General features: G+C 41.0%; 1 protein-coding gene across 1 annotated transcript; it reads right to left on the bottom strand.

Moving 5' to 3' along the window:
- Positions 1-16,967: 16,967 nt before the first annotated feature.
- Positions 16,968-70,297, bottom strand: efr3a (EFR3 homolog A (S. cerevisiae)). The gene is made up of 17 exons (XM_071524756.1): positions 70,197-70,297; positions 63,915-63,993; positions 60,968-61,103; positions 55,507-55,674; positions 54,642-54,756; positions 51,094-51,145; positions 44,883-45,055; positions 44,420-44,495; positions 39,773-39,934; positions 37,169-37,300; positions 36,495-36,562; positions 32,981-33,108; positions 21,994-22,079; positions 19,709-19,757; positions 18,119-18,222; positions 17,935-17,984; positions 16,968-17,450 (listed from the first exon to the last, which is right to left on the bottom strand). The coding sequence occupies exons 1-17, from the start codon at positions 70,295-70,297 to the stop codon at positions 17,345-17,347; spliced, it is 1,785 nt and encodes a 594-aa protein (XP_071380857.1). The 3' UTR covers positions 16,968-17,344.
- Between the last annotated feature and the right edge of the window lie 1,792 nt (positions 70,298-72,089).

Here is a 72,089-nt window from a genome sequence, read left to right as displayed (position 1 = left end):
AATTTTTCTATCATTCATTGTGGTAGTTTCACATCACTGCTTTTGGGTTTTATTGTATGTAAAGCACTTTGTAAACATTGTTTTTTAGAAAAGTGCTATACAAATAAAGTTATTATTATTATTATTTATTTGCATAACATCATGAAGAACATTATTCTGATCCTGAGACAGAGGAGAGTTGATAACAAAATCCTGAAAACTGAATAATTTGTGACCTTTTAAGTGATTTAAACAGTGATGTTCAAACATGTTGCTGCAGGTCAGGAGCCTGGCACATCTGCAACAACCGAGTCCAGATCGACAACAAACCTGCACCAGACGACTCAAACCAGACCGGCTACCTCCTCCAGACCAGGAGCGGAGATCGACACAAGAACCACACCGTCACCTGAGAAACCTTCCTCACACACGACGACCGAGGGTGTTTCTGAGGAGAAGAGCGAGGAGGAAGAGGAGGAGGAGGAAAAGGAAAAGGCTGCAACAGACAAACCGCCATGTGAGGAGGAAGAGGAACTGCTGGACAGCTCACAAGAGACGGACACAGACGGTAGTTTGGGCAGAAAAGTTCTGATATGATACACCAAGCACTATGTATAGAGTACAAAATATTAGAAACACATGCTCTTTGGGAAAATAGACTGACCAAGTGAAAGCTCTGATCGCTTATTGATTTCACCTGTTAAATCAGGGAAGGTGGAGATGAAGGGGGAGGAGACTGGTTTAGAGCTACAACAATTAATCGATTAGTTGTCAGCTATTAAATTAATCGCCAACTATTTTGATAATCGATTAATCGGTTTGAGTCATTTTTTAAGAAAAATAAGTCAAAATTCTCTGATTCCAGCTTCTTAAATGTGAATATTTTCTGGTTTCTTTCCTCCTCTATGACAGTAAACTGAATATCTTTGGGTTGTGGACAAAACAAGACATTTGAGGACGTCATCTTGGGCTTTGGGAAACACTGATCCACATTTTTCACCATTTTCTGACATTTTATAGACCAAACAACTAATCGATTAATCGAGAAAATAATCGACAGATTAATCGACAATGAAAATAATCGTTAGTTGCAGCCCTAGACTGGTTAAAGCCTTGGAACAATTGAAACATGGATTATGCATTATTATTATTATTATTACTATCACTTTATTTTCTCAATATCAGGAGGGTGCTCATGATGTCTTGTAAACTCAGTGTATATCTTCAACATGTGCTCCCTCTCTCCCACTGTCATGTCATATGTCCTTATCTGTGTGTGTGTGTGTGTGTGTGTGTGCTGGAAGGCCAGGATGTGGCTCAGAGGCGGGCGGTGCCGTTCTTCGCCTGGTCGCTGCTGGAGTCTGTCGGTCTGAGCGACATCCAGCTGCAGCCAGACAGCAGAGGTAAAGAACAAGTCACATGTCCAACAGACGTACATAACTTAGACTGTCAGTGGTTCACAGGATAGTTAATGATCGGGCCCCCAGTTACCTCACCGACTGTTTCTCTGGAGTAGGAGAAGCCCACAGCCACAGAACCAGAGCTAGCCTGGTCCATCTGCTTTCAGTAAGGTGCAGGAGAAATATTGGCCAGTGTTCATTTGCGTTCCTAGGGCCTCATGAATGGAATAAGCTGCCACTGGCCATCAAAGAGCCTCCAAACCTAAACAACTTTAAAGCTAAAATTAAGAGGTGGCTCCTGGAAAAGGTCCTAGAGTAAGGGGACAGGTCAGAGGAAGGGACGTTGCAATAATGTGTACTATATTTTTAACATGATTGTCAACTAGATTGTATTGTAAGGATTTTAGATACTTTTTTTTTTTACCATTAAACTGGATGTGTGCTGTATGTCTAAGAGCAAGGACCACAATGGGAATAAGTCTGCGGCTTTTTGTGTATTCCTTGATGATTTTAGAATGTATGTACAAGGTATAATGTATTTTAATCAATTATCAAATAAACTAAACTAAACTAAGCAGAAGCAGAAGAAGCCTCTCTGACACCTTTAATACAAGTAGAACTCCATTCTTTGGCTGCATTTCAGTGATTTCCCCCCCCTGATCTTTCCTGAAGATATTTCAGATAATGTGAAAATTACACTTCAGTCTAGCCATGCAGTCTAATCCTTTCAGCTATTGAACACCCCGCCTGATGATATAAGGGTGTGAAAATCACAATCTTTAAAATAAGTCTTAAATGTTAAAGCAGTTTTGCAGACAGGCTCTCAGACTGATTGCATTTGCCTGTTTTATTCCTCTGTAACCCTGTTTCTGATTCACATCTGCCCTTTTTTTAAATTTATCTTACATGCTTTTCTTTACTAGATTATTGCTTTGCTGTGTGTAAAGCACTTTGCAACTGTTTTTGAAGTGTATTATAGTGATTGCCATCCTGTCTCTTAACAGAATGCAGCCGGCCCTTCAGCCTGTACGGCAGTGACGGGCGAGCCAGGCTGGAGATGCCGGCTCTGGGGGAAATGCTGAACTGCCTGACGGGACGATGCCCACATGAGTACGAGATGTACGGCTGCTACTGCGGCCAGGAGGGAGGCGGCCAGCCACTGGACCACCTGGACAGGTCAGCAGCCGCTTACAGGGAGACATGTAGTAATAATAATAATAATAACAATAACTTTATTTGTATAGCACTTTTCTAAAAACAATGTTTACAAAGTGCTTTGTAGTATATGAGGTAGACAGGTACAACAAAAAAAAAAACACACAGACAGAGATACAATTAAAAAACAGATCGAAGTTTACATAAAAGTGTGTGCCGAAAAGAAATTATAAAGAAACAGGAATAAAAGGTAATACAAGAGATGAACAGGTGCTACTAAAAGTAAACAAACAAACAAACAAACAGAGATACAATTAAAAACAGATTGAACTTTACATAAAAGCGTGTGCCGAAAAGAAATTATAAAAAATAGGAATAAAAGGTAATATAGGAGATAAACAGGTGCAACTAAAATAAACAAACAAACAAACATGTAGTGTAATGCAAGGCAAGGCAAACTTTATTTATATAGCACATTTCATACACAAGGCAAATACAATGTGCTTCACATAAAACAGAAAAAAATACATAAAATGACATTAAAAACGAAAAGAAAGAAAGATGTTGAGCAGTCACTCTCACACTAGTGACACCTCTGGTCAGCCAGTATAACTGAGAGTGACTCCCTCAATTTTTCCTCTCAAAAATGAAATCAATTTATATGAGATCTTGAAGGATTCTTCGAAGGATTCTTCAAAGGAGCCTAGAGTCTTTCCAGTGGTCTTAATGCGGTCTGCTCAAGGCATTTCTCGCTTTCTTGCGTAACGAAATGTATAGATTTATATATTTTTTTTTATAGATGTCCAGATTTTGTAACGCAACACGAAGGCAGTTGAGAGATATGAAGTGTGCAGAACGTGGTCCAGCTCAATGGTGTCACTGATAGTTTTACACATTGATGTACAAAAAAGGAATAGTCTGTCTTCATCACCTGTGCCTCTGTCTCAGGTGTTGTTTTTTCCATCACTGCTGCCTGAAGCAGATCAGCTCCATGGGCTGCAAGCGAGAGAGGAAGCTGAACGCCCAGATCTCCTGTGAGAACGGGAAACCACGATGTGAGTAGACCTCTAAATCCTCCCAGGAGTGAAGACAGGAACCAGATACTGTAGGTGATGCTGTAGTGGAGCTGACTTCCAACTTTTTCACTCTCCAATGACATGATGAAGCGTCAAGCAATTGTAGGAAATAAAATAGAACGCTGTGTCCTTTGCCCTGAATATCATAGTGGAGTATTCAGTAAAGGATCTTCATGTGATCATGTCCTGATCACATGAAGAAGTCATGCAGCTGTGTATGACTTCCACATGATATTCGATGTTTAGCCCTCAGACTAGTGTTCATTGTTAGAGACAATCATGTAAGAATAGACTTTATGTTAGTGTGTATTGTCATAGCCATATATTGATTTCTTAGAAAAGGATGAACAAAGCAACTATACATACTGAAGTGTATAAAGAAACCAACATTTCTACCCTTTGTCAGAGAATATCCTGCAGTCCACCTGAGTGTGTGCTGAAGGTTTTCTCTCCATGCCTGTTTTGAATAAAGAATCCACAGAAGACTCCTCAACCTTTGCTCATTCACTTTGACCCACAAGGGTGAAGCTTATTTTTCCCCCGACACAATCACAATAGTGAGAAAGTTGTTTCATTGTTTTCCCTCTTCTCCTGACGGTTCCACCAAAACTCTTCCAGGCAGCAGCTAGCTGGCTCTCTGTAATCTTTGACTACCTTCCAGATGGAGCAGAAATTATTTCTTGCATTCAAAAACTGTTTGGGTAGGAGCGCTTCCTGCACTCAAAATTAAGTTTGTTTGAGGCGCTCTTTGGATAAGGATACATGTTGACACAAAAATACAAAATGCCTTTATTGTCATGGCATGGTCATATTAGACTTTTTTGTTTGACTTCCTGACGAAGGCTTGATGCCGAAACGCGTCAAAGTTTGTTTTTAAAGTCTAATATGACCATGCCATGACAATAAAGGCATTTTAATTGGTTTAAAGAGAGTGCCTTGAAGTTTTTTTGTATTTTAATTTCTTGCATTGATGGAGTCCACAGGCGTGTAGGGAGATTATAGCTCTCTATGCTTGCCTGATGTATAGCTTTGTTGCTCATAATCTGAACGCACCATGAGAAATCCTAAATTATTCTATTGACGTTGAAACTATTCACAAGCCTGGGGCTAAATCCCAGAACAACATACTGCAAAAAAAATGTCCATCTTAGCAAGTAATTCTTTACAAGTAATTTAGCATCAGGTTCAGGTTTACGATCTCAGGTTAAAACAAGGTATAGTTATTAGTGATTGGCCAACAGAGGGACTGCATCATCTGTAGGGACGACATGTTTACTGCTGCCATGTTTTTAAAACAAGAACAATTCTGTCAAAGTGGTGAAATAATTCTACTTGTTTCTAGAAGCGTCCATATCTTGAAACCAGGCTGAATGAGGCAGATCATTCCACTCTCATCAAGAAAATGACACTTGGCTGAAGAAAATTGTTGAAATAAGTTGATTTTCATTGCAAACAAGTGAAATGATCTCACCCGATTCTTAGATATTTTCAACATCTTTTAAGTGCGATTTAAAGACTCAACAGATTAAATGATTTAAGATGAATATTTTTTGCAGTACCCATTCATAATCCGGCATAAACCAAAACTCCTCCGCCACGCAGTCTCCCTGACAGGTGAGCTGTGGAAACTTAAAGGAAGGCTGAGAGGGAGACTGTACGGAAGCCCACTGAGGACATAAATTCATACATTTTATTCACGCTGTTTTCCTGTGTTAACAAGTTCATTTTCTTTGTAACCCTTTTTCCTAACCCTTCCCCTGATCTCCTGTTGTCTCCTGGTTAATCATGTTTCCTCCTCAGGTCAGGGCGTCAGTGTGTGTGACAAGCTGCAGTGTGTGTGCGACAAAACGAGCGCAGAGTGCATGGCGGCCGCCCGCTTCAACCACAGCCTGCCGGCACAGCAGTGCCGCGGCCCCGGACCCCCTTGCCGCCGGGCCAGCCGGCCCCCCAAACCGCGGCTTTCCCCTCAGTCCAGCGAGGAGAGCGGGGAGCAGCGGGAGGAGAAGCCAGAGGAGCAGAGCACCAAAACTCCTCCACCACACAGTCTCCCTGACAGGTGAGCTGTGGAAAGGAAGTCACTGAGAGGGAGAATGTACGGAAGCCCACTGAGGACATAAATTCATACATTTTATTCACACTGTTTTCCGGTGATAACGAGTTCATTTATTTGTTTTATCTTTACATTGCGTTATTTGTCGAGATAACACTTTATTTACACATTCTGAAAACAATTTTTCAAGTTTATCCTGCTGGTCAACTTGCCCATTAAGTGATGACAACATAGACAAAGTGATGAAAAAGCGTGTGAATTAAATTACATTTTGTGATAAATTGTTAAGTAAATCAAGATGATTTGATTAAAATAGAGTTGATATGTTCAAATAGAGGCGATCTGATGAAAACAGACACATTTTTGTCATTCATCAACACTTCCTATCATTCATCATTCATCACATAAACAAAATTTCCAGATTAAAAGTATGGATTGTGTTGGGAATAATTATAATTACAAACGACCACCCCCAATAAAATGAATCCACCTTTAATGGGGCTTTAATCTGACTTTTAGCAATTATCATGTGATATAGAATCCATAAAATCATTGCATGAAGTAAAAATAAATACATTTTCTGCCTGGCTCATGTCTTTATCTAGCATTCCTCTATCTTACATGATCATTCTAGTGACATAAATATCCGTTACATCTATTGTCAGGGTGCTGTGACCTTTGACCTCCTTACAGTTGCTTGCTTGTAATTCTGCCGATCCGGGAATTTCCACTGGAATTGGAAGTTGCTCTAGATAGTTTCTTCTGTTTGTCTGTCGGTGCTTTTAGGAACCTTGCTGTATGATTTTATTTACTAACATCTTTGTATGTTTTTTGTATGTGGAATGTTTTGTCTTTTACGGCTGCAGCGTGGGTGATAGCCCAAGACAAATTTTCCACTTTATGGGACAATAAAGTTAATCTTGAATCTAGATAAGAGCGTCTACTAAATGCTTAAACTATGTAAATCTAAAAATGAATGAAATCTCTCAGTCTCACACACTTTTCATCCACTCTGTTGGACTGATGTTTGACCGAATTCCACTAAAAAAACCTGTCTGTCTGCAGTGATGAAAGCGACGAGCTGAAGGACGAGGAGAAGCGAACTCCTCCCGGAAGCTCCGCCCCTCCTGGAAGCTCCGCCCCTCCCGGCCGCCGTCCCGCAGCCTCCAGCGAGGAGAGCGGCGAGCCTCAGCGGGGCTCGGCTGGAGGCCACGCCCCCCCCACGCCCGGCGGGACTCACACCCACAACCACAGGCCCACCGTGGGGCAGAGCCACGGGCATCGACCCGCCGGGGCACCGGGGCCGACTGGGGCAAGAGGTGAAGAAGAAAAGGAGGAGGAAGAGGAGGGAGGAGGAGAAGAAGAAGAAGAAGAGGAGAAGGAAGAGGAAGAGGAAGAAGAGGGAAACTGAGAATGTATTGAATGCTGCTTGTCAGTGGAGGCTTTGGGGTTTGGTCATTTATAAAAGTTTCTTGCATACAAATTCTATGCCTTTAAACCGAAGTTGTAATTTATAAAAAGAGTTATCAAAATCAGCTGATTACATTGATTCCTGCAATTTTATAATATTATTTTCTTGAGTTACAGATTTGTGTATTGGAACCACTGTTTACTGGAATATGTTATGGGACAAGAAGTGAATTTATTAAAAAGAGGAAGAGAAGAAAGACAAGAAGACATGCTGTCCGTCTCCTGCATGTTCCTGTGGAGAGAAGTCACTGGAACAAAATCACATCACACTTTACTGGATTTGATAGAAACATTTTATTTTAGTCTCTCATACATTAATCTTGATGCACAGTTCACTATTGAATAGAGGCTTTGTCATAAAGCGCCGAGGCTCCGCCCCCCCACCGTGGTTCCAGGAAGCGATCTAACCAATCACATTCGTCATGGAGACTTCATGAAGGCTTCCTATGAGTGATTGGTTCCACACATTTCATAAAAGATAATTCCATATTGCTTTTGTCAGGTGATAACCTTGTATTTCAAGCTTGATGACGATGCATTTTTTAGTTTCTGTAATTTAGGTTTAGGTCGAATTTTCTCAATTTTCTCAACAGTTAGCGATGGGACGATCTGTTTATCTCCTGATATGATTCGATATGCGATATGAGGTTCATGATTCAATCCAAACACGATACGATGTGATCAATAAAAGTTCAATGACTGTGAAGAAATTCTGGTTATTTCTGAGACTCAAATCTTTCCAGCGATGCCATTGACTGCTAGAATTTAAACAACAATTTAAAAATGTCTTTACAAAGTGACAATAATATAATTTGGATGGAGAGCTTGTGAAACTGTGATGGTCAAGAGTCTCATTAGTGATTACTACAGCAGAATAACATGGAGCTGATATCACCATTCATGTTCCTGACTCAACAGACGGATTGTCACATTTTTTGTATTGCAATATATTGAATTTCAATATATATATCGTCCCATCCCTATCAGCAGCGACATTATATTGCTCTCAAATTCTACCAGTACCCAAGAATTACCCAGTGTGCAGCAGGGCGGTGCTGACAGGAAGCACTGTCAGCCTTCCCTGAATAAAAAGAACGAAATACAGTGAGCAAATTAAAACACTATTCATCAAGACGTCAAGGCTAAAAGTCTTTTTCAGCTAGACTTGAATGTGTGGAACCATTCAGACCAAACCTTTAGAAAATCTTCTGTACTAAACACAAACCTAAAAGCAAAAAAATTCCTGAAAAGTGCGACGGGAGCGGAGCCTCGGCGCCATCTAGTGGTTAAAATCATCAGAGTGTGTGTGTGTGTGTGTGTGTGTGTGTGTGTACGCTGTTCGAAACAAGCCAAGCTTTAGCGGTTGAGCGGTTTTTGAAATACACGACGTTAAAGCCTTTCATTGTGGCGGCTGAACACACATGTTAGACCTTCGTATCTCTAAAACAGGCACAGAAATACTAACGGTTGCATCACAAACATGAACAAGACGATCGGTAGCCCGGTTTCCTTGTTGTTGTGGTCCCTTTGTTGCAGCGCTCAGCCGCTACACCGAAAAAAAACAAAAAACAACAACCATCATCTTAAAAAGTTATCGAAGTCCTGCGTTCAGGCTTTACAAAATCCCATTCTTCTTCAGACAAGTGAAAATCGGGTAAATAATCACTTTCTTCAAGAGTTTTCTCGAAGCCGGGGAAAAGCATCTTGAAATAAGGCCGATCACTAGTGTCAAGATGACGCCGCGTTATTCAAGAAAACTGCAAACAAGCGAAATTATTATCACCCCCATTGGCAGATTTTTTTTCCACTTGTCTTCAGAAAAATAAGACGTTAAGACCCAACACTGGATTCAGTGACTTGTTAAGAGAGAGATATATATATTTTTTTTTTACAGTGTAGAGTTATACAGAGTTGTTCTTGAATAAAACATCACAAAGTACATTGGGGAAAATCCCTAATGATCCAGCGGTATCAAACTGAATGCCAGTGCTGAATCATATCTCCTATAGTACCAGGAACACAGTGATCAAAGTGCAAATACAATGTCATTCTTTTTTTTTTTTTTTTTTATATATTATTTTTGTCGTAACGGTTATAATTGTTCAGCATTTTATCTTGATAATATGCACTAACACCTCTAGCTACTGCTGGCTATTCAACTGAATGATCGGGTTAATTGCTAAAAATGTTAATTAGTTCAATGTATATTATCACTATCTAGGTATTAAATGTAGCAGAGGTGATTGATTCACAGATTCACAGATTTCTGCGTCCAGCTGAGTCTGAGACACTTCTAAACTCCCTTTTGTACAAATTGATAATATATGCTAATTTAAACAGCCTTTTATTAGTCAGCATCGTGCTGCTTATCTTACGCTCTGCTGGCTCCTTCCACACCTGACTTGATATCGGAATAAGAATGTGCAACACTGAAGCTTTCACAAACTGTCTTAGCATATAGAAACATCTCCCACAGACAAAACCACAGAGGAGCGCAGTCTGAGAAACAGCAGCTGATATGAAACAGAAGTTTAGAAGAACGTCGCTCGGCAGAGACTCCGGTCCAGACTCCGGTCCAGACTCCGGTCCAGACTCCGGTCCAGACTCACTGAGGGTTTGTGAAGGGAAGAGCGAGCACTTTGTCGCCAAAACGATCGAATCAGAAAGCCTGCGTGCAACGAGCCGAAAGCTGCCTGAAGCCTCTGTCAGCCTGTCGTGGTCATGCATATGCAAATTTTTACGTGAATCTCATTATTTTGGCAACATAATCGCTATTGGTGGGTGAGGTCATGCGAATCGAGAGAGCGCCGAATTCACTGACACTTAGCAAACACCCACAATTAATGGAGCGCGTGCCTTTGAATGGAGGAGTAAAGACTCCGTACAAAGAGTCTGTCCATCCAAAGCAGAAGGTTTTCATCCTGACCTCAGATCAGATCAGAGAACGCTCCGACTACAGAGGCTTCAGGGTCTCAGCCGTGAAGATGAAGCAGTATTCAGTCGGGACTGAAGGGACTGTTTGTTTGCTCGGTGCTGTTTTTTGACGGCTTTTTTCCGCGCCACAACTTGATTTGCATAAATGTCTTGGTGAATCAGATGAAAACTTGCAGGGCGGTCTCAGTGAATCTGGACCTCGGTGTCTGGAGGATCTTCTCTATCAGCAAAGTCTGGAAGGTTCTTCAGCACAAACTCTGCGCTTCAGAGCAAACCCAAGCCAAAGTTGTAATTTCAGAAAATCTAGATGCCAAAATCAGCAAGTTGCATTGATTTACTCCACTGCTCTGTGGCATGTAAAAATAATTTCTATCATCCAATGTATGGAGGCTATAGATATAAGTTTCATTTATTTTACACCATATTTGAAATGACACAATCTAGGATACGATCAAATAACATTTTTATAAACGCGACCATTTCTCCTTGAGTTTTGCATCCCAGCATTGAGAAGAACTGCACAATCCCCTTGAGACCCTGAACCTTTGACTTCATGTCAAAAAAAAAAGAAAAAACAAAACACCATCCTCACAAAATCACCATTCTCCTTCATTTTGTTAAATGACAGACGAGAATAAATCTCCCAATCTCTCCCAGGCAACAAGTCAACGATACAATGCATACTCTTTACAAAAATATATGATATACTGCTATAATGACACATTCATAGAGGAAATTATACTTTATTCCAGCTACATAAACAACTCATTTCATCTGGTATTGAGTATTAAAATCTTATTTTTCTCCAAACAAATGAAAAAAGCTGCAGACGGGTTGAGATAAATTCACTCGTTTCCACTGCAGATCCACTCATCCACCCACTCAAGTCACATCATCTTGAAACGAGTGTTAAGATTTTGTCACTTTCAAGGAAATTCTTCAAATCTGCTTTGAAAATAAGTGAAACCACATCACTGGCCAATTCATCTGTTTGAAGACACATCAGCTTTTAAGACTCATTACTTGTTGGATGAAATAACTTGTTCAGGTGATTTTTTTTTTTTGCAGTGTAAATATTCCCAGCGCCCCTGCAGGGTTTGTCCACTTGATATTACTCTAGGTGTCATGCAATTTATCCATAAACAATAAACATGTTTTCCCAATAGATGTACAGTACATATTAAATCATAAGATGTCACGGTAAGACATTACGTGTTGCAGATATGCAGTTTAATCGATAGAATTGCAAGCTTGTGTTGTTAAATGCATCAGTGGGGTTTTTATATCTGTCAGATAAACGGCGATACAGTCAAAGGGATTTTATCTTTAATTCATGCTGCTCTGGTAATAATTCTGTCATTCCTTCTTCAAAACCTGGACATACAGCATACAGCTCACTCCCAACTACAGACTCTATCAGCCACACGATCAGACAGTAACTAACTTTTTCGTCCATCGCTCACAATGGCTGGTTGATTCCAAAAATCACCGAACATTTTCCGTATATTACAAGCCAAATATCACATGTAGAATAGTAGACATTGGCTGCTTACATGTGTCAAAGCGGCTAGTGGGGTCGACTAATTATCAGCCAAAGGGAAAACTGATCGGTATTTGGCTGGTGGAGGAAATTCATTCAAAACAGAATTCACTTGGCGTTCATCTTTCCTCTCAGAAACCCGACCGACGCTCCTCAAATCTTAACGTACAAAAACCATCTGAAACGTTCAGGCGCACAGGGAAACCACATCCGCATCCTGCTACAGGACAACAAACACCTAACCCACTTCACACAACCTTCCTCTTCTCTTTCTTTCTCTTTCTATCCCAATTCTCCGTCTTATTATTCCTCCTTTCGTTCTCCATCTGAAGCCGTAAGAGTCTCGTTTTAACACTGGACATTAGAGAGAATCCTCACTCACCGGCCACTTTATTAGGTACGTCTATCTGTTGCTGTCACCCATTTATCACACAGGCCGACAGCTTGTGTGTTCAGATGCTCTTCTGCACAACACTGTTATTGGAGCATCTTTCTGTTAGCTTGAACCAGTCTGTGCGCTCTCCTCTGACCTCTCTTATTAACAAGGTGTTTTCTTTCTTTAAACTCTACAGACTGTAGTGTGAAAATCCCAGGAGGACAGCAGCTGTTTCTGAGATGCTCTTAGATCAGTGATTCTCAACCCTTTTCACACCTAATCTAGTCCACATTAGAGACCCCCATTTGATGAGATTTTGTCTCTCGGACACAAATCTGAGAATATTTTTATTGTCAGATATGATTTTGTCCAGAATCCCATGACTGTCTGTATTGTAGGTAGAGAGATAACAGAGAAACTATTATCAAAACAGTCATTCTTCTACATTCTCTAATTGTGTTAACTTCTTGTAAATTAAATAATGCTGAAGTTTCACAAATTCATCAGTTTGCTGCGGACCCCCTGGAACCTCCTTAAGGACCCCTGGTGGTCCCCAGACCCCATGTTGAATACCCATTCTAATGTTTTTAATATTACAAAAAGCTGCATGCTCTATATATATTGAGCTGCTGCCACGTGATTGGCTGATATTTGTGTGCCTTAGTGTGTACCTAATAAAGTGGCTGGTGAGTGTATATCTCGATCTGAACGGGCTGAACTGGACTAACCGACAGTCCCTCTCCTCTGATTGGTCAGCTGGTTTAACTAATTACTTCTTACTTAGGGATTCGCTCTGAAACAAACCGATAATCACTGAGCGGGAGGAAGCGGTGTCGACCTTTGACCTCAGCTGGAGCAGCGGAGAACAGCTGCTCAGACGGCGGCGGGTACCTGCCGCCCCGGAGGAGGGATTTCTGTTCTCCTTTTTTTTATTTTTTTATTTATTTATTTATTTTCCCAACACCGAGCCAGTTTGCAGATCAGAGGAACCGGCGATAACCATCTGTTATTACAGAGCACAGCTGCACGCCCGCGCATCGCCCCGCCAGATACCAGGGATTTCAATCCACAAAACGCCGCCCCCCTTCTGCATCCCTTCTGCAAACAAAAATATCACCTCGCAGTCGTCTTCGGACTGTTGGAAAAGCGCAGACCGCCGCCGCCGCCAGATCACATCCGAACGAAAACGCCGCCGTTCTGTAGCTGAACGACTGAAGACGGCGAATAACGTCAGAAATATTCAGCAGGGAGTTTTACTGTCATGAAGGTGTCAAACGAAGGTCTCTCCCTCTTCCTACGGCTTCGTCTGCGTTTACTGCCTATTAAGACATTTTGGAAGGAGGGGGGAAAGAGGTGGAGGGAGGGGGGGGGGGGGGGGAAACAACTCCTCTCTTTGGCAACGAAAGTGTTTTGGTATTCTAGACAGCACAGAGTCACGAAGCTGAATCCACACGAAGCAGCGGCTTTTTTGCAGCGAGTCGATATCACCGGCAGAACCGAAACGCACAACAATAACAAGCGTGACGACATGTATATCTACACCACCCGATGTTACGGACTATATACCATGTTAAGCCAAAGTGCAGGAACAGCAAAAAATACTGGGTGGAGAAATGTTAATATGTGCGTGAAAATAATTCCTCCGTCCCTCTAAACGCAGCTGAAATCCCTCAGGAGAGCTAATGTACTGTACTGTGCTGTGCTGTGTTTTACAATATCTGTTCAGTGCTTTGTGCTCATGTTTTCATCACCTGCTGGTTCTGAGTATAATATCTGAAGGAGAGGAAAGGATTCACATTTCATCTGAATCTTCTGTCCTAAGATCTACATTTGAAGGGTTTCATTCCAAAACGCTTTCAATCCGTTTTGGAAAACACCAAATGTTGATTGCTAAATTTTAGTCCTTTAGTACTTTATGCATTTTGTAAATAAAAAACAAAATACACAAAGTTAATATTTCTCTAAAATAGAGTGGATCCAGGCTGTAAAAGTGGCATCTTTTCGCCAACCTGTGCCTTAACTTACCTAGTATTTTTTTTAAAAGTACCATGATTTTTACAATTTCTTTGCTATCAATCACTTTTCAAATACTTAAGTTGTGAAGACAGCTAATGACTCCATCGATGTTAGTCTGTAGTGAGCTTTACTTTCACGCTAGCGATCAATTTGTCAGTGAAAACCTCATTTTGGAGCAGAAGTTGTTGTTTTTACATCTTCAGTAAAGCGCAGTAAGAAATCTGAGCAGCTGCCGGTCATGTTGTGAGCAGTAACAGTGTGAAGGCTTTTCACCAAGCTGACAGGATGAACTTACGGAGCCCTGGAGTGGCCATCGGGAGAAAAATTATTTATGTCGTGGCCACGATTTACTGTAACGTGCGCATGATATGCAATTCGTTTCCTCGATTTCCTCTTTACGTGCACAAATTGCCAAAACGTGCCCTCAAAATAGTGACATGGTGCTCTGGATATATAATCCATGAGCTCTTCACGAGTTTATAAAGAGTCAGTGCACATATTGGTGATCATGTTTAAATGTGGCCTGTCCTGGGTGTGTTGCAGCACCTGATTGTGTTTACATGGCCTGAGGGTTAAGTGGCTAAATATGTTGCAATATTTGGGGGATTTGCCTATTCAGTGTAAACAGACAATGAATATTAACATACCAAATCCTTACTAGGCCTATCTGCAATACCTAAAAGGTTCCTTTTAAGTTGCATTTTTTCCTAAACTGCACAGTTTAATGACATTGAGGGAACGAATTGTATCTCGTGCGCACGAATGAACTAAAACGTGCGAACGTTACAGTAAATCGTGGACTCCATATAACTTTTTTTTTCTCCCAATGGCCATTCCCAGGCTCCGTATGAACTACCTTTTTGACTTTAAAAAAAAATAAAATGGTGGTTATCTGTGTTTGGAATGGAACTCTTCAGTTGGTGGTTTTCTTCCCGGACCAAGGACCTGATCCAACAGGCAGAGAGAGGAAAACCTCCTGAACTTTGACCAAAAGTTTGTTCACTAACGATGTCTCCCTGACCCATTTGCCCGGTCGTTACATCAACTCAGGTTTGATTTCCAGGCTCCGTTGGCCTCTTCACATTATGTTTTAGGAAATCATCTTATTTTGGTATTTGAAATTCTATAACAAGACCAAAGAGAGCAAGAAAATGCTGCGTTCCATTCAACACCAGAAAGTGGAAATTCCCAGCTGGTCGGTGGGAAGTCTTTGTCCGTAACGTAAAATCATGTTTCCCCATGTTTCCCCATGTTATGTCAGTCACAGCTGGGTGCCATAGAACGCTAACAACTGCAACTTTACGTTTAAAATGTTTATGTTCACTGGATGAGTAAATTCCGGCAACATTTGCAGCACTGAGAACAGTTAGTCGTTCGTAAAAAAAAAACAACGTTTCAGCTTGTGGCCTTCGTCAGAGTTTGCAGATTTGTTGTTTTTTATCAAATTTATATGTTCAACCATTTCCCACACAGGTGCTTTTTAATAGATTTGAGGTCGTGCGATGATGAAAATGTAACTTAAAGTGCTGTGTAGCCTGAACATAGCGTGTTTGTCACCATGTTGACTGCAGCTCAGAAACCTCGGGGTTAAGAAATCTCATGTGATTTTCCGACTTGGAATTCCTTCTCAAAATGCCGTTCCACTGCAGATTTTCCCAGCAGGAGGTCTGAATATCCTACTTTCCAGCATCTCTGGAACGCAGCATTAGAGGCAAATACATGACCGCCAACCATGAGCCAGTCACTTCTGTTGATGTTTACTCGTCTTGTTGCTGAGCGGTTAATGACCAGTATCTGTAGTAAAGTATTGCTATTCACTTCTCTCCCTGCGTGGGACTCGGCTGGTTGTTGCTCACTGAAAAGAAATAATTTCCTATAGTTGTTTTCCTCTAAACAGCATCTAGACTGAACCGGCTGAGGAACACACAAGGTAGCAAACAGCTGCAGGAAAAACGCATCACATTAGCCAAACAACTAATCTGCCGTCTACCACCAGCGAAGTTATAGCACTTTTTCTGGCTGGCAGCTAAAATAGATTTCCTCTAATTAGTCGGTGTACTGAAGCCTACCGCTAGAACAGATACACGGGTTAAGAGGCGGAAGCTGGATCTCGGAGGCGGAGGAGCGGTGCGGCTAAAACCAGCTTCAAAGGTTTCAGCCTGAAAGTGGATTTAGCCGTTTCTGAGTTCAGAGTTTAGATTTCTACTACAGCGTATGTACAAGGTGTGCAGCTTTGGCTAGAATACAGATTGAAGTAAGTCCTCGAGTAAAATTTATGCCATTACAGCCAGCTGGGTCAGAGGCATGCTGGGTAGCAACACTGGGTTCAAAACGAAAAATACTGTGAACAGTTGGAGTGGAAGCGGTTCGATTAGTTTTTTGTTCTTGGCGACTCATAAATCATGATTAGTCTCAGGGTCGTGGATTAGGAAACAAAGTAAAATGGCGATGTGGAATATTAGTTCATTAGTGCTGGTTAGGTTTGCTGTAACAGACCCACAGGTCTGCTTTAGTAAAGACAATCCTATTAAGCAGAAGAGTCTTTAAAGAAATAGTGGTTAGGGGAAAAAAAAAAAGGCAATGAACAGATGTTTAAAAATATTGTTTTTGGATTCAGAAGTAATTTTTCCACTTTTGAGGCTTTCCAAGCACCTGGAAAAGTGAAACAAGTAGATGCTCAGAACAATTTTCAGATGGGACATTGACCCATTGCGCTACAAAAAATGACAAGCTGTCCAGTGATGTTCTCTTGTCTCCAGACCTATCAGCTTATTATCAACCTATTTCATGATATTTTTAGTCACATTATCTCTCTGCACTTTCAGTAAATTTCACTTGATTCATGCCAATATGACTTCTTCTTTCAAGAAATCATCATAAAACAGTGAAGAAAATCTGCAAACAAGAAACTTTCTCCAAGACAATTTCACTTTTACCAAGAAAATGTCCTGAAACAAGTTACATTCTCCTGAAGAAAAGTCTAATTTGTTGAAACTGGTGAAATTATCTGATATAAGCTTGATGTCTGGATACAAGACAAAATCACAAGTCTGTCAGTTTTTGCAGGGTGATTTTGGACGCACACTGGGGATGTGATTTTTTCTGTTTTTTCCCCTCAAGAAATCATGTTATTAGGACACAGAAATCCCATTTTGTTTCTAATTGAGGCCTGATCACATCCCTGACACATCTGTTCTGAGGTCAGTTTGACACACAGGTTTTAAAGAGGATTGCAGCACAAATCGGAGATGTGATTTTGTAGATTTTTTCTCAGCATATCAATTTTCTTTTTGCATTTCATCCCTCTGGAGGAGTGTGTGTGTGTGTCTGCAGGTACGTCTGTGCTGCTCAGTAGACACACAGGTCGGGGAACTTCATCTCATAGACAGGGACCGACTGGTGCTGGGTGTGTCCCGCTGAGATGGAGACCACTCCAGACGGGCTGGGAGGAGGCCTGGGGGGGAATTTACATGTCAGCCAGTGAGATGTAAGAACTGGTCCCAGAAGGAGGCTGGTAGCAACTGATAATGTAATAACTTCCAGATAGTAAATAGTAGTAGTAATTGAAGTAAAATAATAATAATATAATAATAAATAACAAGCTTTATTTATATAGCAGTTTTTGAAACACAGTTACGAAGTGCTTTACAGTCAAAATTAAAGAAAGTCCAAAGAAAATAACTACTAAAAGAGAAAAAGTAAAATAACAACATGCATGGAACAATAAAAGGCAAAAATAATAGTAAAATAGTAAAAACGTGTGAAAATATCATTAAAATGCCCATTAAATAACATCGCATTATTTCATTAACCAGCAATTATTACTTCAAAAGGGTAAATGTAATAATAATATTGACTAATAATGTAATAAGTCACATGATTACATTCTTCTTTTTCTTACGAGTTATTAAAATAGTATTATAAAATGCGTAACTTACCGAATTGTAAGTTCGAAGATTTGCGCCAGCCGGTCGTGTAACATGTTCGCCTGGTGAAAACAAAATATTCAAGTTGAACAAGAGCAAACTTTTTTTTTAAACTTTACTTGTTAGGTTCTGAGGCTGCTTTGCTTTTGTCTGTTTAAAGACCCGACAGGTCTGAGGTTCTGGATCCTCTGCTCACCTTGGACTCGCAGTGAGCCGCAATCTCCTCAAACGGAGCTTTCTGGAACTTCTCCATCACCTGACGCCTCTTCTCCCTCTCCTGCTCCTCCAGGCCGGTGGTGTCTGGAACCAATCAGAGACGATTACACCTTTCCTCCACTACACCTCATTTAGCTTCAGTCAGAATCACTTTGGGCCCCAAGGACAGGAAATATACAGGAATAGTGCAAAGACACACAGAAACAAACCGAAACACACAACATACTTACACAAGGACAACTCATATTCAGTGTGACGTTCCATAGACACTAGACTACAAGTATCACTTACATACCGTATTTCCTCTAATATTGGCCCAGGCCTTTATTTCCCTCAGCTGCAGAGGGTACCAGGCCTTTATTGGAAGCAGGCTTATATTAGAGACAGGCCTTTATTTCTAATTCCCTCTGTTTGATAAGTATATTTGCTCATATTTTAGTACGAAGCCTCCTTGTTTTCTGATCTGCTTCTGTTGGGGTTCGTTAGGTAGCCGTTTTTTTGTTACTGCGACGCATTACCGATAATTACGGTAATCGACGACGGCACGCTCCGGAGACTTCCGCCGGCCGAGCCGTCTGGTGACATACTGCCATCTTGTGGCACTTGTACGTTACTACAAACTACAGTTACATTATATAACAGGCACCAGGAGTTTACCGGTATCCACCGTTGTTTTTTCCTTTGTTTTTTCCCCCGGCCTGTATTTGGGGCCGGCCTTTATTTGTTCGTGTCGACCGCGGCCCCGGACATTATCGGAGACCCGACTTTTAATTGACTACCGGCCACTATTAGAGGAAATACGGTATACAGTAAACATCTATAATTCAACATTTAATCACTATGGCTACGTTCACACTGCAGCACAAAGTGTCCAATACTGATTTTCCCTTTCATGTGACTCAGATCTGATGTTTTCTAATCAGTCTGAACAGCAAAAAAATGCATGGAGTCACATCTTTTCAATTCTGATCTGGCCCAAATGGATATATTGCTACAAAATCAGATCCGGAGTCATGCAACGTACTTGTGACTTTTATTCGAACGCTCAAACCGTTGCTACGACAACAAGTAAACCTTACGTCACTCGCACTTTCAGATTCTATGCAACGGAAGTCGTCATAGTAAGAGAAACTCAGCAGCAATCGCTGCGTTTATGAATAAGAATGATTGATCCATGGAAGACATGCCTCCAATGTTTTTGTCCTCATTGTGATAACAACAACAAAACAAAAGTCTCAACAATGTCAACAAAAGACAAATCGTTCTTTTGGTGGATCAGTTTTCGATTAAAGAGAGAACAAAGCTTGTCAAGAGCTGCACGCGATGTTTTGAGAATTAACTCCATGACTACGAAGGGAAGCGATCTCTTGACTAGTCACCTAATGTTTGTTACTAACGTTAGCAGGTTATGCGGGTCGAAGCTAACGTCGCTAGTACGTTTTTTTTTTATTAAAGTTAAATGATATAACTCTAACATGTATGCCCCGGCACATCTTCAGTTCTGGAGGTTAGGAAAGGCTAAAAGAAGAGAGTTGAGCAGGTCCAAAAAAACTTTGTGTGGTCTTCTTACCTATAGCCTTCTTCAGGGTCTCAAACGTGATCTCCTCCGCCAGCTGGGACTGCAGAGAGGTAGAAACACAGAAGGATCAATCAGGCCTGCTCCTGACAGCGTGATGTCACACTGTGGTGAAATAACACGCTTTAACCCTCGCTCACTGAGAAAACGGGTGTTGAGCTGTCAGCACAGAGGGAACAAGCAAACAGTAAACATGTTGTCCCCCACCAGTGATGTAGTTCCACCCTTGGGTCAGTCAGTGATTGCTGAGTGAACTTGAAATATGAGTGAAATTGTATAAGCATTTTCGTATGGGACAATGAAAGGACAGATTGACCATATATTTCTGTTGCCTACTCTCCTCAGAATTAGGCTTCCAAGTTATATCTTGAAATGTAGTAACTGTAATTGTCCTGTTTTTACTCAATACAGTACAGAATATAAGAACTACACAATGTACACTACAATACAATTTATAATACAATATACAATATAACATACAACACCAGGAGCGTGAGTGTTATGAATAATATAAATGCTAAATGATAAGTGATATCTGGTATTGCACAGTAGGTAAGTGGTAATATGATATAAGTAGTCAACACTGAGGCACAGTGGCAGTGCAGTGATGATGCAATAACAGTACAACAGTCCAACAACTGGACAATAACTACAGTGTCTTGTGGTTAGAGGTTTGCCCAAAAATTCTCCATTGACTCTCACTTCAACACATCAACCCAGTCTGATGTCTCCAAGTGTGTACCGTGTGTAGACTACTATGTTACCTTTAACTGTATTGCTTTACCACTGAGTCCCCATTCATTGTCCCCCACATTGTATGATAACTTTAACTGTATGACCTGCTTTACCACTGAGTCCCCATTCATTGTCCCCCACATTGTATGATAACTTTAACTGTATGACCTGCTTTACCACTGAGTCCCCATTCATTGTCCCCCACATTGTATGATAACTTTAACTGTGCTGCTTTACCACTGAGTCCCCATTCATTGTCCCCCACATTGTATGATAACTTTAACTGTATGACCTGCTTTACCACGGAGTCCCCATTCATTGTCAATGCCGCCCCCTAGCGGCACAAAGTCAACATTACAGTGTGACTAACAAACGAACTAACAAACAAACTAATGGACGGAGACCGATCCATTAGTCCCCCCTTTGGTGGGGGACAATCATCTGAGAGCAGGTTGACATGGACAGAGTTCAGCGCTGCAGTCACCTGAAGCAGCCTGAAGAGTCAGGATATTAATGTGTAAAGGATTATCCTGTAAGTGAAGATTTATAAACTGTAAACTCCAAGATCGGGAGTGATTCTGTTTAAATTCAGTTCAAGTCAACTTTGCTCAAGTCCCAAGTCAGTCTCAAACCAAATCTAATCATCTAATTTGTGTATTGCTTTAGCTTGTCATGATGGCAGCCATGCAGACTTGTACATATTTGGCAAGTCTGCTGTCAACAGATGGTAATGCTAACAGGCATAAAGAGACACTTGTAGCATCATTAGCATATTAGCTGAACCCTACAAGTGCCTGGAGTGGAGGGTAAACACACTTCACCTCAGTTCACCGAGCTTTTCACTCCTGGAATAGAGTTTATTAGGCTGACATAAATTTGTATATGACGTAAACTCACAGTATACATCATTGCAGCTAGTACCAAACTAAGTTATATGAGCATAGGGACTTTTAATGGGGGGAAAAAAGTAAAAAAAAATGTTTTTATGAAAACAGAATTGATCTGTGTTTGTATTGGTGGTTTTGGTCTGCATGTGGTCTCTTATGTATCTATGTGTAATTATGTGTATACATGTAGAGTATATCTATATGTATATAAATGCCAATGTTTTTTATTTTTTTTACCTGGCAATATGTTTTTTTTCTCCTTTTCCTTTTTCTCATTTATTTTGTTTAACTTATTATTGGAATGTTTTTTCTGAATATTTCATGTTTGGAGGCGTGTTGGTTAACAAGTCCTGCTTTGGGTCTGTTAAAAATTGTACTTGAAATAAAGAAATGAATATATATATGATATTAATTTGATATTTAATTGATTTAAATAAATATACATATATTGGTGGTTTTGGTGTTGTATGATGATCCCCGACTGGAGGTGATAGTTTATCCATCTTTTTATTTACCATTACATCACTGCCCACGAGTATCTAGGGGGACAGCGAAATCACAATGTGTGTGTGTGTGTGTGTGTGTGTGTGTGAGTCCGACCTGAGTCAAAGAGTATTTGCGAGGACGTCTTGTCTGTTTCATGGATTTCAGACTGACCTTGTCCGGGAGGCTGTTGGACAGGATGTCCACCTGCAGGGAGATGGTGTCCACAAAGCTCTTCCTCCTGGTCAGCCGGTCTTCATCTGCAGGACAAAGACAGTTCAGTCAGTTCAGCCTCAGCTTCACACTGTGGTGTCATGGACCCATAAACTTAAAGACCCGTCACACAGTCTGAGCAAGCAACGCACGCAAACAACACAAAAAGCAACACAAGGAGTATTTCTTGCTTTCCTGGGTCGCAAAATGTGTCCAAATTTTCTAACACATAGTGCAGTGCCATCTGTTTCAGGTAGGGGCGCTACATGACAACAAGGCTAAACGAACATCTACTAAGGAAGTAGTAGTCATTTCTGGTGTAAACACATGCCAACAACCATCATAGTAGCCAACTGCTACCTGTAGCACCTAACTAGCTCAGTGTGGCGGCCAGACAGACTGCAGTGGTTCTTTTCCTAGCTAATCAGAGGCGATGCGGTGAAAGAAAATTTGAAATCCCCAAAATATTCGAAATGCCTCTCTTCATCGAAGTTTGGCACAGGCAAAAAAACATCATGCATTAACAATCTATTTACAGGATGAGCGGAGCATCTTCTTTTCAACTTGTACTTTTAGCGGCAGCTGAGAATTTATAAAGTCGACTTTCCTCTACAGTCCGGCTCTGGGCGACTGGCTCCAGATCAGAGTCTTCGCTGCCCCCTTGTGGATAAATGGTTTACAGCCTTGACTTGACTGTACTGTGTAAGCATTGACTTGACTGTATGTCGCTAGCTGGCGTAAGTGTATGCATGCCTTGCGTTAACTATGTACAAGACCTAAGACTCATGTATGTTGCACATATACAAACACGCAGACAGAAACACTCTATCCATCTTCTATCACTATCCATATCTCCCCTTCATGAATAAGGATCACAGAGGGATCAGAAGATCAGTGGGCTGCACTATTAATCCTGTATAATTGTATACTGCGATTTGAGTTTCCTCAATTAAACATCTTGAATGAGAAAAAACGTAACAGCGCTGTTGCAACAGCCGGCCATAAGTACAACGCCACATTGGAATAGCAATAGTTAAATATTTCATATCACTGAGAAGGCCCACTGGATCTGAAAGGAGTCAATGTGTTGAGATAAGATACAAACTGCAATAGCATCATTTTGCTCCCCGAATCTAATAATCTTGATTAACAGTCATCTGCATTATAATTCTTTTGTGCAGCCATAGTAGTGAATACTACGACTTGGTTCATTTGTGTTGTCAAAGAGCCTGTCCTACTTAAGAGTTTGGAGGAAGACGATTTGCTTATGAATGAACGTTGAAATGAATTTGAAAAAAGTGCCTTGATTTCTTGGACTCCTGCGGCGTTTTGGATATTTTTAAAAGCTCATTCCCAAACCAGGCGTCTTCTCCTCCCCCCCCTTTTCTTCAAACATCTGAGGCAGGATTCTGTGCGGATTTTCACCCTCGTTTAATTTAACAAGGGAGAGATCCATCTGATCCTGTGAAATGAAAGCGTTTGGTGAACCCGTCTGAACTCCGCTGACGCAAGCAGCGCCTCTTCATTCTGTTCTGCAGTCATCCACACTACTACAACAAATCTGGAAATAACTGGCCCGGGACCTTTTGTCCAGACCAGCCCGCCAGGATCAGTCGGACACCAACCATCCTTACCGGTGATTTACGAATCTTCGGCCGCTCTTTATTGATGAATCCTGTACTGTACATATCACTATACAGTTGTTAACTTTAATCTTAAATTTATAAAATTAAAGATCTTATAACATAGCCTAACTCTGTATTATGTTTGAATGGAATTGTTTTACATAATTATTATAACTTGATGGCTGGAGGAGTGTTGTTTAATTTCAGATAACCACATGACATAGTTCCTTATCACTAATCTAACTTAATGCACCATGTTGAGACTTGCTTATGAACTGAATGTTATTGTGAAGGGCACCAGTTAGGAGATGGGTATCACTTTTTTGGCATCAACAACATCATTAGCAAAACCAGGAATACACTTATTTTAGCTTTATTAACTTTCTTCACTGGCTAATCACCTGAACTCTGCTGACCTGTCTCCTCTAGTCTGAGACCGCTGCCTCCATCTGGCTCTGTTAAACAGATCAGTGCATGTATTCAGAAGTTACAGGACTGATGGCTGTATATGGGAGACATACATACAGTGACATGTCTGTCTGTTTACAAGTTAAATTCATTTGACCACACTGTTTTATCACTCACATTGGGCTGAAAACAAGACAGAATGTCTAACATTTTCACAACACAACCTGTCAGCTCCGTGGCTCAGATCAAACTGTCTGCTGTCATTTGATTGTGCGTTTGCTTAAACCGGCCCGGCTTCCCGACTGGGTGGAGTTTTCCATTTTTAAGCACTGTGATTGGCCCAAACACCAGGTCACAAGGTCCAAACACCGCCCAGCCAGCAAACTTTGGTGTTAAAACGAAATAAACCAGTTGTTAGATAGAGCGGCCCACTGGGAATCCTCCTGGTAGTCCCTACATCCTTATACCAATAAACAGATCTGAACTGCAGCAGAAGCAGCCTGTACTTTCTCTGCTCCAGAGACAGCAACATGTCAAGACCATTTAATGAGGGACAGACAGTAACATCAGATGAGGTGTAAAATGTAACTGTTAACCAGAAAATACCACTAGATAATTGTTATTTGCATGAGTCAGAGTGACCTGTGCACATTGAACAGTTATGACTAAGCAGCCAGCCAGGAGACACTAATGAGGAAACAGATATGAATAGACAAGAGGTGAAGACACAGAGAGGGAGCTGTGTGTTTGCATTTATATTATAGCTTTGGCATTTAGCTGATGCTCTTATACAGTGAGTAAGACAGCAGAATAAGCTTTAATTTCGAGATCACATTACAAGTGACAAATATTAAGGAGTGCAAGGATCAAAGGCAGCACCCACGGAAAAGAAAGTACAAACAGACGGTTTACAGTTGCGTCACAAATTTCCAACAACCACGTCTGGACCCATCATGAGGTTTCATTGGAGAACTGGCTCTGTGTTCGTCAATTCAGTAACGTAAAAGTGAATAGTGTGATAAGGTGGATTTGTTTCCAAATGTAGGTTACTGTGACACAGTAAACTGTCTTGTCTTTAGCCCTAGTCTCTACTCCAAAACATGAAGAGTTGTAGCTTGAGAAGAGTCAGCTCAGTTAACCTGAACAAACTGTTAGCTAGCTAACTTAGGGTGACCGCATTTTCAAACCCCCAAACCGGGACCCTTAAGTGTACCTTAAGTGATCGAAAGCTCTGGTTGTGTTTCACCAGATGGGAGGCAAAGGTCCCTCCTGAGCTGCCAGTTTCAGATCACTGTCACCGGCATTTGCCCCGCTGAAGTAGGTCGCAACGGTGCTACTACTAGCTTGTAGCCACCGCTTATGTTTGGCCGTCTTAATATGATCTTTTATGTCAGCATTTCCAGCGTGCGCGACCAAAAATGTTCTCTTGCAGTGTGTGCAGAACGCAGCATTTCCGTTGCCGGCTACTTCACGAAGAAAAGAGTAAAGCCTTCTGGAGGTCTTTAGAAAAGACCGACTTTCTCTTCGGCACGACAGCTAACCGTTAGCGACAGAGACACAAGGCTAGCAACAGCGTTGACAATGACACACTGATTGATTGACACACATACAGACAAATCAGTGTTGAATTCAGACGCGTGGTGCATTGGGTAGGGTTAGATAATAATGAGCGGGACAGAACATGATAAACGTCTATGTAAGCACTGAAAACAAGTATAATACTATTATTATTATTTTAATTGTGGTGAAAACCGGGACAATTTAGTAGTGAATGTTGAAAACCAGGACATTTTAGTGTTTTACAGATATTTGTCGGGACTCGGGACACCCATCTTGAAACCGGGACAATCCCGGACAAACCGGGACGTCTGGTCACCGTAACTAGCCAGCAAAGACACTGATGTTAATGTAAACAAACTGTTTTGATTTTGGCTTTGTTAGCTAGCAAAGTAGCCAGCAGGCTAATTAGCAACCAATCAAGTTAAGATGACGAGCCACTGCTAATGCTAGCTTCTACTAAATATACGTTGGCTAGTAAGCAAATCAGATCTGTTTACAAGACAGTTAGCCGCAAATGGTTAGCTAGCTAATAAGCTGACATGAAATGATCAGTTTCCAGTCAAAAACAGCAGAGAGATGAACCGTGTTGTTGAATTCTGTTGAGAAGGAAAAGTCGTAAGTTTACAAACACAATCACCTGTTCTCAGCTACTTTTGACCATGAGCTGTGGACCTCCAATATGGCTGCCAGAGGGACGTTACATACCTGTATTAGAGCCCTCTATGCAAATATTCTTGTGTTAGTTAACAGCTAGTTAGTTAAGTTAACAGCCAGGTAGAGAGGTAGGGAAGTATTTTTGTGTCTGTTTTTAAGGCAGTAACGGTGATATGGAGTAGTTTCATAAAAATGCTTTGGTGCTTTGAATGGAAAAAGCCATCAGAAACAGTTTTACTTCAGTCTGACATCAGGTCAGAAATTATTATATTATATTAAAATAAAAGCCAGTGACAACTAAATGTTCTAATCTTTCATCCATCGTCTAAAATTCAATGTACTATATGAAACTAACATAAACGTGTGTCGTCCCAAATAGACGCACAGCTTTGTAGAAACAAGACACGTCCTTTCTAAGAGTGTACTGTGCGCTTAAATCCCTACTCCATCTGTGTATCTGTGTGTGTGTGTGTGTGTGTGTGTGTGTGTGTGTGTGTGTGTGTGTGTGTGTGTGTGTTGACACTGGCATCCCCGTGGAGTAAGTAATTGTGCCCAGTGTGATGTTAAGGACACGATCTCATCCAAAAAAAAAAAAATCCTCTCGCCCTCCTGCTGGAAGCGGCTCAGCGTCCGCGGGGAACCGGAGCGAGTCGACGACCAGAAACATCGGAGGAAAACTTCAGGATTACCGGGGTTTGAAGTTTGCAATTTCATTGGATGGAAGACTGAGTAAAAGCTATATATATATATATATATATATATATATATATATATATTTAAAAATAGCTGGTAGCTTTCTGATGTAGAATGGAAAAGATGTCAGACAGGAGGAGTTACGAAGTGATTTGAATTCAGAGACTGACTGCACCAAGTGATAGGAATTAATTTGGTCATATTATACTACTATATACTATATACACTACCAGTTAAAAGTTTGGAGCCATGTATTTTTCTCTATTTTTTTTATTTTATTTTCACATTTAGTAAAGACATCAAAACTATGAAATAACACAAATGGAATTATGCAGTGACCAAAAAAGTGTTAAACAAATCAAAACTATCTTATATTTTAGATTATTTGCCTTGATGGAAAGGCAAAGGCTCTGGAAAGAAATTCATACATAGGATCAACTTCACTATTTATATTTGTCTAAGAAACACATTTGAAGCATTTAAGCAGAAGCCTTTATATCAAAATGGCTTTAAGAGAATGAAAAACAAACTGTTGACTGGTAGTGTATCATATTGTGAACATTTTGATATTATTTAGATATTGTCATTGTGATACGACTTGCAATGTCATTTTAAAAGTCTATTTTCAAGTTCAGGTGTGAATTTCCTTTGGTTTTGAACCTTTTCAGAAGCCCTGCCACACAGATGCATTCAGGGAATACATTTATTTCGAATACATTTACCTGCTATGCTGTTAAATGACTTTATCAGTGTCTTTGTTGCAGGCTTTGTTTTCTTATCTTTATCGCAGCGCTCTTTCATTTTGATATATTGAGGCAAATCCACTCTGTTGTTTAGCTCTATGCTGCATGTGGCCAAGATGGCACCAAACGGAGATAAAATGAAGATTAACTAAAACACTTTGCGCTTATAAATAACACTGCATGCTCTCATACACTCTCCCTGTGAAGCTGAAGAATAAATGTAAAAGACTGTTATGAAGTGAAACCTCACAACCCCAATTTCCATGATTTCTGTGTTTTTACTTGACTTTGAAGGATTACGTCCCATAAGTCCTCTGTGGGTTATTAAACCCTTTCATAACCCACTGCATAATTTTGAATAATTTCCTCATGTGTTTTCCTTTCTAGTGTTTTTGGCAACATTCATACGGTTTCCCCATCAAAGTACAGGATGGATATTAATTAAAATGTAGGTGGGATGGTTGGGAGGATAAATGTTGAATGATGGTTATTAGTTTCCATAACTGTTGTCAGTTGTGTCTCTTGGCGCCAGGTGTCTTTGTTTCTTTGCTGTGGTGTGACAACAGAGTTTCCCTCGGATATTAATAATGCAGATGTCATCACATTTAAAAAAAAAAACAAACATCTACAGTATTTAGCACATCTACAGACACAAACTACTGCAGTATTCACAGTCCACATGGGCAGGCTACACGCTGTACACATGTAATGTACTCACCATGTCAAATGTCCAAATGCAAGCACCACAGATGCAAAAATTATCAAACAATATGTTTAAGGGATGTAGAGCTATCTAGCCACTGAAAATACTAATAAACGACTAGAAATACTAAAATGCTATAATAAATCAACATGAAAGTTTCCCTTAGTGGAGTGGTGTGGGATGGTTTTCCTGCCATGGTTTTGGTGAAAGTCTAGTCAGCACTAACACAATGTTTCTAGCAAGGCACCAACACTGTCAGGGTTAGAGGTTCAATTCCCTGTCTAGCTTTTTCTCTACTGTCCAATCAGATCAACGGAGAGGCGGGGCTTCTGCGGTGAGTCTTGTAAACAACAAACAAAAGGAGGATCACCCAAAACTTTACGAATTCACAAACTAGTGTAGGGCTGCAACTAACGATTACTTTCATTGTCGATTAATCTATTGATTATTTTCTCGATTAATCGATTAGATGTTTGGTCTATAAAATGTCAGAAAATGTGGATCAGTGTTTCCCAAAGCCCAAGATGACGTCCTCAAATGTCTTGTTTTGTCCACAACCCAAAGATATTCAGTTTAAAAGAAACCAGAAAATTTTCACATTTAAGAAGCTGGAATCAGAGAATTTTGACTTATTTTTCTTAAAAAATGACTCAAACCGATTAATTGATTATCAAAATAGTTGGCGATTAATTTAACAGTTGACAACTAATCGGTTAATCGATTAATCGATTAAGCGTTGCAGCTCTAAACTAGCGGTGAATTCAGAAACAGAAACCAGCAGCCTGGTTTAATCGTGATTTATTATTGTTTAAAATACTTGTATAAATTAGCGAAAGCATGCAATCTAGCTAGCGCAAAATAAACAACAGCTGGCGAAGTGACTGACAGCTGCTGACCGTCAGCTGATTCTGTGGTCGCCTAGCAACAAGAACACAAAAACACAACAGGCTGCTCTGCTTTGTAGCCTTCAACAAAGCGAGGCAGCACACGTCGCGTTGTTCAGCCTTTAAAACGAGTCCTGTGTGATCAAAATCCCCCCGAGGTGTTTTAAATAAAGGAGTCCACTAAACGGCAGTTGTTATCCAAGCAGGGAGCCGGTGTAAACCTGCCATCTTTTTTGGTGGAACAAGCTGCTTCAGATGCTGGTCCACTAAACCCCCCCCAGCAGGGCTCAGTTGGGATCTGGTCTGGTTCTCTGTGAAGGCTGAAGCCGCTTTCAAGCTCTTCAAACACTGAATGATCTCTGGTGCCTTGATGCTTACATCAGTTCTGATTAGAATTTGCAACTTCAAACATTTTGAAGACACGGTTCAAAATACACAATCCATTGCTTTGTTCTATTTTTTTTTTTTTTTTTATCACTTCTTGAAATTTTTACCTTGTATATTCATGCCTATCCATGGTCTCTCTCTCTCTCTCTCTCTCTCTCTCTCATAAGTGTGTCAGTATTAATTCATCACTTCATGTTGTGAAGTGGCTGGGATCTCTCACTGCTGTTGCCTTCACAATCCCAAGTATTCCTGATATTATGATGACAGGATAAGACCAATGTGTTATTATTATGATTAGTACATTTTTAGATTGAATCAGATGTTATTATGCTTAAAAACCTTTCTCGAACTCGTCTGCTTCTCTTTATCTACCTGTCCTCTCTCTCTCTCTCTCTACCACTCTCTCTTTCTCTCTCTCGCTATCTCTCCCTCTCTATCTCTCTCTGTCTCTTTCTCTCTCAATTCAATTCAATTCAATGAGCTTTATTGGCACAAAGTACAGTTCAGTATACATTGTCAAAGCTTAGTGATCAATAATGCTAACATTACTCACTCTCTCTCTCTCTCTCTCTATCTCTCTCTCTCTCTCTCTCTCTCTCTGAGGACCAAGGTTGGGGTCAATTCTTTTTCAATTCACTCAACTGAGCAAGTGGTCCAGCAGGAGTCTTTACTGCCTTCATTCTGTAGGTAAACCGTGATACAAGACAGGAGATGGGGAGCAGCGAACTCTTAACAGACTGGGAATCTTTTGACATAAAAAGGTTTTATTCTTGTTCTTGTCTTTCTAAGGTCGAGGAGGCAGGATCGTCTACAGCACTGGGTTTCAATCATGTGCCACTGAGGCCCAAAAGTCCACAGGTTTCCATTCAAACCGAACACAACATAATAATAGTGTTTGCTTGGAGTGAAAACCTGCAGACCTTCGGGCCTCGACGGCACATAACTGAGAACCACTGATCTACAGGTCAGTGATCTCCAGCCATGTTGCTCTGTCCGTTTTAAGTCAATCTTTCTGTCAAACATAAAAACTAATTTTGAGCAAAGAAGAAAAACAGAAAGGGTGCAAAGTGTCAAAAAAAAACAGACAAAAGAAGGTGCTCTTTGGTTTGGAGTGTGTAACTAAATGAAACAGAAGTCTGAGGCGCTCTTCTCTGAAAAACTTGTTTTATTGGCTCATCTATAGGGACTTTAAAAAAAAAAATATTACAACACTCCAACTCATTGGAGTGCAGTAAGTATTCAGAGAAGAGTGCCTTAGACTTTTGTTTCACTTTGTCTCATAAACAGTAATTTATTTCCAAACAGCAGGTTAAAAAAGGTCAGATGGGACGTCCTGATATATCCTAGTTCATTCACAGAGTGCACCACAGTCAAGACCAACACCACTGCTAAAGATGCAGTTTGTATATTGTTTGGAAGGTTTTTTGGGGATGTTGACTTGATTGTTGCTAGCTACCTTCTGCTAATCCTCTGGCTGAACATCCTCAGTGTCAGAAGATTTACATTTCTTTTAGTAGCTGACTTGCATACCAGACATTTGGGAGATTTAAAAGATTCAAGCTGAATTATTTATTTTAGTTATTTTTATCCATCCAGGTATTCAACATCTATCCATCTAACAATCTATCATTAATCCATCCATTGTTTAGTTGTAGGATCTGACATACTGCGGCAAGGCAGCGCTCCATGAAGACTGGCATTTCACCGAGGCGCTTCAGTTATTAATCCCTGATAGCAAATTAGTGGTATTTCAATATTTTATATCTTCCAAACTGCATCTTTACTGGTTGTTTGTCTCCAGTGGGCAAAAAATCTGTTGCAAACTCGCAGCTCCTCCAAGATGCATGAATCAAATAGAAACTAATGAAAAAAGTTCAGCTACTCTTGAGGAAAAATTGAGCTTAAATATTAAAAACCAACGCGGGTTCGGCTGCAGAAGCCTTCGTCAGTGTTACAGGACGTCCTGTGACCCTGACAAAGGCTACTGCAGCTGAAATGCATTTCTTTTTAATATTATATCTTTGTCAACTGTCTGCAGTGACGACTGGCCAGCCTAGTTACACCCAGCTTCCATGGCTAGAGATCAGAGACGGCAGGTGAGTGTCTAACGCCACAGCAGGCCGGACTCAGCCTCTGAGTTACCTCTGGACGTCTGCTTGCACCTGTGGAGGATCTTGCCTACTGTGTAAAGCACTGATTTTAAATGAGAAGCATGGCAGAGAAAAGAAAACAAAGGCATATTGTTTGTTAGACAAAAAAAAACAAAAAACAAAAAGTCAATTTACCAACAATTTTCTCACCCGTTGTGTTTGATTTGGTAAAATCGCAGGTAAAATTGTTTCTGTTTGCTTTATGATGTATATTAGTCATATTTGAAACAGTTATTTTATGTCAGTGTAGTTTGACCAAACAACACCCAGAAGGGCTTAAAGCGATATTTCACTACCTGCATTGAGGGTTTTTCACTAACTCTGTAAGTTAATAATTTTAATTTGAACAAGGACAAAATTACTTCTTCCACAGTAAATCCCTGGAAACAGAATGAAATCACATTCTGCAGATCGACCTCGCCTCGGGTGTGTAAAGGTTTGAAGCACAATTCCTAAAATTAGGTTTTGAGAATGAAAGAAACAAAGTGAGTGGAGCGGATTATGAGTCTCTAGAGAGGCAACTACTGGTGACTGACTTCATGAAATCCTACAGAAGTCCATGTTGTACTGCTTTAAATTAGCTTTGCTAGGAAAGGCGGCAACAATTGTGACAACCGTCAGTTTAATAAAGCCGATCACACAATGGGCATTTTCAATTTATTTCCTGTACACTGTACAATTCCTTAAGCTGTTAATCTTTTAAAGCCTGTTCGGCTCATCGTTATGAAGAGTCCCAATAGTTCTGTGGAGCATTGTACTTCTGAAATGGGGGAAAGAGGCAAAAATGTCTGTTAAGTCATTTAGTCTAATACTGATTCCTAAAATCCTTTTTTTTAAACAAGTGAATAAATCTGCCAATGAGGTGAAATATAAGAACAACTGCAACTTCCAGTGCAGTTGCTCTTGTTTCAACTGTTTTCTTGAAATTATTGTCAAAATCTTACTGCAGGTTGATGATCTGCCTCATTTCAAAATCCTGTCAGATGTTTCAAGAAAACTACATTTGGAAAAGCTGAAATTATTGGCAGGATTTGGATTGAATTTTTTCCACTTGTATTAAAACTGAAAACTGGATGAAACAGCTTGTTAAGACAGATGCAGTGTGTGTGTGTGTGTGTGTGTGAGGCCTGGCTGGTCCTACCTGTGACCTGGGGAACGTAGGGGATGGAGAGCCGCTCTGCGTTGTATCCTGGTCCGGCCAAACACTCTGACATGTCGGCCGTCTGGAAGTAAAGGACTCTGTCCTCCTTATCCAGGGACTCGGGGAGTCTGGGAGGGTGAGCGGGGGTGAGGGGGGGGTATCAAAGGTAAGACAGCTGTCCAAATCCTCCAAAGATATCTCATGCAATTTACAGAAATAATATATTCAAGCTGGTTTCAGATGATTTGGTAAATTAATTTTGATAAATGTCTCCATTGCCCAGAACTGAGTTGACTTTACTTTAATTTTTTTTTTTAACTTTAATCTCCGCTCTCAGGACATTTTGTGATTTGCTGTTCCCAAAGTCCGAACTGAACTGGGAAAGAAAGCTTTTAGGTTTTCTGCACCTACTGCATGGAACAATCTACAGTCTGATCTTAAACTTCAAAACTTAGTAACCCTGAATGATTTTAAAGCTATGGTGAAATCTATTGAAACCAGGTTGTCCGTGTGCAAATGTTCTATTTGATCATTTTAATGTTACTCAAATCTATGTTTTTGGGGTTTTTTTGTACATTTTTTGTTGAAACTGTGTTGCTGCTATTCTTGGCCAGGTCTCCCTTGCAAAAGAGATCCTTGATCTCAATGGGACAAACCTCTAAACCTCTCATAGAGTCCACATTTAGTATTCCAAATCCCTGTATCTTTCCCTGCAGGGGCTGATGCTAAAAGAGACAGAAATAGACGCTGGTTCTTATAATCAGGTTATCTTGTATCAAAAGCTGCCTGGGGATCACAGCAGTGGAGCCAGGTGGAGTTTAGCCAAAGCGTGTCTGGAGCATTTTATTTAAACTCTTACTCCTTTAGTTCAGTTGGGTTGTCCAGGTAAAGACGATGACCTTTGAACTCTGGTGGCACCAAATAACGGCACAGAGAGTCTCAGTTAATCCAACCGACTACAGAAAACCACCCCGAAACACAAGGGATTATGGGTAGAGGGAGACGGATGTTGACATCTGATAGTCATCAGTTCCTCATGCTTGGAAAGCCTAGCAGAACAAAATGAAGTCTGGGACTGATGCTCATATTCAACTGTTTCTTCATGTGTTCTTAACTGGTATGAACACCACAGAAGAAGAGACCAGTTCATCATGCTGAGACAAAGTTACATGAACTGGAATCTGATTTGTTTTTAACCTCCCACCACCAAAATCTCTAACCTGCAGGATGACAGGCGACCAAAACTCTGTCCAATAAACAAGCTGCTTGTGAGTTCATGTGAATTTTGTTTACAAGCCCTCATTGGCTTGTGATTGGTCAGTGTGAACGTAAATGAACCAAATACAAAAATGTTACAAACTTAACTTTTCTACTATGGTTTGGACCAAAGAGAATGAACGGTGGGTCTGATCGCACCCTAAAGGACACAGGCACCCCTTTTCCACCAAATTAGCTCTGCTTCTGGAACTGGTTCCGTTCAGGATTCTTGGAACCTTGGTGCTATCTAGCGAACCGGCCCGCGTTTCCACCAGTTTTAAGCGGAACCGTTGTAATCAAGGATGCGTCATCAACGGAGGGCGTTGCACAATGCACACCGGAAGTAAACAGTAGAAGCAAAATGGCGGATCGCATTGATTACCTGTGAGCTTTTGTTCTGTTATTCTACCTGTAGAATATGACACGCCCACTGATGTCGTCACGGTTCGCACTTGAAAACCTGCTATTTTTTGGTTCCAGCTGGGAACCAACTTTTCGGGTTCCGAACCAATTTATTTTTGGTCGAAATGCTCCGAACGGTTCAAAATGAGGTGCGTGAACCGGAACGTAACCGGTTCCACGTTGGTGGAAAAGGGGTAACGGGGGGCTTTTGACCGGAAGATCGCTGGTTCAAATCCCCAGACTGGGATGGGAAAATTAACACTCGTGGCCAACAGCAGCAGACTGTGGTTTCACTGTATGAATGTGAAGGATGGAGCTGAACAGCACTTGTCCTCAGCAAACCCTCATTGGATAAATAAATGTTTAAAAGAAAAAAACGAGAGATTTAAGGATTTAGCTGAAGATTCTGAACATCCCAGTCATTTTTATCTCGCCTTTGGCTTTAAGCTGTCATGCCACATTTTCATGAGAGTCGGGTGTTTTTTTTTTTTTAATACTAAATCTCCCAAAATCTTACCTCAAAGGCATGCTATTTATTTGCCAGTGAATCTCTTCTTTAGATCAGAGATATTTTTGTAATCGATGCAAATTGTTCTTTTCAGAGGCAGACAGAGGAACTACAAGAGTGGAATGAGAGCGACTTTGATCTTAACTAGTGAACATTTGGAATAGAAAGCTTTCACAAATGGGACTTCAGGGGCTTGAAAAGTTATTCTAGAAACAACAAAGGAGAAAAAAAAAGTCTGTGGAGTCTTTCACGGTATTTGATGTAACAGCTAACAGTGATCAACAGAAAAATGTTCATGTTTTTTCTGCTCAGAATTCCTCTCTGCCTGACTGCCTGAAGCTTTACTCCTCAATCCTCTAGCCAGTTGTCTGCATATACTGAATTAAGAGAAAGTTTAGAAAAAAAAAGGTTTCGATAACAGACTGTGATTTATATTTGAAGGGAGAGAGAAGACAGAGGTAGAGAGTGATAAACACGCTTGGCAGGCTGGTTATGTCTGTGAATGTACATGGATTCAGATTTGGCTCTTTTTAAGGGGGATCATGAACTAGCACTCATAAAAAAGGAATGGAAAAGTAGATTTCTAAAAAGTTATATATCATCATAGATTAAAAAAAACTGCTTGAAGAGTTATTCATTATCCCTAAAATGTTCAAAAAATTTTTTTGTCAGAGAACTTCAGGTACCTACCATCCTTCAAAAAAAGACAATGGGTTTTAATGTTGTACTAGTAATTATGTTGTACAAGTAGGTGTCACTTTTTGTTCATAATGTGGAGCATCTCATGATCATTGAAACGAGGCTCATTTCCAAGGTAACAAGCTCCAGTTCATGGTACTCATTTCTCAGTCTTTGGAAAACCATCTAAACCATCTGTTGCTCTTTTCGATTGGACTGGTACATGATGCTCTCAGTGAAGTTCCAGTAAGGTTAATTAAAGAGCTGCTCTAGAGGCAGACATGATCTCATTGGTTGAGTTAAACCTCAGTGGGCGGAGCCAAAGAACCCCAGTAACGTTAGACTGAAGCTCAGTGAAAAAGACAAGAGGTAAGAGAGGAGGAAGCTAATATTATGCAGCCTAGCGCTTTGCTGCTAACTGAAAAAATACAATCTACCAAACTAAGTTATCTAGGTTAGCTAGTTAGCTAGCTGACCTTCAAGTTCAAACTAGCCATACTAGCAGAGTTCCTATTTTTGCTATTCAAGTTTGCGGTTAGCTAACTTACACTACGCCCACTGAGGTTTAACTCAGTCAATCAGTTGATTTCTGCCTGCAGAGCAGCTCTGCTTCAGAGAAATGTTTGTAAAACTGAACCTCCAGTCTGCTAAGTAAAGAGAGACACTTACGGACACTTGTCTCTGAAGATGTGCTCTGGGAGGAGGTACGGGGCGTCCAGGTTCCTCAGCTCGATCACCTGGAGATGGAGGTCAAGCAGAAAGTACCAACATGAGGCACAAAAAGTCATCAGTAAGTATTTGTAAAGCAGTTTTCTCAGCAAAGTTTGAAGAAGCACAACTAGCACTATGGCAGAGACATCCAGTGTGTCAGCTGGTCACGGCTTCTTGTATCACTGGGATTTATAGCCAAATACAGCTGTGTATCGTCAGCATAGTAATGTAGTAAAAATATTATGTCTACAATGTATTCGACAAAGTGAAAGCTGTAAAAAAAAAAGGAACAAAACAAATATTTGAACAGATCAATCAGCTATAATAATGAGTAGACTTGCACTGTTTGCCCCATCGATGCACACTCAGCAGAACAGACACAGTGCTAGACTATATTACAGTATATATATAACATGTTGTCATAACTATGCATACACTGACTTAAGTGTATTTCAACTTATACATCAGGGTCTCGAACATGTTTCAGTGGCCCAAGGTTCATGAAGCTCACTCAACACACAGATTACCACGGCAACAAGCCTAAAATGTAGTGCAAGAGACTGAAAGAGATCAGTGAGATGTGGTTACATGACAGTACAGTACAGTATGGATGAGTGAAGCCGGAGCTGTACCTTGCTGACGTGCTGACAGAAGGGCGGGTTGGCGATCATCTGGCTGAGGAAGTTGAGGTACGCCGCCACCAAGGCCATGATGCCACAGCGGATAAACATCGGCATGTTCTCCTCGTTCGCCAGAGCCATGTCCTGCACAACCAGCCACAGCATAATGTTTTAAAGGGGCCACTGTAGGTCAGCAGCGGGTTGATATGGTTGTTGATCAATACCAATGACTAATCGATTACTCTGAGATTTCTGGCTTTCAAAACTCACTTTCCAGCCCAAACTATTTTGGAATAAAAACTTTCCCCACTGGAGTTTCAAGACACTCCCAAAGGAGTAGGGTTACGTTTTGATATGAATGTAGAATCACAGAATGTTAAATAACCGTAAATATGTAAACAATCAAGGATTTTGTGTTGCATTTTAAGAAGTGATTGAGGCATTATTATCAATTATTCTACTCTATGGTTCTACTCTAGGGTTCTATTTTAGTTCCGTTTATTCGTGGAAGAAAGTAAAAATCTAAAATGCCAATAGACAGAATTAAACAAGATTATCCAGTATGCACAGGTGGTTGAAAAAGCCCCATAGGGCTTGTAAGATAAGCAACTATATAAAACAATAAAAAGTCACTGAGAAGCAAAGGAAATTAACTTACAAATAAAAATGAAACTGAAATTGACTTACAAATGAAAATGAAAACAGTAAAAATAGGAAAAAGGGTTAGGGTTAGCTTAAACACAGCAATAATAACTGTCAGGAAAAAAATAAATGTCTGTGTGTATATTCACAAATGTTTTTGAGTTGTTTGACTGAAAATAAGCTTTTTGTCAATTTCTTAACCTGTTAACCTTAAAACACAAGTCAGTTTTCCTCCAGAGTGTTTGCAGACACTACAGTTGTACCAAGCAAACCTTTTCCAGCCTCAATAACATCAACATCAAACTCAAGTTACATTGTGTCAGTCCTCGTGTCACAGGCTCAGACAACACAAGTCATTAATCCAATAAATCATGATGTAAACAAAGCCAGTGGTGGGGAAGCAGTGTGTCAGCAGGGGGCGCCACACTGCAGCTACTTTGGGCCTTTAAATGTGGCCGCACTATTCTTAACACGCCACTTGTATCACTCGTCACACAAACGGTCGCAGACACGCTGCACACAGCGGCCACACGCAGCGCATCATAGTCGGCCTCCCATGCTGGCTGCGTTGCCCCGGGGTCGTTGCCCCGGCGACGACCTTTTCACCCACAGCGTGAGAACACAATCACACTGCAGACACTCCTCCCTCCGACCTGAGAGGGCCAGAAGTAATCTTCCTGCACTCCGTAAAGCCCTTTACTTGGATTAAGATGGCTATCGCAATACCAGCGAGATTGATGCAGCGCAGAGGTGTGTGTGTGTGTGTGTGTGTGTGTGTGTGTGTGTGTTCTTGTGTTTCTATACTTACGAGGACCACATGTCCTCACAAGTATAGGCAGATGAGGAAAATCTTCCAAAGTGAGTACATTTCTTCTAGCTGCTAGTTTAGGGTTAAGATTAGAATTAGGATTAAGTTTAGGTTAAGGTAAGGGTTCTGGGTTACATGCTTGTGTGTGTGTGTGTGTGTGTGTGTGTGTGTGTGTGTGTTCTTGTATTTCTATACTTAGGAGGACCACATGTCCTCACAAGTATAGGCAGATGAGGAAAATCTTCCAAAGTGAGTACATTTCTTCTAGCTGCTAGTTTAAGGTTAAAATTAGAATTAGGATTAAGTTTAGGTTAAGGTAAGGGTTCTGGGTTACATGCTTGTGTGTGTGTGTGTGTGTATGTGTGTGTGTGTGTGTGAGAGAATGTTCACCTCTTGTCTACAACGCTGTGACATTTACACATGATAAGATCTCAGCGTGAAAGACTAACAAACAGCTGGTGTGTGTGTGTGTGTGTGTGTGTGTGTGTGTGTGTGTGTGTGTGTGTGTTTGGGAGTGTGTGCAGATTTTCTTCACACCTCTCTTCCGTCTCACATCTTGCAGGCTGTTACTGTACCTGCATGCGGTCTGCAGTCTAATGACATTAAGGACTTCTTGTTGACAAAGACAGCCTCAGCTCCTCATCAATGACAGCAAACACTGCGGCACCTGGGCTCCCTGACAGTATACTGTCATAATATCCAGTCCCATTAAAGGGATAGCCAACTAAAATATGCAATTTCTCATTAAAATGTATTTTTTTGTCCGATCAGTGCTTCTGACTCCGTTTTGCTGCGGGTTAAAAACGACTTTCACACGTCGGAGTGGGAAATCCAATCAGAAGTCGACCTCAACACGCCGCTCTCTCTCTCTCTCTCTCTCTCTCTCTCTCTCTCCAGTCTACAGTGAAGCTCGCTCCCTCCACCAGGTTTGGTGAATGTGAGAATGAGAGACAGACATTTTTTTTCAAATTCCCAAACTATTCAAGACCTGGAAATGATCAAATTCATTTTTAATACTTTTCCAGACTTTCCAGACCTGCGTAGGAACCCTGGAAAAGTGTCATTATTGTCCAAAAATTTTACAAATATAATTAAAAATTCAGGCCATACCCCCCCTCCCCCACTAACCCACTGATTTGACTGAGGAAGATAATAAACTGGTGTACCTGCAGAGCGATGGCCAGCCGGATCAGGTCGATGACCACCTCCTCGTTGGCCAGCTCTATGGTCAGAACAGCCAGCGTGGTGAAGAGCAGCTCGAAGTTTTTATGGACGTTGTCTTCCTCCTTACAGCCCAGGTAGATGTGACGGTACAGCTGCTGACCGTGCTGCAGGTGGAGGAGGAGAGGAGGAGGAGGAGGAGAAAGATGATGAAAGAAGAAGAAGAGAGGAAACGGGAAGGCAGAGGAGAGGAAGATGGTAGGAGACGCAAGGAAAGGAAAGTAGAGGAAAAGAAAGATGGAGAAACTGTTAATAAATAAAGTCAATAAAGGTGCTACATCTAAAACAGGCGAAAAAAAGGTGGGAGACAGGACTCTGACAAAGCAGATTCTGCAAATATATAAAAAACGAGTCTCTTTTTTCAACTATTTACAATTATTGGTAATCATATTATTTTCTTTGTTCCACCGGTGTAAGTTTCCCCGGATTTTCGGTGTTCAAACTGAAAAGGTTTAATAAACATAAAGAAAGAGATTCACTTCAAAACAATTCAGCAGCATGACTAGTTTTTTATATATTGTCAGAATCTGCTTTGTCGGCGTTCCTTTATGTGCTAGAAGTGATTTTCAGACTGTTCCTCCAGACAATGGCAGTGAATGGAGAGAGAGAAAAAACCCCCACAATTCTCCAGTCTGCTCTACCGGAGCAACAGATCACAGAATCACTGATTTGGGGGTTTTATCATGGCGGCGTAAACAAACGGCAAGAGTTCCAAATGATTCAGAGATTAAACAGCAGCATCGACACATGTTCCTGCTCCTGTGAGGAACTGCAAAGATGGAGGTCTGCTCCATTTCAGTCAAACTGAGCCTGAGAGAAATTAACTGGGGAATGGTTCAAAAGTGATGCTTTTATCACCAGCCAGAGACAATGAACGCAGTTACAGGGAATATGTTGTTCAGAATTTCACCAATTTTTTTTTTTTTATTACATCCGATAATCAGAAATAATCCCTCAAAACGGAATGCATGGCCTTTGCGCAAAGAGTTTGGGGAGTTTCCAGTCTCCTCCTCTTTGAATAGATGTGAACAGTAGTAGCCGCCTGTCATCATGATCTTCTTCATCTTGAAACAAGTAAAATAAGAACCAATGTCAAACAAAGATGTGTTTCAGTTGTCGGGGTAAAACTATGGAATGATCTCAGTGATCAATTCAAGTTAATAAGTACTCTGTCAAAATTTAAAAAATCCTTAAAATGTGAAATTATTAATAAATATTAATTGTGTGACTAATTGAATAATTTATGTGTTTCATTAATAAGTAATGAATTTGTTTAATGGAATAAAGAATATAATTTACATATTGTTATGGAGGAATGTGAGCATAATGGGGAAAAAAAAAAAATAAAAAAATTGTTTGAAAGTGTGTTGAGTTGTTTGATGTAATGTACAGGGTGGGCTAAAAAAAAAGCATTGCTTCTGCCCAACCCTTTTTTGGTTATAATAATTTTAATCTAGAGAAATGTACAGTTTTTTTTTTTGAAAGTGAACAACCAAAATAAAGTTCATTCATTCATTCATTCATTCATTCATTCATTCATTCATTCATTCATGCATCTAATTTACATTACTGCAAAATTGGTAAACTGTTACACAACACTTGTAGCTCCCAAACAGGTGATTCCTTGTAACAACTGCTGAACAACTGCTGATGCAGGAAGTGAAAAGCAGACCCTGTGCTTTGTTTCCACTCTACATGATGGAAACGAAAATGGGATTGTGCTGTGAAATGCGAATGAAAATGAGACCGTGCCGTCCGCTGAAAAGGTTAATCCCATTAGCTTTCAATCCCCCTAAAAAATAACCTTTCCTTTATCAGAAGCTTCTTCCTGCAGTGATGGTCGTTAGCGCTCGGTTAGCACAGCGAGCGCCGCCACGCTATTCTGCAAAAAAAAACGGAATAAATAAAACATGCAGGGGGGGTGGAGGCAGCCTGTCAGTGTCTTCCTCCTGCATTCATATACTTGACGCCCAGCCTAATGCAAAGTGAAGGCATTTCACATGCTGATGACTTCTATTCACCGCTAATGAATACAATTAGACTCCATTAATTATCTTTGACAGCGGATGAGCGTGCGAGTCGGCTAGGTGGCTTCATCTGCTGCGGGTTCCTAATGAGCGGCTGGTCAGAGATAAGACGCCGCGGCGGTGCTGATGCTGAGAGGCGGAGGCGTCCCGCTTCCTGCTTCCTGCTTCCTGCCCTCCGGCTCGACCCGGGAGGGGGGGGGTCGACGCTTCGGGAAATGTCAGGGCGAAGGTGCGATTCAAAGATAAAGAACTTAAACTGTGGGCTGCTGTTGGAAAGGTTCTGGACATGCCAAAAAAAAAAACCCAGACCCTGAAACCTCCAACTAATTGATTCTTTAAAGATTTATTTTTTTTGGCATTTTATGCTTTATTTGAGAGATATAGTGAGAGAGAGACAGGAAGGTATGGGAGAGAGAGCGAGGGGAGGACATGCAGCAAAGGACCACGGGTCGGATTCGAACCCGGGTCGCTGCGGGAAGGCCTGAGCCAAATGGTACGCGCCCTACTCCGTGAGCCACCAGGGCGCCCCCGACTAATTGATTCTTTACAAGGGAAGAAAACCATGGGGATCATGGGATAGCGGCACTCCAGAAGTCCAGAAAACAGCAAGATTTGGTCTCAGTTTATGATTTTTTTTTAAATTTATTTTGGCTTCTTTGGATTCTTAACAAAGGAAATTTGTTGTAAAAGAGGGTAGGCTCTCGACTTAATGGATTGGTAAAAATGTTTATAATGCAAAGACCAGAGGTTTTTTTTTTTTTGTCATTTGCACAATTTACATGAATAAATTTGCATACCCAAATTTGATACCCAAACAAATCGTAAGGTTTGTTCAGTATTCAACGACTGGAAATTCAAACGTATGAGGGAGGGAGGTTTGGCTCGAAACCCTCTGTTGCTTTTTGTGACAACAACTGGAGAAAAATGTTGGAAACGTGATCAGACTGTGAACCCAAGATTTTTTAGTTTATTTTCTACGTCATGCTGTGATACACAAAGAGATAATGAAACTTTAATGAACTGGTGTGAATGTAGACAGAGATCATGCCATGACATGTCCCTTTCCAAGCGTTTCCAAGTGGTTTGTTCCAAGTGAGAATGTAATAAAATAACAAAACATCTGGTTTCATGAGTATGTAGTTCGTTGTTCGACCGTTGATCCATATGGATTTACAGGTCTACAGATGGATACTGACATCTGTGTTACCGGGTATGAAGACCAGAGATGGTAAACTATGGCAAACAGCACAGAGAAGTCCGTAGTTTAAGTTTCAGATTTGTTTTGACTCCCCTGCTCCCCGGCTGCCAAAATCTCTAATCAAGACAGGTTACCAAATCTGTCCAATAAACAAGCAACTTGTTAGTCATGTGACTTTTGTTTACAAGCCCTGGTTCACTTGTATTAGGGTGGTGTGATCCTAAACGAACCAAATAAAGTAAAGTTTTTAAATATGGTTCAGACTAATGAAAACAAACTGTAGGTGTGATCGCACCCTAAGAGATACATTTTATAAAGGTCCAAAAACATATCCTGTAAGACATTCAGCTGAAGCTCTTATACAGTTTACTGCAATAACATACATAACCACAACACCAGTAACGGTCATATTGTGGTACTCAGCCTAAGGACTAACTCGTCATTTACAGAGCCATAACAAACTGGAATAATTACCCTTTAAATATCCGCCTAATAAAAAATAAATCATCCTTCAAAAAGATTATGCAGAGGCTTTTATTGGCATGCAGATGACAGACTGAATAGCAGGAGGTATAACTCTGTACCAGTTTTCAATAATAGTGTTCCGCTTCATATGGGTTGTATAATTCTCATTCTTTTTAAATATTATCTATATATTGATTTTTAATTAGTATTCTACCTAAATGTACGTTCAGTGTTGACTGGCTTTGAATTGTATATGAATGTATTTTTTTTTATTTCATATCAATGTAAGCTTGCATTTTTTTTATATTAATGTTGATGTAATTTAGCGTATATTGATGTAATTTAATGTTTATCATGTAATGTGTTATGTGCAGTATGTCAGGTGTGGACCACAGGAAGATTAGCCGATTGCCATGGCATCAGCTAATGGGGATGCTTTAAATAAACAAACAAATAAACAAACACAGTGTCTTATGATCTCTTCACGCCCATCGAAACCCGTCTGCTGCACAGCAAGGACAGATATCAAATACTGGAAATAACAGCTTGGGAGTATCTGTCGTGATAACAGGGTTGGAGCTGCTAGACTTCACCTGTTGATGCAGAAAAACTGATTTACTGCTGAGCTGCTGCAGCCTCAGACACGTCTGGACTGTGATTTGGCAGCGCGGGTCGCTCCAGGTGAAGGAGGTGGAGTGAGAGGAGTGAAGAGGAGTGAAGAGGAGGAGCAGCTTGGGGACAGGTGCAGTTTTCTTTTTGACTAGTTGTACAGACCTTGTTCCAGTGTTTTTAAGACCTCAGCTGACATGATGAGAAAAGTGAACCATGCAGACACAGCACAGATATATACAGTATATACTATATATAATAAAAGTGATTATAGCAATTCTGACATTTTCTACCTTTTTCATGAATGCAACATCTTGCTTGGAAATCTTCTCTCTCTTGATCTTCAGTGCTGCGACATTAGGGATGATTCTAAAATGGAGACAATATAAATAAATCAATAAATATAACCATTCCAATTATCAATAGGAGGCCAGTGTTTCTGTTATTAAAGCATCTGCTTCAATTGTCTCTTGTTTTTAAAATGAACACATGACTGTGGTTTGAGTTTGTGTTGCAATCTGCTGTTTTTATTTAATATTTAATATGTGAAGCACACTGCGCCACATCTTTGTATGAAATGGGCTGTACAAATGATTGATTGATTGATTGATTGATGGATTGATTGCTTGATTAATTGATCGTGATCAAATTTGGAATGTCTATACTATATGTAGAGTGATATGTAGCCTTCTGTCTATATGTAGACTAGTTTACTCCATACAGACACTGACATTGTGGTGTTTTCCCAGCTCTCACCTGATGCCGCGCAGCTTGGCGCGGTTGTCGTGGCGATCGATGATGTTGTGCAGGATCTCCAGCACCAGCTGCCTCAGCTCGCTGTCCTCCATCAGCGAAATTGAGAAGAGCGGATCCAGGAAGAGAGGAGGCAGCGCGGCCGCCATGGTCTTGGACTTAAAGCCGGAGGTTACCTGGGGTGGAGGAGAGAGGCGGGGGAGAGGTGTGAGTCACGTTATCACACCATGATGCAATTAATCCTCAGGGTGGATTGTAGAGGAACACTGCTGTAAAGAGCTGAAAGGTTATGTTCACACGCAGCTCAGAGTGTCCACACTCTGACCTTTTCCCTCACATGACTCAGATCTGAGGTTTCTAATCACTCTGAACAGCAAAAAGCTGCATGGAGTCGCATCTTTTCAATTCCCATCTGGACCACATGATATGTCCCGAGACATGTGACCTACATGTGACTTGCATTTGAACGCTCAAATAGGAATTTGTCATTGTTGCCATTACAAAAGTACATTTCAGGTCATTCACCTGAGGCATAATTTGGTGCCATGGCAGCTTGGAGGAGCAGCGTTAGCATGCAGGACAACAAGGCAAAACAAAACAAATTCTTTGGTATTTGGGGAGAAGCTTCAACTCAGTCAAAACCTGAAGACTCTTACTTAAACCAGACTGTTCAAAACAAGTGGGAAAAGCATAGGTTCAAAAACAGATGGGACATTTATTGCTGTTGTACTCGTGTCTTTTCGACACTGCCATCAGTTCATATTGGCATCAGATATGGGTTACAGAAAAGAAATATACAGTCATCCACAAATATTAGATATGAGCATCAATTTGGAATTGAGAATGAAGGCCTGCAGTGTGTATGGAGCTGCCTGGTGATTTAGTTTTTGGATATATTCATATTATGCTCTATATTCATATTATGCTCTAGAAGAGATGGTCCAGCAGAGGGGGAGACGACACGTCATGATGCCATGATACAGTTAATCTAAAGAATTTAGAGACTTTAAGACTAAGTTTGCCGGTGTGCAATACTGTCAACTTTTATTTTATGCTCAGTTGAAGTTGTTGAAATTTCAAGAGAAATCTACTGTTGTTTTGCTGTTGTACTTACAGTTGGTCATCAAATTCTGTTTTTTGTTTTTTTTTACTGTAAATTAAAATCATTGGTAACACTTTACAATAAGGGTACATTAATTAAGGGTTAACTAACCCTTAATTAACAGTTAACTAATGTGTCTGGTAATCATTTACTAATGGTGTTCATGTTAACTAAGGTATTAATTTATATATTATTTAATAGTCCTCTTTATAAACTATTAAATAATGTATAAATTAATACCTTAGTTAACATGAACACCATTAGTAGATTATTACCAGACACATTAGTTAACTGTTAATTAAGGGTTAGTTAATGCTTATTAAGCATTACCTAACCCTTATTAAGCATTAACTAACCCTTAATTAATGTACCCTTATTGTAAAGTGTTACCAAATCATTAAGTTTAACAATGGAAAATGAATTAAAGAATGTAAAAGGGATAAAAAAAGAGGCGTAACAGAGAGGTAGGCAGGCATAGGTCTAAGTTCAGTTAATGAAAGCGTTTAGCTTTGTTCAGGATACAGTGACTGTCATCCTGCAGGCTCTGGTCTGATGGGTCAGCAGCCACAGAGCGTCTCTGACAGGTGGAAGGTGTGAACGCACGGCCGCCGTCTGTCAGCCAATCAGAGCGGCGAACTCAGGATTAGTCCGAGTAAACATCAACCTCCTGCTGCACGCGCTCAGAGTGACACACAGACAGCGGCCGGATTATTTTGTCTCGGCCGCGCTGGACGACCAGGAAACGTGATCAGACTTTAGTTTATTTTCTACGTCATGCTGTGATACACAAAGAGATAATGAAACTTTAATGAACTGGTGTGAATGTAGACAGAGATCATGCCATGACAGCATGATTCACAATAAGTCTTAGTCAAAATATATGAAAGATAATGAATTTGTGTGTGTGTGTGACAGGATACGGTGATTTCTGCATCGTTAAGAACTCATTTACACCTGGTGTTTGCATCTGGATATACTATCCGGGTGAAAATCTGATCACATCTTGCATTTACACCTGGTAATTATACTATATGCGTTCTGGCTGTCAACATTCTGTCCGCATTGTGATTGGATGCTATTTTTCGCAAAGCAGGGGCCGGATTCACAAAACCCTCTTAAGAAAAAAAATCTTCTCAAGTGTCATTTTTTTCTTGACTTTAGTCTTAAGAAAAAAAAAATAGGAAAAAATGATATTCTCAAAAACAGTTCTTATATATTTTCCTAACTTTCTTCTTATGTTTCTTCCTAAGAAAAACCTTAGGAATAAATGGTATTCTTGAAATGAAAGTTGTCAAATTTGTTCTTGATTTTTTTCTTAACTTTAAGACGGCCCTTCACCTGTCTTAAAACTCCTACAGTGAAAAGGTAAGCCTCTAATATCATATATTTAAACACATTTTAGACAAGTAGGTTATAGTTCAAAGTCTTCATAGGTTCCCCTACACCTAACATTAAGATGAACATTTATTGTAAAGCTTTATTTGGTGTAGGGCCAGGTAGGCCTCTGTCTCATGTCTGTTGGAAATAAGCTGCAAATTTTACAGTTACCAACAGCAACCAATGTTTAAATCTTTGCTCTAGTTGCTCTAAATAGGTTTTCCCCCAATTGTTTTGTAGATGGAAGCACTTTGGGTTGCCTCCTAGCCTTGTCTCCTAGCCTCCTAGCCTTGTCTCCTAGCCTCCTAGCCTTGTCTCCTAGCCTCCTAGCCTTGTCTCCTAGCCTGCTAGCCTTGTCTCCTAGCCTCAATGGCAGTAAGCCTAAAGTTTATTAACCAGAATTAATTCAGGCCCTACTTTGAGAAGTTCTTAAGTAGGAAAATTAAAGAAATTCGTAAGAAATGAGACTGTTACTAAGAAAATATTGAGGAAATGCACTTAAGAGCCTTCTTAAGAACTTCCTAAATTTTCCTCTTATGTTATTTCTTAAGATCTATCTTAAGAACATATTGGTGAATCCGGCCCCAACAAAAACTATGGCAGGTAATGTTTGACAGAATATTGCAATTGCAATTTAAACTGCGATATGATGTCATCATATGAAGTTTTTCCTGACTTTTTTTTTTTTTAAAGAAAAATTATTTTGTTTAAAAAAACTAGATGTGAGTGCAGATTTACTGAGTCTGATGAAAGGTTTTGATTCAGGGACCAAAGATTACCTGCAGCTCTAAAACTCCTTGTTCACAAATCCAATTTGGACCAAACTCTCTCTGAAGAAATTAACTGCAGACTCTGAGATTTGGAAATTGCAGAAGTTCATATTGCGATTTCAATTTTTTTAATTAATTGTTCAGCTCTAGTTACTGTACAGTCTGGACTGCTTTGGAAGAGCTTGTCTTCCACCTGGTAAATTATGAACTGGGGCTGCAACAGAGAAGAGCGTCCCATCCCGCCTAATGAACTCGATTCACACCTTTTGCCCAAATTAATTTCAGGTGTCTGCATGGTCACTAGAGGGAAATCTTCTCCACATGAAGGAAGTGTAGAATTTCAATACAAAAGTGTCTCTGCTGCAGCAGCAAGCGAGCGCTCTGCCAGAGAGAGCTGGGCTCACTGGACTGACATGACATGAATTCTGGGTATTGAAGTCTCTCAGCTCCAACAGTTACTTGTTGCTGCTGCCAACATGTGAAATCGCCTAGTGCTGCTTTAACCTGCAAGCTAAAGGAACCGTCTTCATCAACAGACTGAAGCTGAAACATGTTCATTCTGAGCGCTGAATTAAAACACAGTTAGCATTTTTTTCACCTACATGTTGATACACGTTGGATTGAAATAGTCACTGATTTTTGGCATAAAAATAGGTTTTTAAAGGTCCCACATTCTCCACTCTCCAGAGTTTTATTTTGTGTCTTGAGGTCCATTCAAAGCTGTGTGTGTGGTGTCATGAACCAAAAACACTCTCAATCCATTTCTCCACATTCATTTTCCAGCATCTCTCTGAGCCTTACCAAGAACAGGCCGTTTCTGTCGCCGTGTCTTTAAGGCTCATTAATATTAACGACCCCCTCTGTTCCAATCGGCTAACCGTTTCGAGAGTGAAACGTGAGACGCCGCGGCCCGGCGGCTACAGGTAGGGAAAACTCTCCGGTTAATAAACAATGACAACCGCTCAACCGCTTTGAAAAAAAACACTTTGTTAGTCTATTATTTCTTACAAAAATGATAATGAGCGAACCTTTGTGACGCCACAAAGTTACTGAAGTCCAAACAGCTCGTTTAGAGGCTCGCTGCACTAATATGGATTGTGTGGATTTAGTTTTGATACTTTCACCATGTTTAGATAGACCATCCAACTCCTTTATCATCACAGAGGAGAGGGGAGTCCTGCTTTACACCATATGGGACCTTTAATCCATCTACTCCAGATCTTCACTCCACCCTGATCTCAGGCAAAACATCCGGGTTTCGCCCCAACGGTCCGCGGTGTCAGAGAAGATCGCACTCCCCCCCGACACCAATAACACCCCCCCCCCACCCTTACCCCTACCCCCTCCCCCTCCCCCACAGCCTCGGCTCGGCCCCATCTGCAGCTGCATGTCGTTATAAATACTCCGACCTTTGACCCCTCCTCCAGCTGCACTGAGAAGCCAGGTGGCAGAGAGGAGGGGAGATGAGGACAGATTGACTGGGTAATAAATTGCCCCTCCGAGTGCGCACGGTCCATCGCAGTGCACGAGGATGCTGCAGGAGAGAAAAGGAGGAGTGTGTGTGTGTGTGTGTGTGTGTGTGTGTGTGTGTGTGTGTGTGTGTGTGGCTGGCGTCTCCATGGGTGTTTTTTTGCCACCTGTGCCTCCTCGTCTCGATGAGATGAGGATCTCTCGCAGAAAGAGACGATGACGCAGGAGGATGAAGACTTCAAGTGGTCGTCTTCAAGATCCTCGTTTTTTTTTTTTATTTAGCCTCATCACTGTGGTGTTTCTGCTCTGCTCTTCCCACAGATCACCTGTCAATCAAACAGTGTGGGCGGAGCTTGGATTTTCTTGTTGATGCAGTTTGAGTTTCTCTTTTCTCTGTCTGTTCAGCCATGGTGGCTATCGCTGCTCATGCTAACTACCCAGTTCTTCTTCTTCTTCTGTTTATTCCAAACAAACATAAAACATTCCTGTGTGATTTTTCCCAGGACAGAGTGACCAGACACCGGCTGGTTAGAACAGACAATGGAGAAGATTTATGAACTGGATACAGGCTGAATTGCTTATATTAATCGGAGATACCAGAGTAGCAAAATCTCCTCTAATTATAAATTGAGACACTCTGTACAGCTTTTCTTTTCTGTTCCTGCAGTCTCTAAGTCAATAGCTAAGAAAGCCTTTATGTTTAAACCTCCTTCTGATTGGAATAATCTACCTGTAAATATTCGGTCCATATCATCTTTCCACCTGTTCAAAAATACCCTGTCTACTTATTATAGGATCAGTTGTACATGTCCATAATAACACCTCTATAATTATGTTTTATAACTTTATTACTTAAGGCACTCACTGACATTAATAATACTTTAATGCTTTTCTATGAATGAATGATCCACTTTCATGCTCTGCTTCGAGTATGATCTCCTGATTTTGTATGGCTTATTATTTGATATTTATTGATTTTTTTGGTATCGTTTAATTATCTTGTTGTTATTTTTCTGTTTTTGTTAAATGTTTTGTCTAACTGTGTTTATATTGTATTTTTATCGTTGAGGACCCCCTTGAAAACAAAATGGTATATCTCAAGGGGTTATTCCTAATAAAGAATTTCCATTAAAATTGACATTTATTTATATTCAAATGCGGCAGATTATTACTTTCAATTACATACTGTATAATTGGGATGATTTGTGAATTATGAAGAGCAAACGCCCCGACTTTGAGATAGAATAAAGATTCTCGGTCAGGATTCAGAACAGAAAACTGAACCAGTGCAGCCAGGTGGCATCAGAAAAAAACCCAGCAGAGAAATGTGTCTCTCCCCGCTCCCGTCTAAACTAATGAATACATCTGGTTCAGATTGGTCCGGTCTGATGGAACAGTCTGTTTATCTCCCAGGCGGGCGGGCGGGCCGGTTGTTGTTGTTTTGGCAGACAGTACAAATGGATAAAAAGATAAGCGGGCCAAAGGAGAGACTCACCATGATGAGGGAGCTGAGCAGCATGGTCTGGATCCGCTTGGTGCCCTGGTGCCTGAGGAGAAAACACAACAGCCCAGTTAGACAACAGAGGAGGAGGAGGAGGAGGAGGAGGCGGAGGAGGAGGAGGAAATGTGCCATCAATCATTTTGTCAGTACAGTAGGTGTCTCTTTTTCCCCAAATGCCGGATGTGTGATTTTGGAACAGCATTCTTCAGTTCTTCAATATTCCTGCATACATTAGAGCAGTGATTCTCAACCTTTTTCATATCACGGACCCCAAATTTAGTATGCATTACGGCCACAGACCCCCATTTGATGAGATTTTGTTTCTCGGATCACAAATCTGAAAATATTTTTATTGTTAGATATGATTTTGCCCAGATATCTGTATTGTAGGTAGAGAGATAACAGTGAAACTATGATCAAAACAGTCATTCTTCTACATTCTCTAATTGTGCAAACTTCTAAATGAAATGGTGACGTTTACGAATTTATCAATTTGCTGGGGACCCCCTGGAACCCTCTCAAGGACCCCTGGCGGTCCCCGGACCCCACGTTGAGAACCACTGCATTAGGGTGACCACATTTTCAAACCCCCAAAGTGTACCTCACGTTCATGCACGCTCACATGCATGCTTTTATGCACGCACCATAGGCGTTTTCATCAGGATGGGGGACAATTATTTCAGCGCTTGGCACACCGAGTGACTGCACCTTTCAACACCATGGACAGAGCCTCAGCAAACCAAAAATGATCTTCTGTCTCCAAAAATCCACCAGAACATAGTTTATTTGAAAACTGTATAATAACACCGACTTTCTCTTCGGCATGACAGATTCTGTCAGACAGAGTCACAAGCATCAGAGGCTAGCAACAGCCTTGACAACGACACATTGATTGATTGACACACATACAGACAAATCAGTGTTGAATTCAGACGTGTGGTGCATTGTTTATGTTTTTTGATTGGGTTAGGTAATAATGAGCGGGAAAGAACATGATAAACGTCTGTGTAAGCGCTGAAAACAAGTATAATACTATTATTAATATTATTTTAATTGTGGTGAAAACCGGGACAATTTGGTAGTGAATGTTGAAAACAGGGACATTTTAGTGTTTTACAGATATTTGTCGGGACTCGGGACACCCATCTTGAAACCGGGACAATCCCGGACAAACCGGGACGTCTGGTCACTGTACCACACATGGCAGCAGTTAAATCGCGGAACTTGAACAGACAGAACGGTAATTTTTCTGTTACTTTTCTGTATCTTGTACTGTCTTAGTTATAATGGCATGGCTTTATTTCGACTAAAACGTTAAGTTATGAATTTATTACGGGGAAAAAAAGTACAGTACTGTGCAAAAGTCTTAGGCACCCTAGAGTTTTTATATAAATTTCTTAGAAGTCTTAGATGTTTATTTGTTTTCTGCATTAGTGTGTCAGTAGACTGCTGTTTATTGTAAATTTTTGATATTCATTTCATTAGTTTTGCAAGCATCTTCGCTTTATGGATATCTTTGACATACGCCTAAAACTTTTGCACAGTACTGTATATATTTTATTTGCTTTTTTATTTCCTGTTTTATTTATTTACCTGTCTATCAATGCCCTGGTATACCTATATGTTATGTTATTGACAGAGGTTACTTGCAAACCTTGTGGAAAATAAAAAAAAATAAAAAAAAAATTGGTCAAAAAAAACAAAAAAAACATACATAAAAAGTGTAAAGAAAATCAAATTTCACAGCATGTTTTACAGACTGTGTTTGTGTATCTGTGGTCAGGAGGAACCTCCATCATATCAGAGGTGGACGACACTGACTGGATGATATCTGATACCCAGTATAGTCCAGTATCGGCTCCATGTCTGGGTGTGACCCTGATGTGACCGGGCGGTGCGGGGGTGGGGGGGTGGGGGAGTGGGGGCCCTCTGAGCAGCAGCTGAGAGCTTTAAAATGCCGTGAAAGTGCTGCGATATCAGCCAGCCGCCGACAAATTCCTCTCCTCCGGCAATTAACCAAAGAGGAGAGAGGAGAGAGAGGGAGAGAGGCTGTGGGGTGGTATGAGGAAGAGGAGGAGGAGGAGGATGAGGAAGAGGAGGAGTGGAGCGTTCGTTTGATTTGGGATTATCTGTGTTTGCACTCTTGAGGCCGACGGGATTAGCTTGGTTTTTTTTTTTTTGGTAAGAAAGCCCCTCGGTCCTTTAGTGACCCGGGAGCTGAACTGCCTGCGGGGCGATCAGGGTGGAGAGAGGACACCGTGTTGGACGGCTTAAGACACAATTCACTTTGGAGCTGCAGTGTGTGTGTGTGTGTGTGTGTTGGGTATGTGTGTGTGTGTGTGTGTGTGTGTTAACTGTGCGTGTATGCGTACATGTGTCATTTTTATTCTGTATTGCATATACATAAGTGTGTGTGCTGCATGTGTGAGTGTGTGTTAACGCTAAATAATGGTGTAAATATTGGTCTTTCTACTCTCTGTGTGATCGTTTGGCTTCAGAAGACTCGGTTTATGCTGCAGAGCTGGAATAATGGAATAATTTTATGGTGATTTTTTTGTTTGTTTTGTAACTTTAAAGAACCGGTCCCTACTGACTTCAGTTGTTTCGGAGAAGGCTGCACCTTCCTGTGTGTAATATGGACTAAACAAACTTCACCTGAGTTTCAACTGGCATCAGGGGGAGGAGATAATGACACAGTTTTCATTTTTGGGTGAACTATTCCTTTAAGACAGTGAGTCCACGTTACAGTAGGGCTGAACGATTTTGAAAAAAATATCTAATTGCGATTATTTACTGCAATTGCAATATTTGCGATATTAGAGGGAATGATCATTTTTACATCATTATTCTCATTTTCATTGAAAAACGTATTAAAATGATTAGGGTGTGATTTTTGCGGGGATCTGTACCAAACAAAGATGTTTTCTTAAGTCTGTAGAATATGATGTGTAGGCCAGGACATCTCTGCAGCACCACAATATTTACTTTAAAATGCTATTTTGACACATTTCACCTTTAACAAATATTGTGCCTCCTGCGATTTGAAAATTGCAGTAGGCCATATTGCGATTTCGATAAAATTTCGATTAATTGTTCATCACTACGTTACAGTGACACATAAATTCAGCTGTTTAGAGATGATTTTGCTTCAGCTGACTGGCTGTGCTGGTAGAGGAGGGGAAAACTCTGCACATCCCTTATGGAGAAGAAGGAAACTGAACTGGACACATATATGAAAATTACAGATGGACTGTAAAGTGAAAGTAAATTATTATTCACTGTGAGTTGGCTGGACGTTACACAATAAGTCCATGTTACGACACAAACAAAAAACCTCAGTATGCTCTGTGTGTGTGAATGTGTAAATGGGGTAGTAAAACGTGAAAGACAAATTTTTAGATGTTTAGAGCCAATCCAGTCTGTCCCTATCTTCAGAGGAACAGGCTTTAGGGAGCAAGCTGATTGGCTGCAGCAGTGGGGTGGGGTGGGGTGGGGTGGGGGGGGGCACCCTGAGGTCCTCGGCTCACGAATGTGTGACTCACCCGATCTTGACGGTGTCCAGGGTGTGGCAGGGCGTCCCGTACACCGGCACCTTGCCCATGATGAACATCATGACCTCGGCTCGCTGGTAGTCTGGCAGGTTTCCTCCAAAGAAGCCTGGCAGCAGGAGGAGGAGGAGGAGGAGAGATCAGAGAAGAGTCTCACTTTCATGTTGAAGGTGAAAGAGTCACTATATGACAAAAAAGAAACTTACAAATTCTTAATGTTATTTTGGATTTATGATGTGATTTTGGTACTATTTTGGCTTATGTTCACCGGTCAAAAGTTTGGACACATGCATTTTTCTTGATTTTTACTATTTTTCACATTTTAGAATAACAGTAAAGACATCAAAACTATCAAATGAGACAAATGGAATTATGCAGCAGCCAAAAAAGTGTTTAACAAATCAAAACTATCTTATATTTTAGATTCTTTGCCTTGATGGAAAGGCAAAGGCTTTGGAAAGAAATTCATACAGAACATTCAGTCAGGTGGGTCCAGACTATTGACTGGTGTGTATATTGCATGCAAGCTATGACTTTTATGTGTGTCATGCATTGCTTTCTTGGCCCAGTCTCCATTCAAAAAGAAATATGTGATCCTCAGTGGGGTTATCTGGTTAAATACAGGTTAAAGGTAATATGTGAAGTATTTTAAATATCAATATATCATATTCAATCAATCAATATATCATATATCATTGTGAATTTAATTGTGATTCCTTGGTATAATTGCTGTAAACAGATGAGACCATGATCAAGACGATCGGCCTCTATCTCACACCGGTAGTATTATTAGTTCTAGTGTTTCTCCACATTAAGACTACATTTCCCATCAGCCCCCGCTGCTTCCTGCTCCTCCTACCGATGGTCTGGATGATGGCGTTCTGGACGATGCGCTCCTCGCTCTCCTTGGCGCGGCCGGACGAAACGCTGGAGGCGGAGTTTCGCCTGGAGCTTTCGCCCAACTCGAAGTCCACGCTCAGCCTCAGGTGTTTCAGGAGGGTGTTGAACACCTCCAGCACTGTGGGACCTGGAGCCACACATTGACACACACACACACACACACACACATCACAAGAAGACACATACAAATGCAAGCACACAGACAGACATACACACATGCAGGCAGGAACACACAGATTAGATGAAGTGCATAGAGTGAAAGTCATTCTCCGTCTTGAGGTGTTAGAAACAGGCTTGTGGGTGAAAAGTTGCCGGTTCAAATTCCTGGACTAAGTGTGAAAAACTGAGAGGGGAAAGTGAATGAGAAACTCTCTCTCCTCCCTCAACTACTACCATCGAAGTGAGTACTACCATCGAAGTGAGTAAGGAACTTAAAGGACAATTCCAGCGTGATTCATGTTTTTTGCTCATTTTTTTTTTTACATTTTCCATCCCTTTCATGGTAATTCTGACAGTTTTTACACACATGCACTACGATTAAATATATTTTTAAATACATTTTTCAAAACTTCTCAGGCTCATTCCACTCCCATTCAATTCCAAACAGCACAGAAAATAACTGGAGACTTCTAATTCGGTCGCTAAAAGTAATCCATCACTGTGAATCACATTTTGAAAAGTTGCATCAGAACGGTAATAATATCAGGTTGGAAACTTTTACATTTTGAAATAAGTTCTGTTCATCGTTTCATATTAACGCGTCGCATTCAGGAACACCGCAAGAGTCAAGCCGAGACACCAGGGGGCGTCTTACTTCCGTTTTCTGCTTCTCTGATTTCCATGTTTCTCTCCAAAATACAAGTTTCAACCAATAGCTAACGTTCTCTGTGGTTACGTTAGGCCCCGCCTCCTGTCAATCACAACCCAGTCAAGCCAACAGACAAACCAAAGCAATATTCTTCCGCCAGCTATAGTATAGGAAAATAAAGCTACATTTTACACAATCATGGCTTTAAACTGCTGCCCTCTTCTTTATTGGGAGTTAAGTCGTAATATTTATATGGCATTTATTTAAAAATATTTACTCTGAAAAACAACTAAGACGAGAGAAAAATAGCAAATATCTCCTAACATGATAAAAGCTGGAAAAAAAGTGATGTAAAACAGTAAGGAATGCAGGAAATTAGCAAAAACTGCAATCACACTGGAAATGTCCTTTAACCCCCAACTGGTATGAATGAGTGTGGAGAAATAATGGTGACAAAAGGATTTTACATGATTGTCACATTTTTAAATGGTGGTTAGACTGAATGAATCTCTGGAGGTTTAAGTTTAGAGTTAAGAGGATTCTTTAGAGACCAATCCAAACTACAGAAGCCCCGCCCCTCTGTTAGCTCGTCTCCTCCGGTCCAGTCGTCTTAATTCTCTCTGTCACAGAAAGCGACACCTCAGATTATAAAGTCTGTCTCTCTCTCTGCCTGTGGGACATCGAAGCCTCCGCTCATTTAAACAAACAAAAAAATGGTAGTGATGGTAGCGATGCTGAGAACGGTCCTTTCCAAAACACTCTAGATTAGAGCTGAACAATCGAGAAAATAAAACATCGAAGAACTTCTGCAATTTCCAAATCTCAGAGGCTGCAGTCTTCAGAGTTTTTTTTGTTTTTTTTCTAGTTTTTTTTTTTTTTTAATATCACTTTTCTTTGAACAATTTTAAAGTTCTAAAAAATGTATGACAAGAAAAACTTGCGATGAAAATTCTGTTAAATATTCTGTAAAATAAACACAATTAGAATTTTGTGTCAATATCAGCCTTACTCTACATCCATTTTGTGCCAGTGATTGTTTTTCTAAAACAGGGTCTAATTTCACTGTAATATTTAAAGGGTGTACTGCAAAAAATCTCCATCTTAATAAGTCCTAAAATTTGCCAATGAGGTTTGATAATTTCACTTGTTTCCAATGCAAATTAGGGTTGGGCGATATGTTAAAATTTTCCAACCGGCCACCGTCAGCCCATCTATATATATATATAGATATATATTCGTGCAGGTGTGTGTGTGGGGCGCAGGGGGCGGGGCAGCCCCCTGCGCCCCACACGCCATCTTCAGCGAACAATCATGGAAGAGCTCGTTGCCAAAAAGAATACAAAATCCCCTATTTGGGATTATTTTGGTTTTAAACCAGACCAAACTGGCAAGCCGAAGGACCTAAATGAAGTAATTTGCCATCTTTGTAAACGAGTCCAGACAGGCTGAACAGCTGTCCGACACGATTTGAAAAAGAGTCGGATGGCGTCAGATGAAGGAGCCTCCCTCCGCTCACAGCCTCCAAATGAACAAACAGGTGGGGATAACATATGATGCTATTAAATGATCAGGGAGCTTTTGGTCTAGTTCTCAAATATGATTTAGGAATTGACGTTGCTTTTATATTCGTCCTATCGCCCCAACCCTAATGCAAATCAACTTGTTTGAAGAATTTAGTAGAATCAAGTGTCATTTTCTTGACAGCAGTGCAGTGATCTGCCTTATTCTGACTGGTTTCAGCAGACTGACACTCATTTCTAGAAAATTCCTGAAACAAGTGAAGCTGCATTGGAAACAAGTGGAGTTATCTCTCCTCACTGCAGAATGTTTCTCTTGGTTTAAGAAAAATAAGATCTGAAGGCTGAATATGAGACCAGATGACCGGTTAGGATGGAGGTTTTTTGCAGTGGGGGGTGCAGAGTCACGTCACTTCCTGCTCCACAGCACCAACACAAGCACAAACTTTGCTCAACTACAGAATCACAACATGAAATCAAAAACTTCGCCCATGAATTCAGACCAAAAACTGAAGATAGGCTGAATGAATATATGTGTGGTTTATTTTTACAAGGACAGATTCAACCACAGTGGCACATTGCAATCAACTCTCTGTGGTGTATCAGTATTTTTTAATGAGAGTGAGATCTACAGATATCAATAAAGGCTCTTCTCCACCTGGCATTAAAGTGCGTCTGGAACGTCAACAAAGCAGATTATTGACATTATTCACACGGCGGCCATTTTGAACACTCGGGGTGGGAAGCTCTAGCTTGAAGATTGTCATATATATATAACTAGTGTTACTTCAACACATGAGTGACTTCAGATAGACCTAACAGTTATCAAGTTAGCAGCAATCCCAGAAACAACAATGACTGTTTCAATTTAGCAGGGAAGTTAGTTAGCTTACTAGTTTGTTAGCTACTAGCTAGCTAGCTAGGCTAGACTAGCAGCTAGCGATAATTGGCCAAATATATTAAAATGTGAACCTGTATCCCTCTGGATTCTTCAGATCCAGTTGTTTCTAATGTGTTTTTCAGCGGGGAATCTGTGAACTGATAAATGTTTGTATGATGCATCTTGGTTCACAACAGCAGAACAGAGTTGACTGGAGTTTCCCAGCCAGAGTGTTCAAAATGGCTGCCGTGTGAATAAGGTCAGTTGTCAGAATCTGCTTTGTCGGCGTTCCTTTTTGTGCTAGAAGTGATTTTCAGACTGTTCCTCCAGACAATGGCAGTGAATGGAGAGAGAAAAAAAAACACAATTCTCCAGTCTCCTCTACCAGAGCAACAGATCACAGAATCACTGATTTGGGGTTTTATCATGGAGGAAGAGACACGACCTAAGACACTACCAGAGTCACACAGAGATTTAAAGTGTTTTTGCCCAGGATGCTTGTTAATGCCAGGCGGTCAGAGTCTGGTGAAACTGGTCTTTGTCCCCAGTGGGATGAGGTTTCAGTCTGACCGGGCCGCTGCCTCTCACCACACCAACATACCTAGCCAGAGGTTGGGACTGTTTTCATTTTCGAAGGTGTGCGCATCGGATCTTTTGGACTCTTGGATCATTCCTACCGAGAAGGCGTTTTGTTTTTTTGTCCGATAAAAGTAGGCGGTGAAAGCGGTGAAACAGAGATTCAAAGGGTTAAATACAAACACAGAGACATTTCAGTATGATCTACACTTGTCTACATTTTCTCTTGAATCAAGTGACACCTGGAATAACACCACCTGGGTCAAGATAACAACGCTTCATTCAAGAAAATACTTGATTTGCATTGGAAGCAAGTGAAATTATCTCAGCCTAGTGGAATTCAACATTAAACTAAACTAAATTAAAATGTTTCTTCTTCGAATTGATCTTTTGCAGTAGGTGATTTTTTTAAATTTTTTATTGCTATTCTTCTCTTCTCATGTCAAAGAACATGGTGTCAAACATGGTGCCTCAAATAGATTTCATGCTTAATTAATTAGTGAGCAATTATCACATACCAGAATGTATGTGAAAATGAGCAGAATGAAACCAGACATTCAGCCTGGACAGAAGACGATGAGATCAAAACACATCAGCAGCAAATTCCTTCCTTTTCCCATCAGAACTTACCCAATCAGCTTAAGAGAATGAGGTAAGCGGAAGGTAAATCAGAGGTAATTCCTAAGGGTTTAGGGTCATGGGGGTCAAACGTGGGACCTTCTGGTTATGGGACACGGGTCCACCCTGACCTCCTAACACAGACACCAGAGGATGTTTGTGTTGGAGAGAACAAACTCTGAGTCTGCTCCCATCAAAGATTAGAAGATCTTTGGACTAAGGCGGCGGCCACACTGATCCGTCTGTCTGTCCGTCTCTGTTCATTTCAATTCATTTCCACTGACAGCCGTCTGTTGTCAGAGACAACAGACGGACAGGTTCGTCAGTGTCCGTTCAGCCAATCAGAGGCGTTTGTTTTGGAAAAAATAGCAGCAAACACAGAGACTGTAAAAAAAGATGGACATAGTGAGTGTGACATCACCAATAGGTTTCTGAAGGGCCGTTTTGAAGCCAAAAGATTGTGTTACGTCGCTGCCATGTTGACATGGATTGGAGCCCGAGGGTCGTCCACAGAGCCGCAGCTCCGCCTGCTATTGGTCCATAATCGGCGACCTGTCAATCACTAGGAAAACTGTTATATCTGTTACATCCCGTTAATGACAGAATTAGAGACGTCGGTCCGACAGAAACAAAGATAAAACAGAGAAAGCCTGGTGGAGTGTTGGGATGACTGGAGGTTTTCCAGCTCAGTTTCTGATTGGATTTATACTGTAGAGTCTGTTTCTTGGTTATGAGCAAAGCCTCCTGTTCTTCTGCCTCGCCGTTGCCTGGGTCCAGACCTTTGACTCCGCCCACGATGCCAGATTCTGGTCTGGCATCGTGACATGAAACAGCGGTTTCTCGGTTGAAAAATGATCGGTCCAATGAGCGCCGGGGGGGGGGACTAACGATTAGCCAATCAGCGCCAGGGGCGGGACTAACACCGCTGTCAAGCTGTTGTCAAGCTGTGCGCCAGAACCAAGGGGGTAAACTGAGTCAGAGCAGAAGAAGAAGAAGAAGAAGAGCTGACTGGGGAACTCACCCACGGAGCCTTTGGCGGCGATGGCCACCGTCTCCAGAAGCACCTGGACGATGCCGGCTCGGACCCGCGGAGTGTTCTTGTTGTGGGTGTCCAAGTGGCCCAGGACCTGCTGGATGACATGGTGGGAATGCTGGGCCTGGAGGAGAGAGAGAGAGAGAGAGAGAGAGAGAGAGAGAGAGAGAGAGAGAGAGAGAGAGAGAGAGAGAGAGAGGGAGAGAGAGTATGTGATATATGACATCACCTCGTCTACGATTGGCCAGTTATCCACCAAGAAGAAAAACACAACAAACTACTGAATGGAGCCAGAGATGCAGAGTGCATCACTAATAGCTGTTGGTTAACAGAGTTTTCAGGTGGATTTTTCCTTTAAATCGGTTAAATCTGGGAAGTTCTGGAGCACCGCCCGTCCTGACGTGACTCTCCGTCACCCGGGGTGCGTTTGTTTTTCGTCACTGTTGCACAAACCCCCCAGACAGATCAGAGAAACCAGGCTGAAACAAAACTCTACCGACTCCTCAAACACACTAACACACACACACACACACACACACACACACACACACAGGTAGACACATGGACAAACACATACTCTGCACGCAAACAAAAAGATGCACACACACACATACACAAAAAGACACAGGAACACACAGACACACACATGTAAACACACACAGGTATAAACATACACACACACAAATACACAAACACACACACAGAAAAAAAAGTGACAAACACAGAAAGATGCAGACACACACACACAAACAAAAACAACCCACCTCCACACACACACAGGGACAGAAAGAAGACCAGACCCTCACAAATGTCACCAGGCACACACACACACACACACACACCTGGACCCGAGCGCCATCGATTGTGTCTTATCTCTGGCAGCACCTCAGGGTCACCTGGGAACTCCTGGACGAGCGACCAATTAAAAGAACAGGCAGAGGAGAGAGAGAGAGAGAGAGAGAGAGGCCACTGAGCAAAAGACATGATTTCAACGTCTCGTCTATGCTTTAGCTCTCATATAGCCCAGGATCATTACGGCTATGTATAGACCTATTTTAGACCAAGCAGTAAATACATTATTACAATGAATAAACATCTGTAAATACCAAAAATATGCACCAGAGAAGTCCTGTAGACTAGCCTACAAGATAATTATCTGAGCACAAGAAGTAATTTCAACATTGCGTCTATGTGTAGCTCTCATATAGTCCAGGATAATATTGTCTATGTATAGACATCTAATAAACTTTCACTTTTCAACCCCATTTAAACTTAATTTAGCCTAGATGGCTATGGCCATTTAGACATGTTTTAAACGTCTAATCAACGTCAAATTGCTCAGTGGGAGAGAGAGAGAGAGAGAGAGAGAGAGAGATGGAGGGAACAGGTACATCTCTTGGGGTTTGACTCTGACTAGGAGGCTGTGTGTGTATGTATATGTGTGTGTGTGTGTGTGTGTGTGAAAGAGATAGAGGTGTGTGAATGAGTGACAGAAAGTATGTACTGAATAGATAGATGGAAAGCTGAAGAGAGGGAGATAGGAAGAAAGAGACAGAAAGAAAGATAAAGAGACATTCAAGGACACAAGGAGAGAGAGCAGGAGAGAGAGAGAGAGAGAGAGAGAGAGACAGAGAGAGAGAGAGAGAGAGAGAGAGAGAGAGAGAGACAGAGAGAGAGAGAGAGAGAGAGAGAGAGAGAGGGAGGTCTGTGATTGAAACCAGTAGTAAGCGCACCAGCAGTTGGTGGGTGAACATACGTAGTACTATGTGTGTGTGTGTGTGTGTGTGTGTGTGTGTGTGTGTGTGTGTGTGTGTGTGTGTTGCTGCAAAGTGAGAGAATAACATCCCAGGGGCCTGGACTTCAAAGAGATATGAGTCACATCCTCTCTCCTCACACACACACACACACACACACGGCCTGACATTATCCAGAGCAGAAAGTTCCATCAGTCTTGTCTTTAAGGTTGCTAACAGAAATTAGGTGATTTGTTTTATATGAGGTCCAATCTGCTGCAAGTTTCATAAAAAAACAAATATTTAAGTATTTATTCACAGGGACCAACGTCAAATTTAGTAAAATAGCCATTCAGATTTTTTTAATAACGAGATACACCACTTAAATAATTTTAAAGGTCATATATTATAGCAATTCACTTTGTTTGTATACATATATGATCAAAGATATTTAATGAAGACAACGTTAAAATTTGATTTTGTTTGAGAGGTTCAATTTAAAGTCTTTTTTTTTTCAAAATTTTCAAAACTCCATCCACTTCTCCAGTCAGTTTCAGTCTAACTCCAGCAAATGCATCACAGCTGGACTCGGTCCTGATTGGCTCCCTCACTAAAGAATGACTGAAATCCGTCCAATCAGAGCCCAGTTGGCAGCATTTGAACTGGAAAGCCTCCACTCAGCAGGTTTACCTCATTAGAATTAGTGGAGCCGCCGCTGTCGGCCAATCAGAGTCCTGTACTGTGACGACTCAGTCTTCACATTCATTCAATAAAACCCTTTGAATTAAACTACATTCATCTGCAAAACATCATGAAGAACATTATTCTGATCCTGAGACAGAGGAGGTTTGAAAACTAAATCATGTAAATCATGATGTTTTCTACTTCCATTTTTAGGGAAAGTTCCCGTTCAACCAAAACCTGAACCTACAACATCACACTGTTACATAATCCTGTTTGCTTTCGCTCCAGTGAGTCCAGCACAAATTTCCCCTTGAGGGACAATAAAGTTTATCCTATCTTATCTTAATCTTCTTCATGGTGGAAGAACATAATCTTCACATTATTCATGTCCACAACACAGAATCTGCATTTCAGAGTTTGCGCTCATTTCACAAAATTTTAATGAGACAGTGTTGGAATAATCAACCATGAGAAAATTGACTGTAGATGAACCGGTGGATTTCGAACAGTTCCTGTACCTGGATGGAGTACATGATGATCCTGAAGCAGGACACAGCGAACTCGTTGGGATCCCAGAGGCGATGGTTGTCCAGGTGACTGGAGGGAAGAGAAACAAACCGGTCAGGACCAAAACACAAACAACAGGAAGATAAGTTTGAATTTAGCTGAGCCGAGTTTAGAAGAGTGTCGCTGTCTGGTGAAAACCTTGTATTTCTAAAATGTACTCTGGTACTTTTAGTTCCTGGAAAACTTTTATTCTTATTTTTAGGAGTTACTCCATGTAGTTAACAGTAGACGTAAGGAAGAACTCCAACCAGATATACCATCAAACATGTTTTTTACAGTGTGTCTCAGTATGTAATGTGTCATTATGTCAATAGGAATAAACTGATTCTGATTCTGTAGGTTGAGTACATTTGCTCTCAGTTGTGCACTACAATGCAAAGTGACAAACTGTTTACAGTGTATCCATCATTTAATCAAATTATCACTATAATGTTAATTACTAAGTGATTCTGACATGGAGTAGCAACAATATGGGTGATATATGGTATGTTATACAAGAGACTAATCAAGGATGTTCCAACTGTGCTGATAATTCAGTTAGTCAGGCTTTACTGGCTGCAATACTGACTCTTGTGGCATCAGAGAGTTAGCAAGCTTTGTCTCCTGTTTCTGTTTCATATGCATGTATCACAGGCAGAAAAACCCCGGGGACATTCTGTATTTGTACTGTACAGACAAGCCGCATCACTGTTGTACTTATATTATGATATGGATACGACACGATAAGATACGATACGACACAGTAAGATACGATAAGATATGATACGATAAGATATGATACGATAAGATATGATACGATAAGATACAATAAGATACGATGCAATACGATGCAATACAATATGATGCAATAAGATACGATACGATAACACATGATAAGATACGATAAGATACAATAAGATAAGATACGATAAGATACTATAAGATACGATAAGATACGATAAGATACTTTAAGATATGATAAGATACGATACTATAAGATACGATAAGATATGATAAAATACGGTAAGATAAGATACTTTAAGATACGATAAGATACGATACTATAAGACGGTAAGATACGATAAGGTGAGATAAGATACGATACTATACGATACGATAAGATACGATAAGGTAAGACACGATACTATAAGATACGATAAGATACAATACTACAAGATACGATAAGATACAATACTATAAGATACGATAAGATACGATAAGGTAAGATAAGATACGATACTATAAGATACGATAAGATACGATACGATAAGGTAAGATAAGATACGATGCAATGCGATATGATACGATACGATATAATTTAATAGTATAGTATACTATAGTATATAGTCTTGGGTATTATCGCAATAAGGGCAAATTAGAATATCCATAGCTGCCAATGGGCATCGAGATAAACACAAATATAAAGTATAATAATTATATAACGCAAGGCATAAAAATGCATGAAAACAATGTAATCTCCTTTAAGAACTGGGGTTTGTGCGTGCAAAGGAAACCTGTAAAATCCCATCATGTATCTCGGGAGCCTGAAGGGAAAACGAATCCCCCGCAATTATATTTCAACTGTGAACTGGGCGGATGGCGGCGAGGCAGAGGGTCAAACAGGCTGCAAACAGAGTGGGAGGGAGGAAGATATGCAGATGAGTCTGAACCGGCAGATGGAGGAAGAGGAAGATTACTCATCTCTCTCTCGGAGGCGGAGGAGCCGACCCGCTGCAGCTATATCCATAAATAAATCCATAAGTTACATCTGCTGTTTATTCCTGCTGCTGGTGATCATGCCTCACCCGGACACACACTTACACACACTTACACACACTTACACACACTTACACACACCTCGTCCTAACATGTAGGTGCTGAGTATCACCAAAAACAACCAGTCAGTCACACATGATCTCTTATTCCTGATGACGAACAAAGGAACAAAGAAAGAGTCCGAACAGAACTCACAGTTTATTTACCAGAGGTGTGACCATGTCAACTTTGCTCGAGGCACAAGTCTCAAGTCAAGTCCCAAGTCTAAATGTAGATCACCAAGTCAAGTCTCAAGTCACGTCCCAAGTCTAAATGTAGATTACCAAGTCAAGTCTCAAGTCAAGTCCATGTCATTAATGTCAAGTCTCAAGTCTAAATGTAGAACAGCAAGTCAAGTCAGAACAAATCAAGAGTCCAGTATCAATTAAATATCTTAAAGAAAACTAAATATCTAGGACTTTTCAATGCAATATGGTTTTAATAGGATAAAAACTTGGTAAGAGCATCATGAGTTTGATTTCTATAATCAGTTTCAACTTCAATAAATTCAATCATTCCATACAAATTCAGAAAACAGAATTTAAATTCAGTCGTCTGCTGGAACAAATCTCATCACTTTCAATCTGAGTCATTTACACAAACACAAGATCTCAAGTCAAGACTTTAGAAACCTTTTCAAGTCATCAGAGTACAAGTCAGAGTCAAGTCTCAAGTCACCAGAACCCGTCAAGTTTAGATTGTGACTTGAGTCTGACTTGAGTCCAAGTCATGTGAGCAACCAATAGAAAGCAGTGTAAGTGCCCAAGCCACAGCGCAAGTTCCCCTGAAATGATGATGATGTCAGAGAGAAGAAGAGCTGGGGAAAAGAAATCTGAAATAAGAGCAGAGGAGAAAGGTAGAAGGCATTTTTCCACTTCAAGATAAGAGCAGATTAGAGTGAAGAGTCGAGGAGGAGGAAGATACAGGAGAGAGGAGAGGATTTACTAGTGGGAGGAGATGGGGGGGGTGAGGGGGTGGGGGTGAACTGAAGCTGCCGAGATTTTTTACCAATATACAATATCTTTAAATTTGATAATTTTCATGCCAGAAATATTAAAAACATTACAAGTTTTCCCCCAGAACTGCATTCTTGTCAGGGTGGAAAAGCCTCTGAAACAGCATTTACATCCACTGAGACTAAATGACACTAAATGACACTAGAATGACACTAAAACTCTCCACTGAAACCCTGTTATTATTAATAACAATAACACAGAATGCGTACTCTTTTGCATCAGGACCGAACAACATTATTATTCTACACGTTTCCCTTCTTTATCCCGAGACCTTTTGGAGATTATTCCCTTCTTTGCTCAGACTTTGAAAGACTTCTCAGACCGGCAGCGGTATTTCATCTCCACTCTCTGCTCTTCGACCTCCAGCAGCTTTCAGAAGCGTTTTCATCGCCGCGTGAGACCAGAAACCTCCAGACTCTCGTTCACGACCTCAGCGTCGAGCCGTGACCTCCGACCCCCGCTCACCGTGTTTTTCTTCTCAGCTCGCTCTCTTCCTCTGAAACCAATTTCTCTCCCGATTCTTTCAACAGGCGCTTTCGTGTCCTAGATACTGTGTGTGCTAATTTCAAATAAAGACTTTTTACACTGCAAAAAAATTCCCTTCATTATGCCTGATTACCCTTGTTATACCTAACTGTATACATCTTCTGTCTTGGTGTTTTATCTCTGTTTTCTATTATTTATTTATTTATTCTTTTTTATTCTAATTTATTTCATTTTTGATTGTTTGACTATTTTTTGGTTCTCTTGTATGTGTGGAGAATGTGTTCGGTCTTGAGGGTAAGTTGGGAAAGAGGGTGCATATTTTTATCATGCTTGTTCATCCTTAATTATCTGACCCTCTGGAAATCAATAAATATTCTTAAAAAAAAAAAAAAAAATCCATCTTAAGTCATTTTGTCTATTACTGAGTCCTGAAACTGTAATTTTCTTAAAATAAGTGAAACAATCTGCCAGTGAGGTTTGATAATTTCACTTGTTTCCAATACAAATCAACTTGTTTCAAGAATTTAGTAGAATCAAGAGTCATTTTCCTGACAGCAGTGCAGTGATCTGCCTTATTCTGACTGGTTTCAACAGGCTGACACTTATTTCTAGAAAACTCCAACTGAAGCTGCATTGGAAACAAGTGGAGTTATCTCTCCTCACTGCAGAATGTTTCTCTTGTCTTAAGAAAAATTAGATTTGAAGGCTGAATATGAGACTAAATGACTCGTTAAGATGGGCATTTTTTGCAGTGTAACTTTATTCTCCTCTGAGCAAGAGTGCCTGAAGAAAACCTTTTCACTTCATTCACTTGCCTCACTGTACTTTATTCACTTTATGCACTAAGGCTGCGTTCACACAAAGCGTTTTTTCCCCCAACTGCCAGCTGCCTTTCCTCATTAGAAGCAAAGGGAAAAGCGCGGCAGACACACCGGTGTTTTTTTCGTCAGAGCGGAGCGCTTTCAAAAGTTGAGAAATGTTAAACTTTTCAGAAAAGCGCCGGGTGACGTGAACCGCCTTTTCCCAGCCGACCAATCACAAAGATAGAGACGCTGGCCGTTTCCCATAGCAACAACAAATATGGAGAAAGTGAAATTGCCGGTGGAGAAATTGGACGTTGTAATAAGTGAATTTCCATTACCGCAACAGCGATCATAAAGGCAGTATGGATTATACTGGACATGTATTGGAAATATCTGGTAAGCCTTTGCTTGTTCCCCAACACTGTTTTGTCTGCTAGCTCACTAACCAGCTGGTTAGTGAGCTAGCAGCTGCTCAGCTAACATCAGGTGACGTTGCCGTGATCCGCTTTTTATTTCTCCTCACAAAAAGCGCTCCAGGCGGCGCTTTTTCCACATCAAAAAACGGTGTGTGTGAGCGCAGCCTAACTTCACTCTCTTCTTACTCTCCTCCCTTCAGCTCAGTTTCTTTCCTCTCCCCACAGCAGCACTTCAGACAGTCGTGGCTTCATCTCCACTCTCTGCTCTTCCACCTCCTCCGGCTCTCAGACTCCTCTCTCATCGCCACATCAGACCGAAACCTCCAGACTGCGTTCGTGACCTCAGCGTCGAGCCGTGACCTCTGACCCCCCCCCCCCCCCCCCCGCATCGACCTCATCCACCGTGTGTTCCTGCCTGTGGAACCCGCGGCCGCTGGACCTTTCTCTGTGGGTCTCGGTTCCTCGCTGAGTGACAGACTCCCACACAGTCAGCTGCTGCCTGCAGGTTACAGACCGGACGCTCACAAAAGTGATCGATCAATGCTTATAGTGGAGGCACGCACGCACGCACGCACACTCACACACACACACACACTCACACACACACACACACACACACACACACACACACACACACACACACACACACTCACACACCGAGTACCCAGCGAATCCCGTTGGTACAACAGCCTCCTGAAATTTGTTAAAACATTTGGTGCCAAAGTTCAGTAGTTTAATGGTTAATTTTACATCATCCATCATCCAATCACATCGCTGCTCTTTTACTAAAGTGACTGCTGATTGGCTCGCTAGCTAACCACTGCGCCACAAGTCAGGAAAAACAAACTCCTCCCAGCTCTCTTCCATCTCTCTTTCTCTCTCTCCTGTGTCTATTTCTTTATGTCTCTTGCCCTCAAACTCGTCAAATCTCTCCCTCTCTCTCTTTCCCTCTCTCATATTCTCTCCATCTTCGTCCAGACATAGCCATAGCCAGTCCATAGCCTCTCTCCCTCCATGTCAACTGCTCTTTATCCCTCTCTCCTGCTGTTCTCTCTATCGAAGGAGAGGGAGAGAGGGAGAGGAGAGAGGAAGGGTTAGACAAAAAGGGAGGGAGGGAAGGATGGGAGAGACATGGGGGCAGAGGTAGAGAGAGGCAGAGAGAGAAAGAAAGAAAGAGAGAGAGAGGTAGAGAGAGAGCAAAAAGAGAGAGAAATGGAGAGGGAAGAAGGATCGGTAGGAAAGAGAGAGAAAGACAAGGGAAGGAAAGATTGGAAAGAAAGGAGAGAGACGAGAGAAAAATGGGGGAGATCAAAGTATCGGCTGAAGAGAGAGAGAGAGAGAGAGACCAGGAGGATGAGAGCAAGAAAGAGGTATACAAGAAAATAAAGAAAAGAGAGAGAAAGAAAGAGAACGGAAACAGAACGACAAATAAAGACGGGGAGAGAGCGGAAAAGAAAGAAAGAAAGACAGAAGAGAACGTGGGAGTAAAAGAAGAAGAAGACAGAAGAGAAAGAAAGGAGAGAGGAGAGCAGAGATAACAGCCTCGTTTTACCAGCATGACGTCAATCCTCCTCCTCCTCTTCCTCCTCCCTCTGTTAACCCCAATCCCTGCTATTTTTAGCGTGAAGATGCCCCCCCCCTCCCCTCCCATCTCTCCACCCCCAGACCCCCACCCCCCCTGCTGTTGGAGGAGCGCTTGTTTCGACGCCGCACCACACCTTGCAGACAGGAGGCACCGCGACTGCTCCATCCAGAGAGAGCTGAGGCGGATCAGGAGCTCCACACCTCCTGCTCCTCTGATGTTTCTGTCCTTATGCATTTCTTAAAAAAAATGTTTCATTCTTTTTATAATAACGATTATCATAATAGTAATACATACAATTATGGGAAGAAGGGAGGGCGGCTACAGATTTAAATAACGGACTCAAATTTTCCTTCATTTAGGCTACATATATGATTAAAGATGGATATTTGTTAAAATGTGACTTTGTTTGAGTGGTTAAATTTAATTTTATTTCATTTTCAGAAATACCTCCTTCCGTTTCAGTCTAACTCCAGGAAACGCATCACAGCTGGACTCGGTCCTGATTGGCTCCCTCACTAAAGAATGACCTGAAAGCCTCCACTCAGCAGGTTTCACCTCATTTGAATCAGAGGAGCCGCTGCTGTCGGCCAATCAGGGTCCAGTATTCACATTCATTCAGTTTCACTCATTCAACTTTTAAAGCTGCAATAAGCGGAATTTTCTGACCACTAGAGGGCGACACTGCAACACATTTGTAAATAACACACAGCAAAGCCACTGCACTACGGAGGCCCCCTAAGGACAAACCTAGCAAAGCAGCGTGCATAAAGGCTAACAGCTAAGCTAACCGTAGTGTCACCAGTTACCAGTCTCACTTTGACAGATGAGAGATGATCTTTCTCCTGCTGAAGGTCACATGTCCCACTATGACAAGTGAAGAGGCAGGCAGCAAGTTCACTAGCTTAACAAGTTTACTAGTTTAACAAGTTTACTAGCTTAATAAGTCCACAAGCTTAACAAGTTCACTAGCAAGTTCACTAGTTTAACAAGTTTACTAGCTTAACAAGTTCACTAGTTTAACAAGTTCATCAGTTTAACAAGTTTACTAGTTTAACAAAGTCAGTATCTTAACAAGTTTATCAGTTTAACAAGTTTACTAGTTTAACAAATTCACTAGCTTAACAAGTTTATTAGTTTAACAAGTTTAGTAGTTTAACAAATTCACTAGCTCAACAAGTTTATTAGTTTAACAAGTTTACTAGTTTAACAAATTCAATAGCTTAACAAATTCACTAGCTTAACAAGTTTACTAGCTTAACAAGTTTACTAGTTTAACAGGTTTACTCGGTCGCTTCATCGATTCCGCCATTACGAGAATGTTTTTCAGGAATGGGAGGGGGAGAGCGCTGCTTTTAAACAGCGAGGAGGGAGACAAGCTAGTTTTAAAAAAAATGTAAAGCTGCTGAATGTAGCGGGAGGAGCTTCGTTCAGGAGCGAAATTTGACAACAAGCTTTAGAAAAGAGGAGAAAACAGCAACACAGCTGCTGCTGTGTGGATATTGGTTTATATCATTATGTCTCAAGGAAATCCCCACATAGCACACAAGGTCTGAAATCCCTTATTGCAGGTTTAACTAAACTACATTTATCTGAAGAACATTATTCTGATCCTGAGACAGAGGAGATCTGAAAACTAAATCATGAAAACTGAATAATATGGAACCTTTACGACCAGCCTCACTTCTGCCAGGTTCAGTGACTTCCTGTTCCACCTCGGCTTTCAGATGCCTCATCACACACACACACACACACACACACACACACACACACACACACACACACACACACACACACACACACACACGTCACAGATGTAAAACAGGCTGCACAGTTCAGCAGTGTAGAGAGGAGGCGGCGAGAGACTGATCCTGGTTCAGTGTGTCGCCTGCAGACGCTGCCATGCCTCCCAACGACCAGTAGGGGCAGACAGGCGAACCGAGGGTGAGTGAGTGAGTGAATGAATGAATGAATGAATGAATGAATGAATATGCGAGTGATTTCCCTTCTGGATCCATGAGGAGCTTCA

Source organism: Centroberyx affinis, unplaced genomic scaffold (genome assembly GCF_046629955.1).
Source record: "Centroberyx affinis isolate AG114_WGS23_722 - 3 ecotype Tasmania unplaced genomic scaffold, CSIRO-AGI_Caff_v1 ptg001230l_1, whole genome shotgun sequence".
NCBI lineage: Eukaryota > Metazoa > Chordata > Actinopteri > Beryciformes > Berycidae > Centroberyx > Centroberyx affinis.
This window is presented reverse-complemented; position numbering and strand designations above follow the sequence as displayed.

What these genes read in the sequence shown, in the direction of transcription:
- efr3a (XM_071524756.1), bottom strand. Translation starts at nt 70,297, where the DNA reads ATGCATAAGGACAGAAACATCAGAGGAGCAGGAGGTGTGGAGCTCCTG. An exon ending in CGCCGCCAAAGGCTCCGTGG is followed by an intron (nt 55,675 to 60,967) that starts GTGAGTTCCCCA and finishes GTGTGGCTCCAG; the next exon opens with GTCCCACAGTGCTGGAGGTG. An exon ending in CTACGTTCCCCAGGTCACAG is followed by an intron (nt 22,080 to 32,980) that starts GTAGGACCAGCC and finishes TTTGTCCTGCAG; the next exon opens with ATGAAGACCGGCTGACCAGG.